Source organism: Musa acuminata, chromosome BXJ1-9 (genome assembly GCF_036884655.1).
Source record: "Musa acuminata AAA Group cultivar baxijiao chromosome BXJ1-9, Cavendish_Baxijiao_AAA, whole genome shotgun sequence".
NCBI lineage: Eukaryota > Viridiplantae > Streptophyta > Magnoliopsida > Zingiberales > Musaceae > Musa > Musa acuminata.
In genome coordinates, this window is record NC_088335.1 from 46,437,120 (window position 1) to 46,502,500 (window position 65,381).

The 65,381-nt window shown below is 37.2% G+C and overlaps 6 protein-coding genes across 7 annotated transcripts; 4 read left to right on the plus strand and 2 right to left on the minus strand.

The window, feature by feature from the left end:
* Positions 1 to 1,427: 1,427 nt before the first annotated feature.
* LOC135593847 (transcription factor HHO2-like) lies at positions 1,428 to 3,756 on the plus strand. The gene is made up of 5 exons (XM_065084157.1): positions 1,428 to 1,740; positions 1,840 to 2,060; positions 2,149 to 2,575; positions 2,910 to 2,986; positions 3,097 to 3,756. The coding sequence occupies exons 1-5, from the start codon at positions 1,530 to 1,532 to the stop codon at positions 3,337 to 3,339; spliced, it is 1,179 nt and encodes a 392-aa protein (XP_064940229.1). The 5' UTR covers positions 1,428 to 1,529; the 3' UTR covers positions 3,340 to 3,756.
* Positions 3,757 to 7,974: 4,218 nt separating this feature from the next.
* LOC135594403 (LOB domain-containing protein 36-like) lies at positions 7,975 to 10,369 on the plus strand. Of its 2 annotated transcripts, none has more exons than XM_065084782.1 (2): positions 7,975 to 8,283; positions 8,801 to 10,369. In XM_065084782.1, exon 2 carries the CDS (start codon positions 8,817 to 8,819, stop codon positions 9,585 to 9,587), a length of 771 nt encoding a protein of 256 aa, XP_064940854.1. In that variant the 5' UTR covers positions 7,975 to 8,283; positions 8,801 to 8,816; the 3' UTR covers positions 9,588 to 10,369. The 2 variants fall into 2 exon arrangements, 1 of the variants encoding a protein (XP_064940854.1); XR_010480087.1 differs by lacking the exon at positions 7,975 to 8,283 and having other exon boundaries at positions 8,313 to 9,644; positions 9,788 to 10,369.
* Positions 10,370 to 15,927: 5,558 nt separating this feature from the next.
* On the plus strand, positions 15,928 to 17,018 carry LOC135593849 (zinc finger protein 1-like). Its single transcript, XM_065084159.1, has one exon. The coding sequence runs from the start codon at positions 16,088 to 16,090 to the stop codon at positions 16,820 to 16,822; it is 735 nt and encodes a 244-aa protein (XP_064940231.1). The 5' UTR covers positions 15,928 to 16,087; the 3' UTR covers positions 16,823 to 17,018.
* A 664-nt stretch (positions 17,019 to 17,682) lies between these two features.
* LOC135593848 (protein SNOWY COTYLEDON 3-like) lies at positions 17,683 to 28,963 on the minus strand. Its single transcript, XM_065084158.1, has 7 exons — positions 28,646 to 28,963; positions 23,017 to 25,347; positions 21,389 to 21,508; positions 19,581 to 19,697; positions 19,400 to 19,489; positions 18,123 to 18,230; positions 17,683 to 18,030 (listed from the first exon to the last, which is right to left on the minus strand). The coding sequence occupies exons 2-7, from the start codon at positions 24,487 to 24,489 to the stop codon at positions 17,965 to 17,967; spliced, it is 1,974 nt and encodes a 657-aa protein (XP_064940230.1). The 5' UTR covers positions 24,490 to 25,347; positions 28,646 to 28,963; the 3' UTR covers positions 17,683 to 17,964.
* A 1,373-nt stretch (positions 28,964 to 30,336) lies between these two features.
* LOC103999129 (uncharacterized protein At2g23090-like) lies at positions 30,337 to 33,485 on the minus strand. Its single transcript, XM_009420788.3, has 3 exons — positions 33,252 to 33,485; positions 33,076 to 33,116; positions 30,337 to 30,671 (listed from the first exon to the last, which is right to left on the minus strand). Exons 1-3 carry the CDS (start codon positions 33,322 to 33,324, stop codon positions 30,552 to 30,554), a joined length of 234 nt encoding a protein of 77 aa, XP_009419063.1. The 5' UTR covers positions 33,325 to 33,485; the 3' UTR covers positions 30,337 to 30,551.
* Positions 33,486 to 48,221: 14,736 nt separating this feature from the next.
* Positions 48,222 to 60,662, plus strand: LOC135593850 (mitochondrial import inner membrane translocase subunit TIM50-like). Its single transcript, XM_065084160.1, has 10 exons — positions 48,222 to 48,538; positions 49,100 to 49,188; positions 51,077 to 51,113; positions 52,710 to 52,771; positions 52,865 to 52,978; positions 56,645 to 56,749; positions 56,829 to 56,927; positions 59,211 to 59,367; positions 59,483 to 59,585; positions 60,191 to 60,662. The coding sequence occupies exons 1-10, from the start codon at positions 48,277 to 48,279 to the stop codon at positions 60,234 to 60,236; spliced, it is 1,074 nt and encodes a 357-aa protein (XP_064940232.1). The 5' UTR covers positions 48,222 to 48,276; the 3' UTR covers positions 60,237 to 60,662.
* Positions 60,663 to 65,381: the final 4,719 nt, after the last annotated feature.

Sequence of the window (65,381 nt, forward strand, 5' to 3'; positions counted from 1 at the left end):
TTTATCATGCTTATCTTTTTATTTTAAAAAATAGGTTTTCTACGGAGATCCGAATTATTCTGACTAACATAAATTCAATCCCATCATTATAAAATTTGAAAAAGGGTCAATATATACGATCTTATCTTTAAATACATAGAAAATTATTTTTATGACTCAAATCCTAATCTCATATTTAAAATATGAATCAGTGAACCATAGTCTCTAACCTTGATCGACATACATAATTTTATCATTAAATATAAATTTTATTTTGAACATATTTAAAATAAATTTAGACGATAAAATCTAAGTTTAGATTTGAGCTCAGGTGATGGTTAAAAATTAGAATAATAATTATATTTTTCTTAGATTAATTAAAATTTAGAGATTAATTATTTTCTTTCTAGTTGAAAATGTGAGGCCCAATAAGAGGAATCTTTGATAGCTACAAGATTTTTGTCAAAATCTCTCTCTCTCTCTATCTCTCTCTCCCTTCCACATCCTTTCCACATCAAGGAAGGGCACCACTCACCCAAATCCTTATCAATCCAACCCACAGAATCAAATTCTAATAATCTCCTCTAATCAATCAAATGCTTCCACCAGTTGAGTGTATTTATTTTCTTTTTCTTGCATGCTAAAATGTTGGCCAGCAAATAACAATTAATAATAATAAATCAAAAAGGGAGGAAGAGGAAAAGATTCCCCTCGGCAGGCGAAAAGCCTGCGTCGGATCCTACCACGTGGCGCGATCCTATTCCGTGGGGATCCGATAAGTCTCGTACGCGACGCACATTTATCGGCTCGGACAAGCTTTCGCGGCCACCTGATTTCCCTATACTGCCTCTCACATTTGCACAAAATAACCATAAAGCCATTCCTCGTGATCGTTGTATGATAAGGATCATATATCGTGTGACAACGATGTGTTGGAAATATGTTTGTTGTGATCACCTTACGTAGAAATTGGATGCATTATTTTGATTGCACTGTCTTGATGAGATTGATGTGATATGAATAATCTCTAACGTAATTCTCAGCCTTGGAGTAAAGGAGAGAAGATGTGAACCGCATCCAACGCCGTCTTACTTGTCCTACAAGTAAAATTAATATAAATAAAAAATAAAAGAAATTAGAATCAACTCTACTTTACTGTGCATTCGTTCCCGGAAAAATCTCCCAAACTCACGCCACCTCCAAAAAATAAGAGAAAAGGGAAATTAGAATAAAAGGAAAAGAAAATAGAAAATGGAATTAGGAATAAGATTCCGTGCCAACTCGGCGAGTCGGACCGCCGCGGGAAACGGGACGCGTCACGTGTTAGGTACGCGACGACTCGAGCCCGATACTACTCCGGTCTTTTTGTGCCCCTCGCCCGGTTCGCCTGAACCGGACCTTTTCCTCCTCTCTTTTGCGCTGTGTTCTATATAGAACGGACGTCCCCTCTGTTTCTCCCCGTGGCTGGCTTTTGTTCTCGTTCGCATCCGGGCGAGAGATCGAGGGAGAAGGAGAGAGGCGAGAGGAGGAGGGGCCGTGGGGGGCCGGAGATGGGATCTGCGGTGGCGGATGTCGTGCTGGACCTGAATCTATGTGCCGTGAGAGCCGTCGGCGGCTCACTCAAGGAGGCGGCGGCGCTCGAGAGCGGCGACGGTAGGGTGGCGAAGCTGGAGGAGTACGTGAGAAGCTTAGAAGAGGAGAGGAGAAAGATCGAAGCTTTCAAACGCGAGCTCCCTCTCTGCATGATTCTCCTCACCGACTGTATCTTTCTTTTTTTCTCGTTTTTAGATTTTTCTGGGGTCGATTATGGTTTAAAAATCGAATCTTTATGGTTTTAGAACGAATTCTTTTGGATTGCAGTGATCGAAGGTTTGAAGCAAGAGCTGAAGCAGTGCCGGGATGGGAGGCCCACGCATGTCTTCGAGGAGGTCATTCCCGTTAAGCATAAGCGCGAGGATGAGGGAAGGCTGAAGCCGGAAGCAGATTGCAAGGATAAGATGAGCTGGATGAGCTCTGCTCAGCTGTGGAGTGTTAATTCTCGAGAAGACAAGAGCGACAGTGATAGGAACGTCACAGAAGAGGTATAAAGAGGCAGTTTTAGAAGGTGTTCTCTTGGATTAAGATTCTCGTTTCCTCTCTCTCAAATGGATCATTTGGTTGTGATGTCAGAGAAATGGAAGCCGGGATCAGCGGGAGGAGAAGGAGAAGGAGGATAACTTGTTCTTGGAATCCACGAGCCGGAACGGCAGGGGCGCGTTCGTGCCTTTTAAGGGCATATCCGGCCCTAAAATCAAATCAAAGGAGGAGACGAAGACCACGGTGATGCTGCCTGACCTCTCCCTGCTGTCACCTGCAGGCAACAGCGCTTCTTCCCCTGTTTCTGCCACCGTTGAGGGCCACCCGGTTGGTGGCTCGGGCTCTAAGGGCGTCGGTAGAGCTCCGGTGTCAGCTCCGACGATCTCAGGTGCCCACCTCAGCTTGCAGGTGCAGCAACAGCAGCAGCAGCAGCAGCTTCCGAGGAAGGCGAGGCGGTGCTGGTCGTCGGAGCTCCATCGCCGGTTTGTCCTTGCTCTTGAAGAGCTCGGTGGACCTCAAGGTTAAATTAAAATCTTATCTTTCTGTAATATGTACATAATTTTATTCCATAATTCATGAGGAAGGGAGAGATTTTAGGTAATATTTTTTATTTCATTTCTATATAGGTAGAGGAAAAAAAATATGGTAGCACAAATCTGAAATAGGCAGCTTAATCTCTTTTAATATTGTGATAGTTCAATCTGAATAAAGCTTCTCTTCATAAATTGTGGTTATAGGTCAGGCACTTACAATTCTCCTTAATATTCATCTGATCACAGTTGCATTTTGTGCAGTGTTTTATCCTTTAATTTTCTCCTTTCCCACTGATCTGATTGTAACTGTTCTTAATGCAGTGGCTACTCCAAAGCAGATCAGAGATCTGATGAAAGTTGATGGTCTCACCAATGATGAAGTGAAAAGCCATCTGCAGGTGGTTCCTAAATTCTACATCGATTGCGTCATGACTTCCTAATTCTTAATTATCATGTCCTTATGATTGTTGTGGTGGATTGACATGAGAATCTTGTTTTCTATTTTCAGAAATACCGACTGCATACTCGAAAGATGCCTAATGCTACATCTTCTATTAGCCAACCGGTTATGGTTATGAGAGGTTTGTGTGTTCCTGATGAGAACTACACTACTTTACCACGGAGTGCTTCCCACTCTGGCTCTCCTGAAAGCCCTCTTCAGTTATCTAATTCTAACCATGCGATCTCTGCTAATGCTGGAGATAGCTGTGAGGAAGTAGATGAGAAGTCAGAGAACTATAACTTGAGATGAGAAAATTTTGCCATTGAACATAATTTACAGGATGCTTTTGATATATGAGAGGTACAACCCGAAGAGAGAATTTTAGGTGCACTTTCAAGAGACTGACATAATACTTTATATGTATATAGATATCGGGGTCTTTGCTGATATAATTCAGGGCAGGATCTGGTCTGATTGGATTATAATTTCATGTTTAAATGAAAAATGGGGGATAGTTTTTGTCGAAGAGGAGTCCTAGGCCTCCTCACATGAGATTTTGGGCAGTGTTGCACTGTTAGTTTTTCCTCTTTAATTAACTTTTGTTATTGGATAAACTGAGGTTTGTTTTGACAATGCTGTGCCACTTCCCCCTAGAATAAAAAGGTTCTGCTGGTTTTGTACATGATTGGTACTCAAATTTTGGCCAAAACTTGGTCTGTTCAAGTTTCTTTTCTGCTATTTGGTGTGCTTCAAGATAGATGGGCTATGATATCTGATGTTGTTGCTGATACTATTGAGTAATTAAGACTCTGGCACTCATTCAGTGATCTGAATTCCTAGCCTAGTGTGAGATAAGTCGGAAGCACACAAGTAAAGCTGTTAGAAACTTGGTGTTTGGATATAAACTGCTCTTTCCAAGTTCCTTTGCCTAAACCACTGGTTCATCTTTTTTGACCAAGTTCTGAGTTTCTTGGCTTTCTTGAATCTATTTTGCTCCTTAATGATATCAGATTATGAGTATCATTCCCAGCTTCGAGGGAATATTGTCTCATTTGTATCATCTTTTCAGTATTCTTCTATTTGGTTACTTGAAACGAGCATTCTACAGAATCATTTTTTTCATCTTGTGATATCAGTATTCTTTTATTTGGATATCGAACAACTCTTTTTTTGTTTTCAGTTTCCTTTGTCTAATTCAATGAACTTTATGTTTTCGAAGTACATTAAGTTTCTTTGCATTATAATCCATTGACTTGCTCGTTTACTACATATGATAAGCACTGTTATTTCGAAATAACATTGTCTAATTTGTGCCCATAATATATTCATCATTCTTCTCTTGTTATCCCTTTTTCTTGGTCAGTTGGAGTGTCATCTTCTGCTATCATATTCTGTTCATGAGTTCATATGTCAATTCTATTACCAAAAGGTGCAGCTTTCTCCTATAATGTCAATATTGCATTAATTCACAGCATGTAACTTCAGATCATTTTATACCACTCATTGTCTACTGTCATTTGTTCACAATTTAGATGCCAACTCTTAATGAATTTTTACACTAAACCTTCATATCTTAATCAGTTGAAGAATCAAAATGCTCTCTCTTTACTGATATATATATTTTCCTCTCTTCTTTTTATGCTGAAAAATCTAATTAAACAAGTTCTTCTCAGTATCGGAAGTCTACATTAATTCTTAGAAGTAGTAATGCTTTGCCAACAGAAGTAGTAAAGCATTGCTTGTGATTCTGCCTCATTCCTTCTCATCAAGTTCATCTTCCATCTTGTGCTACATCTATCATATTTTGAACAGAAGTTTCCATCCTCTGCATCTGCCCAGGAAACAATGCCTCTCAGCATCAAGAATCTTTTCAGGTGGAGTAGGGCCTCCTGTCCAAAACCAAGTCATGCCTGCTTGCATGGTGAATTGGATATTGTCGTGGATTCTGCTGACTGTTTGCCAGTATAATGCCTATAACCTTGCATGCTGCCATCTGAGACACTTCCACACTACTTTACTGAACTTGTCTCCAGCTCATTTACTTGCTGTCATGCATCCATCTTCCTGAATGAGGACTACTCAGTCTCTTAATACAGAATCAGCAGGAGGTGGAAAAGCTGCTTGTATGCCTCAACAAATTGAACATGATAGATTCTTTGGCTGGCCTCTTCTTTTGTTCACGTTGCCGTCTTTTCAGACTCTCTTATTCCACTAGACAGTGGTATTCCCGAGGGATTAGATGTTGAGAGATACCCAATTCTGCAACTGGCCATCGGTATCGATGGCCAAAGCCACTACTGCGAAAGCTTTCATGGATTCACAACAACGAAGGTGATCTGACAAGAATAGTACAAAAGATAATGTCACTATTCCATTTCCCTTCAATCAAGAAAAATGCTGAAGCCATCAAAATCATCGTTGTTGCCTGTTCACACCTTCTGATCCATATCATAATTGACAGCAGTAGCAGTAGAGAAAAGAACAATGAAACACTCTTTTTGAGCCCCTTTTGCTTATAACTTCTTTGCTTGATCATACATTGAAGGTGAAACCCATATCTTATATGCCATTTCCAAAGGATGTGGTAATGGACAAAAGTGTCACTCTCACTGGTGGCATGCCAAGATCCGAATCACCTGTGCGAGATGTAGTGAGCCCACAACTACAATTGTGTCTTTAGGAATCTACAATCTTTTTCTTGATATGTAGCCTTCAAAATTGCTTTCTGTATCACACACACCCTTGCTGCAATTTGGACCTCCATCGAGTGTCGATCCGATCCGATCGAGCTTAAGCCTTAGAGAGATCGATAAATGCGAGGATCATTTATGGCCTTTTCCAACACTTTAGTTGAGGACAAGATATTAAACAGCTACTGCTGGTGATTTATGCCACATTGATATTAATTAGGATTAGACGCATTGTACTTCATTGGCTATGTTAAGGAAGAAGCTGTTCCCTTGAGCAGATCACATGTTCTGATGAAGTCGTTCATGGTCATCTTTGTTTGCTAGAATAATGCAATTTTAAGCTCAAATATCTTTTCTTGACCCTATGAAAGAGGCAAGTGGAGACCCATATGGAGTAGCAAGGTGTCCTCCATTACCTACAAAAGAAGTGGTGGTGATTTGAGCGTGAGATTCTCAAAACATGCCCAAGAAAGTTCTTTTCTTGTTGATTGATTGCTTTACATAAAATCTTGTAGGCAGATCTGATTCACTGACCGAAATCTATAAAAGAAATCTTGTAAGAATTTATTTTCCAAGCCCAAAAATCTTATGCAAATCCGATGTTTATAGGAAGTTCAAATGAAACTCTTCGTACTCATTGCATGATTGTTAAGGCTTACTAAAAAGCACTATATATCTTTAAGAAACTTTCCGAAAACATATAGAATTTCTTATGCCCAGAAGATGATGACAGATGATGCTGATGGAGCACCAGTTTGTGTAGCTGAACATTCCACATCTTCTAATGATATACTCTATATATACCTTATTAGTGCTGCTACTAATACTTGTCGAATCCACTGAGTCTACTCTTATAATATTATCTTCTGTAGTTAGTTATCTTTATCATTATACTTTTAAAAATTACATTAAGATCTTTATACTTATGAAAATTGAGCATTTAATCGCTCTATGTTATAAGTTTGAATTATGATCTAGTTATTGAGCTTAAGAATACCTCAATGGCTCGTTAATTTGCTTCTTCTTAGTCTTCTTCTATCATAATTGAGTTTCGGATCACTTAATTAAGATAGAGATTGAGGAGCAACTTAAAATCGGCTCGAATTTTTATAAATATCTCAAATTTTTATCATTATGTTGATTAGGAATAACAGAAAGACAAAAATCACTTGGTTAAAATTGTAAGCTTGTATTACCGAATTTTGAAAGAAGTGGTATTTATCCTCCAACACAGATATTTTACACAAAGATAAATATATTATTATATCAAGAACAATGATGACAACATAAAATAATATCAAAATAGTATGCCGACAGTCATGCTTTCATAATTTGATATACTGAGACAAGCCTTGTAATTTTCTGAGCAATAATGAAGGTCCCTAGCAACTGTGTAGTAATTTACATATACATCTCATTCAATCTCAACAGGCTAGAAAAATGCTATTATGATGATAAGTAGGCAAATCCTACACATATTTCACATTCCATGTGTGTTGCACACCTCTATTTGATTTGCTAAAACAACAGTGGAAGCATGCATAAATATGATCATTAAAAAAGCATGATGGGTTTCCATCACTTATCAACATGAACAAGTGATAAGCCTTGAACATTTCCAACATGTACCTATTGAATCTAAGTTATATATTTGTAATATCAAATTTCTCTAAGAAAAGAAAATATACTTATTAATCATATGACTTTTTTATTTTCCTTTTCTCTCTTGAGAAAAACAAGAGTTTCAGTCTTACTAGATGAAGACACTATTGCTCTCTTTTTCCTATTTTTGGATTACTAAGTTTCAAAATTTAATCCATTTTGTGGCACATTATTGCAGGCCCTATGTGGATTACATTACTCATATGTGTTACTAATATAAATATGTAACCTACATTAGGCATTTGCCATATGTCTACATTACATTATCTAAAGAAATAGTTGACTTCACAAACTTAAGTTTCTTGTGGAGACATCTTGTTGGAATCATAATTACCAGATTCGCATGGTTCAGTCACATCAGCAGAGTGAATCATATTCCCTTTCTACCATATCAGAAATCATCAAATATGTATGTGAATGAATCCCTGGATTAGGTTCATGCAATTTTGTGAACATAGAAAAGATCATAAACAAAAAATTCCAGTTGTTAACATTAATTATCTCCAGCAGAATGGAAAGAGATTGAGGTTTGAAGCAGGAATAAGGCAGATCAAGATGGCAAGGGAATGGGCATGGTTATCCCTATGGAACACCACAGAATGAAAGATGATCTTGCAACATTTCCATTATTATTATTATTACGGACCAGACGCATTAATGGATCATCCAGTCGTGCACAAGTTGAGATGAGAGTTGGCTGACGTCGTTGCCATGGAGAGGAGAGAAAATTATTGTTCTTGGAGTTAGTCGTACTTCTCCTCCTCCTTCCTGCTTTATATCCTTATTTTTAACCTCATCATCTTCTTTCTCCGCTTGTGTTGGGATCTGCAACCTACCCTCTCCATAGGAAGTGGCGGAAATCCTTCCGATCCAAGCGGGCTGAAGGCAGACAGAGTCCTCGGTAAACAAATACCCTTCTTCTGGCTCTCCTTTTTCATTAATCATTTTCTCCCTTTCTCTCACCATAAACAAAGACTCTTCATGCTCTTCTTCTTTTCCCCTTCTTCTTCCTCAGCGCTTTCTCAGTGGCTTTTGTTTTGGTTTGGTTTTCTTTTGTTCCTGATTTGAGATAAGGAAACGAATTTACAGATTGTTTGCGCTGATCTAACTGTAGTTGCTTTCCATCACACACGAGAGGAAGAGAGTGGAGAAGATGAAGACTTTCTTGCACCCAGATCTAGCTATGGGTTGGACCTTTAGGTCGAACAGCTTTGTCATAGATGCCAGTCCTAACATCCTTTGGAATGATTACAAGAAACCCTAACCCTAATTATTGCTTTTTTGTCATCATTCTTCCTAAAAGGCTTACTTTCTCTTCCTCAAGAGGACAAAAGCTTATCTGATTGTTCTTAGGTTCGCTATTTTCGGATGAGGATTCTGTGCGTCTTCGATTCATGCTTTCGTTTTGCTGTTTCAAGGGAAGTAAGGAGGGCGATGTCGTCGAGCTCGCCATGCGCGGCGTGCAAGCTCTTGAGGCGTAAGTGCACGCCCGAGTGCATATTTGCACCACATTTTCCGCCGGACCAGCCGGCGAAGTTCGCCAACGTGCATCGAGTCTTCGGGGCGAGCAACGTCGCGAAGCTGCTCAAGCAACTCCGCCCAGAGCAGCGCGAGGACGCGGTGGCGTCACTGTCATACGAGGCGGAGGCGCGGCTGCGTGACCCCGTCCACGGGTGTGTCGGCTATATCTACCTCCTCCAGCACAAGCTCAAGGAGGTGCAGCATGATCTGAGTAACGCGAAGCGGGAGCTCTCCACCTACATTGGCCCCGTCGCGTTCGGGCCCAATCTTCCCCATCAGTACCATCACCAGCTACAGGGGGTTTCTCCGTCGCCATTTGGGATTCGGGGGATGGGTATTGGAACGGGGCTGGCACTCTCGGCGCCTGCTACATGGCCCCAGGGGCAGATGCTGATCATGAGCGAGCAGCATCAGCATCAAAGGCAGCAAATGCCAGAGATGCACCAGGCCGCAGTGGAAACTCCCGTGGCTGCAAGAGAGCAGGAGATGTTCACCAGTTACCCACAGATCCAGGGGTATGATCGGATGGCCGGTGGCGCTGCAGTTGTGGCTACAGTCTCAGCACAGCTGTTCAACAGCCCATCTGCAGCAGAGCAGCGGCATCCGCAACCTCAGCAATACGCTGAGCGACTATGGGCGAAGGCTAGGGGTGAGGGGAGGAGCGGAGCAAACCCTTCCGCTTGAAGAAAACAAAGGAGAACGACGAAACGAGCAATGTCTTGAGACCTCTCCCACCTCGAGGTGCGGATTCTCCTCTCACATCACACATGCAATAGGCTACATAGACTGAATCATATGTCTCTGCAACCTACACCGTTCATTCAATTACATTTACAAATAGATTTTAATTTAAATTGTTATGTGCATGAGATGATCGACATTAGGGTGTTTCAAGAGGCAGGAGAAGTCCCTATTACATTGTATCTCTTCAATGAGCCGAAAGCTATCATACCCTGTTGCAACGTCGAGCATAGGGGATGTAGGAGGAGGGAAGACTGTCGAATGGAACAAGCAAAGTGAATGGTGTGCAGGATTACTGTGCAGAAGTAGCAGTCATAAGCAGTAGTTCGCAGCGGAAATGGAGTCAGATAAACATTACCTCTCTCTTCGCCTTGGTCATCAAGAAGATGTCATCCTCTTGAAGCTCCCCAGTTGAGTCATTTTGCCTTCTGCAGTGCGTTGGTTCATGTGACTGCAGTACCTTCCCTTCCGAGATATCATTAATTATATATGGATGGATCACTTCTTCCTCCACAACCAGCTGGTATCTTTGCTTTTCTTCTTTGCCTTCAGTTTTTCTTCCCCTTCAATCATTCTGGTTTGAATCTTTTTTTGGTGTTTCATTTATTGTTTGCACTGGCTGCCTGAGGGATTTGATAGTGCTGTTTGTACTCTATAAAGAAGCTTATCTGGCTACACTCCTTAGGTTTCAAATGCTAAGTTTCATGGGTATAATAATTCTTTTGATTTGGAGGAGATCTGAGTGCAGATTTCTTTATATATCTATGCAGTTAACACATTTCTTTTTGTTCTTTTGAATGAATGCTAAGATCTTCCCGAGAAAGAAGATCTCTCAAGTTGCCTGATCAATAGTACAGTAGTTCGACCAGAAGGATTTGAAAGACTTTGGAAGTTGCCTGATCTCTCTTTTGATTTGTACAATGCCTCCTCCTTCCACCTTGACTTGCTCAGTATATAAAAAATGTGTTGTGGTTGCTAATAAGTGCAACCTCTTCTTTCTTCTGCTTCACATGGATTTCAGCAACACAAAGTCAAAACTGCTATGGTCCTCTCTTCTCTTTTATTATTTTTTTGATCCTTTATCTTGCCAAATGAATTAAGATAAGGTCTTCACTGGAAATCTATTCCCAGGTACAGCAGTAACATCACATGTGAAGGAACTTGTGCCAGTGATGCTACCAGGTTCTCAAAGAAACCCAAAATATTATGTTAAAGAATGGAAGATATCAGATTCATGTTACATTTATGTTACTTACCAATTAGGTTTTATCCTCTTGAATGTTTTATTCCTTGCATTTTGATTCTTATAAAAATGAATTTAGCTTTAAAATACTTATGGCTGTGAGAATACCAGCTTATTACCATAGTCCCTATTTCAGGCAGCTAAAGATAGAGAAGGCTTTATCTTAATTTCTTTTTGGGTTTGGAAATAGTCCAATCACCAACACCCCATAGCTCTTAAAACCTACAGCCAATTATCAAACTAATAATGAATTATGAGTTCTTTCTTTCATAACCCAGTTTATATGCAAAGAGATCAAACATACAAACTGATACCAAAGAGTTTGCTTCAAGAACAGCCAGCCATTGAGGGTATTGCAACTGCTGTTGCTCTTTTTCTTTAATAACATAAGATGTAATCATTTCACCCTTGGAGATGACATATAAGTTCTTCAGCATTGCTGTAGATCACTGAAATATATTGGTATGAGATATGGAGAGAAAGTGGAACTGTCATGTCTTATAAGCCATCATGAGAAACAACCTTTTATTGATGACAACAACTTGTATGCTTATTGGTTCATGAACTTTGCCATGCCTCATTGGAGTTTGACTCATTGTGGCTATTTCTTATCAATCTCCTATTTCTGCTGGAAGTTGTCTACCTTCAGAAGATGACACCTTCTGCTACATCTGCAGCAAAAATTACAACTAAATATACATATGAAACATAATAACCTGTTAAAAAAAAAATTATTTGTTATTCTTAATCGCACACCATAATATCGGTTCATTTAATCCTAACAATTTTGGAGCTTTCACTGCATGAAGGAGATTGGTGAATTTGTCTGTGTCTCAAGAAAGCAACATAATAGTGCAGCATACAAGTACGGATCCATGAAAATAACATCATAGCATTCGTCACTCTGTCGATAGAAGACTGTTCAATTCTGATCATTACATATAATTCAATGCATGGTTGAGAAAACATCAAATTGGTCATCATATAGCCATTGTTACATTCACCAGAATCTAAAAGCTACAATATGGTAGTAGTTTTGCTCATTCACATCTTGCTTCTTGCACAATCCATCTTTGTCTTTTTGGTAAATAAGCATGTCAAATTCTTTTTTAGATTCTTGGATAGAAAGATTCAATCATAGCGGACAGCTCAAATATCTATCAAAGTTAGGCGCCTCTCATATACCTAACTATATGTCATCTCTCATCGAGACCATCTCTAAACCATGGATTAAAATATCGTACCGTATCGTATTAATGTTTCGAGCTTGGCTCGATATGATACGATACTATGTATCGAGCAGTACGTTAGGGCGTATCGAGTGATACACTTAATTTAGGTGTAAAATATCTAAAAATACATTATATATATATATATATCTAATTAAAGAAAGATAATATATAATTCTTGATTAGAAAGTTCTTCATCTTAATCTTCCCAAATAAATATTGATTCAATTCATAAATCGTTATTTTATATAGTTTAGAAAAGCACAAATATGAGAAAAAAAAAAAAAGATAGTTTAAGAGAGTATGAAAATGAAATGGAGTGAAATATGATATAAGAGTTTAAAAACCTATGAAAAAGGGCTCCAACGATCAAATTGACCGTTGGAACACTATTACAAAGCAGTAACGATCGAAATATCGACCGTTACGAAACTTTGACCGTTACCAAGTTATGCCGGATGGTAACGATCGAAATTTCGATCATTACCACCCGATATAACCCTGTATCATCTGATACGATGTGATGTTAAACGTTCTGTCCGGTAGCGAGCAGTTCACGTATCGATATACACTGTCCATACCGAACGATATTATTTAAAATCATATACCTTGTTTTAAACTACCGTTGAGCACCTGTGCATATTCACAAAGGTAGAAGAATGATGAGAGCTTCTCATCAGATTATTTATAGTAGTAGACTAGTGATAATCTATCAAGGGACTGTTTCAGTCGTTTCTCTAACAATGCCATCCCCACCTCACTGTTCCAGTACATACTTGTTAAAATGCAAGTCTTCAAGATCAGAAATCTTCAAAGCCCGACAGAATTTGTTAATTATAGTTAACTTTCTCATTTATCCCCAAATTCCAGCATCAAATTGTGTCAATTTTCTTTTCATAGTTTTAGATCAAATTGGGAATTACAAGCTAGTAATATTACCTGTGTGAACATTTTTTATCCTGTGTCAGCTCCCATATGGGTTGGCAAGTTGATGTGGAGCACATGAATCTGGTGTTATAAACAGGAGAAGATTGACTACAGTTAGAGGAACTAAAATAGCAGAATCAGATAAGGATTGCCTGTGTTCTAATTACAGACAAGGAAGTAGGAAAAACACATGTAATCTACTGGAGAATCCCTTGATAAATATGCAGTAAAATAATTATTAGTATTTTGCAGAAATTTAGCAAATGCTTCTGAATTCCTTAGTTTGGTTCTAAATTCTTGGCTAATTTACTTCAGAAAACATAATACACTTCCTGTCTAATTGTCCTTCTGTAGTACTGGGAGAAGGTTCCTGGCTGCCAAGAGAGAAGGTTTCGTAAGGATATATAGGTTGATAGGTGCCTGTCTATAACCTTCATCTGATTGCATAGCATAGCACAAATATCATTTGGTATACATGTGATTGGAGTCATAGAACTTGAGAATGTCAGACTTTGCATATCACTGACAGAATCTTTCCAAAGTGAATACAACTTCAACCTCTTGATAAATGGTCCTTTGTTGCAAAGGAGACTAGGAATTGGAGATTTCATCCTCAGGGAGATCAAACAATGTAATTATCTTTCTGGGTTTTCAATTATGGTGGAGTTGCTAGAAATTTTACACTTCACTGTTAAGGTCAAAGCCTTCTCTTGATTAGTCATCCACATAAGGATCCTAACTAGAGACTGCCCAGCACAGGACAGAGGACAGACCCTGCTATTGTTCTTCACATACATTGTTGCACATCTTATTTTACATTGTTCTCTAGCTTCAAAAGTATGGGAATAGATGCAGAAGACATTTCCCCACAAAGGCATGCTTCAGAAGACATAGAATTAAGATACTCTTGGGACCTTTTTGGTGGGTTCTTTGGCATGCAAGATATATCTTCTTCTTTCAGCAAAAGACTATCATTTGAGGGTCATCTAAAATTTCAGAGGAAGAAGGGCAGATATCAAGCTTCACCTGTTAGGTGCTTTCCTTCTCTCATCCTTTTGAATAACTCTGCTACCATATTCTCTGAAGAGTTCTGTTGGATTGAAATCAACTTTAAGCTGGCACTCATGTTTTCTTTTGTTTATAACAATGAGGTAAAACTACCTCTTTAGGAGTTCTAATTCTGGAAACATCCTTACTGTGGATAGCATTGTAGGAAAATCTATGCATCTAATAGTCAAAATCTATATCAAAGCAACTAATAGTCAACATCCAGTTCACTGTTCACTCTGATACTTATAAACAAGAACTGCTTGCAGCAGAGGATCCTATTCTGATTTAATCCTAATACACCTAATACACCTTCTTTGATCCTATATTGTATGCCAACTTATACACATACATTTTGTCATTGCTTCCAGTTTATGTTTGTGATCAATAAGCAAGGAGACCTTCATGCAATCTTCATTGAGCTCCTGTCTTGCCATTTCTTATGTTCCATACGTTAAAACCACACAGTTCTTCAGTCATGCATCACCTAAGCACTGACTGCATTGAACAAGCATGTGAATCATGAACCCACAGCCAAACAAAAACAAAGTGGGATCTCCTAAAGTGCTATGCAAATAATTACAAGCTCCAACTTCTCAAGCTTGTAGTTTTCTCAAGGGCGAAGATTACAATTGCTCATTAACTATGATCCCTATCCGATGACTCCCACAGTGGTGTGACTGTGGGAGCTTCACATGCATACTTGTATAAATTAATCAAAGAAAGTCAAAGAATTCATACCATAACGAAACTGATGGGAGAACGCATGAGTTGGACTTGATGGCTGACCTGCGTGGTTGGCCTGATCAATGCAATGTTCATCCAGTGGAATGAGAACTGAATTAATTGCTCAACTGTGCTGCACTCCATGATAAAAATTAGGTGGTCTGCTCTGTCCAGATTAATGGCCTGTCTCTATGCAATGAACTTGTGATTTGATTCTTATACTCGTACTTCGCCCAATGTGTTACTTCGTCTCCTCAATTCCTTTCAATCCTAATCAATAATTTTTTGCAGATATGTGTGATCCAATGATACCTCAGTAAATGAACATGAAGAACTTAGTGGGAAAAGTCACAATCCCCTCTTTGTTCAAGAAACGCAGGGAGAAGGCAGCCTCATGGATGATGGGAGATCCACGACTCATGTAGCGGACACCTGTGCAGGAAGACTTCCACATGCAGCCCTTTGTAATATAGTAATCAGGGCGGAAGACGAGGAACACGTTTCTTCCGCGTGGAAGCTTCTTAGCAAGATGCCACGCCCCACCCAACCTCCAGTGAATCTTCCACGACCTCCACCATGAGCCACCGCCACGCGGAAGCCAGCTCCGGGACAGATGCCGACTAGCGTGAAAGCGGCCGCATGCCGACCTCCATTTGGTTTCCAGAATCATATTCTTCTTACCTTCCATCTCTCTACCCACGGATGTCACCTCACCTCACCCCCACGCCACCTGAACCACACTTGTCGTCGCCCCACCGCTACCGCTTGAAGCAAAACCGGACACGCAAGACGAGGGAAGATTGGAAACAGTCTGCTGCTTGCTCTATTTTTGACTTGAGAATGAGTCGGTTTAGTCCACTCTCCACTTAGCCTGCGGCAGCCCTTAGCTGACTTCTTCGTTCCCCGTCTTCCATCCTTACTCCTCTTCGAGACTGTAGCCAAGCTGATGACTCTAGCCATGACGAACTGTGGCTTGGCTTCCACATAAGCGCCGACAATTTCTACACGCATTTCGCATGTAGATATTGATAGTGACTTTGCAATCCAGCTTATAGCCTGACCCGCTCATAAACGGCTAGGTTCGATTGCATATAGCGTGTCACACCTTCACTCCTCTCCTTTATATAACTGTAACCTCAACCACACTCTTTACTGATAAGGTCCCCGAGAGACTTTCTTGCCTCCTTTCGTCACTCTTCTCTGTTACTGCTGCTGCTTCTGATCTTTGCTTCTAGAGATCGTAGTGGTTTTGATCTTCTGAGCTGAATCGGATGGCCGTGGACACTGTCGAGACTGCCGTCGCTTTGGTTCAGCCGCAGCCGCCGCCGAGATCGGAGATGAGCGAGGACGAGCTCCCGCCCGTCGAGGGGTGGGCGAAGCGGAAGCGCTCGAAGCGCCACCACCGTTTCTTCGACCACCCCCCGACCGACGAGGAGTACCTGGCCCTCTGCCTCATGATGCTCGCCCGCGGCGGTTCCGGCCACCACCTCCCGCCCGTCTCCACCGCCTCTGCCGCGGCGACTCCTACGCCCACCGCGAAGGTCGGGTTCAAGTGCTCCGTCTGCGGCAAGGCCTTCGGTTCCTACCAAGCGCTAGGAGGGCACAAGGCGAGCCACCGCAAGCTCAACGCCAGCAGCGGCGGGGAGGAGCCCTCCGCCGCCGTGTCCCCGGCCGCTTCCGCTTCCGGCTCCTCCGCCGCAGCAGGCGCCACCACCACCGGCGGCAAAGTGCACCAGTGCTCCGTGTGCTTCAAGACGTTCCCGACGGGGCAGGCGCTGGGCGGGCACAAGAGGAGACACTACGATGGGAGCCTCGGCAGCGGGTCGGCCACCGCGTCGACGGCGTCGGAGGGCGCCAGCTCGAGCCGCAAGGGGTTCGATCTGAACCTACCGGCGACGGCGGAGTTCGCGTTGGATGTCAGCCGGCTGTGCGTGGCCATGGCGGAGGAGGAGGAAGTGCAGAGCCCTATGGCCTTCAAGAAGGCGAGACTTCTGATTCCGGCATAGACTTTGACTGCCTCCGACGAGTCAACACTCCACCACATCAATCAATTTTTCGTAGATAAATGCTACTTATTCGATGTATAGAAAATTACTCATTCTTTGTAGCAGTTCATCGTGAAACCAATTACAGTTCTTTTGTACGCTAAATTTTGCCATGTTAATTTCAAATGTTTGATGAAAGGTCGAAAAATTCTATTAATATGTGAAAAATATAATAACATTAAAAGTATTTTATTGCTAAATCCCTCTCTATCCAGCAGACGTCTTTGCTGGATAACGAGAAGTTTAGGCAGATTCTTCTCGAGTGGAGTTACGACTCATCCAGACAGAAAGTTGGGCAGGTCAACGGCTGGCTTGGATTTTTGGGAGATGAAGGAAACGTAGAATGGAAGTCTCGGTCATTCCCACTCTTTCCTAGTAGCTTCTTGAAACAGTTGGAACTCACCTTCTTAGAAGTCTCATGGCAAATGCCCAACCAGTTTGACTTTGACTATGCCCAAGAGCACAGGAAAACTTGGTCAGGACTTTTTCTTGGGCACGTGGAGCGTTGACTCAAACATTACCTACACTTTGGACCATTTAGTACTTCTCGATGCATATGACAACTTCAAATGTTAAAGATAATGAAACTTGATTTTATTCTATCAGCAAAAGATGAGAAATTCGAAACACATGAAAATGGTCAGAAATATAAATCTAACGACCGAATCTAAGTTGGACAACAAGCAAGATATCAATTCAACTCAAAAGTTTAAGATTTGAAGTTGTAGGTTAAATCTAATATATGTAATCCGATTCTTTCTATCCTTTAGTTATATAATATTATCCTCAACCTGTCTTTTCTCCATCTCACACACATCATATGAATGTTTTTAAATATAACTCATATTCTGATATAAATAATGATTGATCACCAAATTAACAGGAAATAAAGAGTCTCACATATACACAACAACTCACACCCTGAAAGGCAAACAATGATGGAAATCAACTAACCTATGCTTAACCAAAATGGTTGCATGCATAAGTTGAGCACCCAATCTGAACCTGATGAGCTTTCCTTCTCTGTTACCTTCTGCAGAGTCGTGAGTTAGAAAAAGAAAGGCTGCTGTGGAGTTAGTAGTTAGATGATGCCAAGTTGCCATCTATAATTGAATCAGGCTTGGTCTGCTCAGCTGTGTTATATGACCTAACAAGCTACATTGTTTTACCTGTTTCAAGACTCGTTAAGAAACCGAATTAGAAGTTCTAAGAAGCAGGTAACTTATCGACAACAACCAAGTAGAGGAGGTGGAACACTCACATGAATGGCTGATACCGTGGACAAAAGATTTCTGCATTGGTCCATCAAGGCTTGTTCTTTGGTTGCAAAATCAGCAAGTTCAGACACCATGGAACTTCTTCTTTCTACCTGGAGAAAATGGAAGTTGTCCAAATGATCTCAAGTGAAGGAAAAAAAAATAGCTTTCCTTAGTACAGATTCCAAATAGCATTCTTATAGCAGTTGGATACTTGGACAAATTCCTTTGCTGCACCATGTACTAAATGCTACATAATCAGCTCATTTTCTTAAAAGCTACCAGCGAACTGAAGAATTATCTGTAAGATATCTAAGGCAGTAAATCTCTGAAACAAATCACATGGCAAAATGTTTTTCTCGAAACATCTGAAATAAATCACAGGGCAAAATGGTTTTCTGAAGGAATTACACCAAAAGGACCATTCCCGATGGCTACTTGATGAAGCACATATAGACTGTAATAGATTCCAGATTTTGACCAAATATATTGAAGGACAAGTGAACAGTTCAATGAAAGTTGATTTTTTTTAACTGCATGGATGATAGAATAAATCGCTGATTGTTTAGCAAAAAGGTCTTATCAAATGTTCCTGATGATTTATCAAAAAAAGTTATGTTTACGTAAACATACAATGTATATCTAAATTTATATAAATCTCACTTCACAGACTCTGATATTTCAAAGCTGTAATTTTCAACCATTTGGGATCGACTACATGAATTTTTTGTCGTCATTGAGATTGGTAACAAATCATATGCTTAATTAAGTTCAAAGTACTTAGATTTTTATTTATAGTTTCTATTAAATTCTTTTTAGGTCTTACTCTACCTCTTTTTGTACTATTAACATTAATTATTTCACCTCTTCTGGTTATCGCATCCAAAAGTCTCATCAGTACATGCTCATATCACTTTAAATGATTCTCTCATCTTATCCTCTATCGAAGCAATACCTAATTGTTCACGAATAAAAATAATTTTTTTCCTATCTTTCCTAGTAATTTCACACACCCATTTCAACATTCTCCTATGTGATCATTCATGTTATGAAAGAAAAACTTTGGTCATCCATATTGACCTTAAGTCATGCAGCTTTTAGTAACTTTGGCCTTTGCCAAGCTCCACAGAGACACAGGTGAATGTATTAATTATAAACAAACTTCAGTGACTATAATGATTATTTTCTTTCACTAAAGCTTAATATTCTCTAGTATGCATGCAAGAAGCCAATGAAAATTGTATCAAAGTGAACACAAATAAGAAATAACAAACTCATCAACCTTAGACAATACAGTCCATATTGAGGTTCCTATTGCCTGCATTACATCAACTGCTGAACTAACAGCATTTCTCAACTCTTGAAAATCTGCCTGTTCAGAAAGAAGAGAAAGTGCATCAGTTCTGAATTTTGGATGATACCAAATAGGTAGCATTTGTTACTGAAAACTTGGATATACAAACCTTTGCTCCATTAACAATTGGAAGGCAGATAGTACTTGCCTTTAATGCTTCAATGGCTCCAAGTAAAGCACTTGAATGGTCTTGATCTACAAGAGACCATTCTTCCAGATAGGTTATCTGCATTAGCCAATTGTGGAGCAGATTGAGGCTCTATCTGTTGAGTATACTACAAAGAATAGCATGGATCGGAAGGAATACCATTCGAGCACAACATAAGGATAAGGATTCAGTTAGAAGGTGCATACTACATATAATTTTTTGGACGCCCTAGTCATGCTTTACAAGAATTTTGAAATAGTTTAAACCTGTAAGTCAATAGGGTTTAATTTATATATACAAGACAGAAGAAAATGAATACCTACATATTTTACTGTAACCATGTCAAACATTATGAGATTATCAGTGTTCATATATAAGATTATAGTCTAACTTCATAGCTTGTTTACAATACTGTAAACTTTGATTATTTCTTTCCCTGTTGATAATCCAATCAACCTATTAATAAAGGATTGATGTTAGGTCAAAAACTGTCATGAACACTCACAAATAAGTGTTTACTGTACCATTCAAATATGTCTTGTGTGCTGGTTGTAATTGATTAATTAATATATCTAAGGGCAATGTTCACTAGTCTGACAGACAAATCCTGATACTGAAACTAGTTAAATGTGAACTTTCTTTTCATGAGAAGTAGTCATTAACCATGACTTTACATGAAGAAGAAGGAAACTGCTACAATACATCTTCCGGTTCAATTCAAATCAGTACAGAACTCTGTTGGATGTATTTCAACCTCAAAGAAACATGGCCAGATGATTTAGGAGGGTTAGATGGGATTAATTTAACTAATAATATTATAAGACTCACTATAAAGACTAGAGCTTATCTTTGATCTTGGATTGAACATGATGTCGGACTCAAACATAAACCTAAGGTCGAATTCCATATCATCAACACAGCATTCAGAGAGTCAAGCAAAATTGGGTAGCCAACTATGGTATTTCTAGATCTAACTAGAGCTTATTTGTTCTAGGTGCAAGCCTAGGACTGAACCAGTTCTGATGAGTCTTCTCCAATCTCTTTGAGATTCCATGATATCACATTAGTAGTCAATTCAGTGTTAAACCTCTTTGTCTATGTGCAGACTATCTCTTATAGTAGTTTGGTAAGTGATCCTGCTCTGAAGATGTAATAGAACCACCACTACTTGAATTCCAATCACCCCTAAAATGGGTACGACTAGGTTTATCTGTGACGTGACCCTCAACAGTAGCCCTAGAACAATGCTAAGAGAGTCCTCATCATATCTAGAGAAGACCAAGGCCATTAAGCAAGAACAGGAAACCCACTATGCACACAATAGAAAACTTGTCTAGGAATGTTAGTGTACTTTGATCATAGATTAGTGGCAATTGTAGAGGATCTTTAGAGCCAATCAGAGACAAATTGCTATCCAAAAGTCCCACCGACATGGTTAGATTATGCTGGTTATTTAGTCATCTTTTAGACAAATTGCGTAGAGTATGAGTTTACTTTTCTCCTTATAATTTTTATAGTTCAATAAGTATACCATTAAGTATATGGTTGGAATTAATAAATTCTCATCTGCCTCAAATCTCTCTTTTCTCCTTTTATCCCCTAAAATTCTCTCCTAAAGCACTTGATACAAGATGAGAAATCCCTAATAGAATTTTAAATCCTAATAGAAATCCCTAAAATTCTCCCTAATGATGTTAAAAAATGAGAAAGTCAAAAATCGCTAGCATTAGGCATAGAAAATGAGATCTAGATGATGACAAAAATCTTACCTGCCCCTTGAGAATAGAATTGAGCTTCACATGTTGTCTGTCCGTTTGTAGCTTGAATTTTTTAATTGCTGTTGACTCATGCATTTTTGTGGTAGTTATCCAGGCATCATATAAATATTTCTGGTCAGAGATCATAAGAAAAGTATAATATGTCTTAATTGAAAAGAGTCCAACTACTAAAGCAATAAAGAACACCAGCCATTCAGAACAATCAAGTTATACTGTAAAATCAGAATTGCAGGAGACTGGCATGCTACAACCAGAAAGAATCAGAAGACAACAAGACAAGAGAATGAAAAGACCACAAAGCACACTGCTACCAGAAAGGGTTTCAGATGTTGCCCAGATTGAAACCAATTTGTCACTATTTTTAAGGAAAATAGAAGTCCTGTGCTGAGACATGGTAATCTGCTGATGCTGTTATGACCCAGATATGCTGTCAGTGTCAACCAAACAAGGTGCAACTAATGTTGGTTATGTTTATTGCAGCTATGGCGTAACATATCTTATGAAATCATATCAAGAAATAAAGATGAGTGTTCCCTCATAAGTTAGTTCATATTCTGCATAAATAATATATTACAAGGGCCAGTGCTTTTATTCACTCTTCTAACTTGTTCTTTTACATCCAACAAACTTTAAATAGTTGAAATAATTAATAGGCTAGCTCAATCTTTTTTTTCTTTTGTTTTACAGCAAATTATATGACACCTGTGTGTTCCCTGGTGCAAATAGAACTACATGTATAACAAACAAAGGATACTTGTATTTATCCTGACGATTTTTCATAAATGGAGCCCAGTGCTATTTGAATGGTGGGCCTTAGACCAGCTAATAGCACAGATGGCTGGTCCAGCCCACCAAAACCTGTAATCTATTGTAGTGTTGGGCCCATTTTTTCAGCCAATTAGACCACAGATCCCAAAAAGCAGGAAGGTCTTTCAAAGTCCACATATGAATAAATATATAGTAGCAGGGATATTGTTCAATGTCACTCTCTAAAAAAGAATTCTAAGACATTGATTTTTTGCATATTCCACAAAATATAAATTGATTTTCTCAAAAAATGCTGATGTTTTATGCAGACTACAATGTGATGCTTCAAGTAAAAGAAAAGGAAAGAATGCTAACTATAAGAAGAAAGAATACTAGTTATCTATTTTCTAAGTAGAAGCAGTTTATTCAAACCTAATACCACTAACTCATGCTCGTTTTAGACAGAATAGTGAATGATACAACTGCAGAACTGCTAATAAAATTAGCATAGCTGATTTTTTATGTTATAGAGAATTTCAACAAAATAATATGACAAAAAACTAAATCAGATTGAGCATGCCTTAAAGATATCTAAAGATGGCATAAATACTAAAAAATGTCATGGATATTCTTGTGGTACTGTAACTTATATTCTTAATTTTGCTAAGCATTAAATTTATTTGACTTTCATTGAATAAACCATAAAATTCAAGCGCAAACTTATGGCATAAGGTGCAATAGATCAAATCTGTACTTCACAGTAATTATGTGTGAAAAGACTACTGTTACACCCTCCCATTTATAACATTCTACTTTCAACTTGATAATCCACTACAAAGATTAAATCTCCAAGCTGGAATCTTGCAAAGTACCTCATCATCCAATTTTTGAGCAAGAAAGTTGTCATTCGCTTGTGCATTAACCCACCGCCACTGCAAGAGCCGGTTATATAATATCCTTAACTGGTGTGCATCCTTGATCCGTCTCTCCCCAGTTTTTCCTCTCTTGATATCAGCAGTGAAGTTAAAGATTGATGCAGCATTGACAGGCAGCGAAACAACATTGGGGGAGCTTGTCACAAGGCTATTTGTCACCCGTTGAACACCTGGGATGCCCCTTGGTGAGGCAGCTGTCAGCTTACTAGGAGAAGAAGGTCTGAAAGAACCATAATGAGTAGAAGGTGCAGATGCAGGAGACGACAGAAGGCCATTTGCAAGTGATTTCTTTGCTGGAACAAGCTTGGTAGGGACTGTGCTCTTCAGTCCAGTTGATGGTTGCGGCATACCTGGCCCTGACAATCTGTGTAACCGGTGTCCCTTCTCTTGCAGAAACCTTGAAGGAACATCAATTCCACGGGATGTTGCCCGCCCCCTTGGTGGCAGAGTAGTGCGCTCATGTGACACCGAATTGCCACCAGAAGACAAGCTATCAATGTCGAATGAGAGGGACAGGTCACCACCGTCAAATGAGGCCCTCCTTGCACCTTCATTGAGAACTATGGAATGCCTCAGGGATCGCATGGCTGCCAAGACCGAATCTTTCTCACCAATGGAGCAGTCCAAGCTCCTCGTAAGTGGAGTCAACTGCTGAGTCCTGGTCCCGGGCCATCGGTGGTGGTTGTCGAACGGTCTGGCACTCTCCGACTTAAAACTGCTCCTTGCCGGAGTGGCCGCGGGAGTGACAGGCCCCCGCCGCTCCGGAGTCGGCCTCCTGTTTGGGGAAGGAGAGACATTTCTGACCTTGCTGGTCTGGTAGGAGAAGGACTCACCTTGGAAGGAAACAGAGAGACTCCTGGTGGTCGTACGAAGGACTCTGGCGGCAGCGGAGGAGAGTTCGGTGGGGTTATTAGTGGCATGGCGAATCGCGGTATCGGCGGGTCGAGTGCGGTCGACGGATTTGGATCGGCTGGGCGTGCAAGACCGGGGCAGTGCCACCGGAGTAGAGGGTCGGGGAGTGGGGAGAGGCGAATGGGAGCGTCGATGAGAAGAATTAGCAGTAGAAGAAGAGGAAGAGGACACAGTCGAAGCGGAATAACAAGAAGAAGAAGCAAAGGAAGGACCTTTCGAGGAGGAGGAGGCGGAAGCAGACGGAAAGGAGCCACATTTAGCAACCGAAGTGGAAGATGAGGAAGGGGAGTAAGAGGCCAGGTAGCGGGAACCCATCTCCTTCGTGTGGGGGCACTTGGGGGCGACGGCATTGTTCTTCTCGGAGAGGGACAGCGGCGGCTGGGCGGAGCAAGTGGGATCGCGGCGGCGAGGAGAGAGGTTCGGGATCTTCTTCTGAGCTTGAGGGCGGGTGGTCACCGTCGGGGTGGCGGCGGTAGCTGCCGGGATGGCAGCAACCATCTTAGGAGATCTCACTCCCCGCCGAGCTCTTGGTCCTTTTCACTGGTTCCGGCGATGGGCGGTGATGTTACCGAGGGAAGCACCGGACTTCGGGTTATTCTCTTAGGCTCCCCTGAAGACTGGAGAAGAAGAGCTGAGCAAGAAGAAAGTAAAGAGACAGACTGAGGTAAGGCTCGGTATAAAGAGAGAGGGAGAGATATGAAGAGTAAAGGAGAAGGAAATGGAAAGGAAAGAGATCAAAGAAAGAAACAACAGAAGGAGAAGGAGGAGAGAGAGGGAGGAAACGGAGGCGGGTATGCGGCGGTGATGGGAACAGCAGAGAAAGGAGAGCTGCTTGTTCACAGGGAGTGTCACAAGCTGATGGTGATGATGGAGGGGTCGTAGTGCGAGGAAAGCAACGGCCGTCACCTTCGTAAGGATCGAACCACCCTTGAGAACCCTTCAGGGGTGATTCTATCTCTCACAGTCATATGAGCCCCAACATGTCAGTCCTTCCGGAGGTGCCGTCACCCCTGAATTTGTCCAGGGGTGACTCCACATTCAGTGCCCCTGATTAGAAGAAACGACTCTTTTGGTACTTGGGTGCGTATGAAGGTTGTGGCCATCGGCCGGCTGAGTCACCCCTGAGGATGCTGATGCTGATCACCTGCTATTCGTGGGTCCCGCACACACACGTTGGGCCAACTTGGCAGGCCCGTGAGAGGTGTGCCACCAATGAAGTTAATTTTCAGGGGTGGCTCGGCCATGCAGTGATCCTAATCGAGACAACCGCTGCGTCACCTGATGGTTAATGGCTCAGTCCACCATGAGTTGACGTGGCGGGGCCGCATCCAGTCTCTTGTCCTCATCCAAAGCTTCCTGAGAAGGGTCATTTTATAGTCTTTCTGTCTCCATGTTTCACAATGAATATATAAATATATATATAAAGACAAACAACACATCTTAAAGTATGTTCATTGGCGTTCAGCGGAAAGCATTTGTCACACCCAAAGATTTTATGTTCTTGATAGAAGAAATGGATTTGCAATCACTAATAAAACCAACAACTATTGTTGTTGATGAAATCATTGCTATAAGAAAAAAGAAATAAGAACAGTAATAATTTGTGTTATCATGAGTTACTAATTCAGTGTAATGAAGGGAAGTTTATTATGTAATGAAGGGAAACATATATTAGTTGGATTTTTTTCAGACAGATCTATTTTGATAACTATATATGAACTTAATCCAAGTTCAAGAATCCTTTATCAGATTTAGATAGATTTTGGCCTAATCCATACTTTGATAAAGGCTTTATTGACTTACAAGCTACACAAGATCAGCTACTGTAACATCCAATCCTGCAGCAAAATAATAATAATAACAATAATAAATAACATATCTAGAGATGAACTCTTTGGCTTGACAGTTCAGTTAACAAAGAGTGAAGCAAATAACCTTGATGAAGTTCCACATAGCAAATATTGACTATAGGGATCTTGATCTGCACTTCATAGGATGGTCCACAGGAGAATGTTTGTGAACCAAGTATCCTAAGATGAAAATGACTGTAAGGAGACAGGAGAATAATTTTTACTCTGGGCACAGAAATGATGGCCTACAACTGATGCCCTACTTTCTCCTTCTACTTCAGGCAAGGAATTATAGGTTCCAAAACAGAGTAGGAAGACATACCCCACATGTAAGACAGAAAAATTCTGAGCATATTGTGAAGTGATCTCCTGATTGAGTCATCTGTTATGTGGAAAAGTAAAACAACATGATGAAGCTAGCTTGAGAGGAAAGAAATCTTCTAATGATGGCTTCAATAGTGTAGCTTGTGCAGTAATGTCATTATGAAAGAATTCTTTTAATGATGGCTTCAGTAGTGTAAACTGTAGATGCCATTAATAGCATTGTAGCTATATATGAAAACAAATTGGAAAAGAATCTGGTGGATGATAACCTGTTTTGATGCAAAAAACAGAGTTGCACATCACATGCTGTGAAGCATTCAGACAATATTACAGTTTGTTTGTGATAACAACCATGAAAAGATTACCATCAAATGCTATTGAACAGGAAAAGTCATTAATGAAATAACTGCTTGGACTATGAAAATCTGACAGACAGAAGTTAATGATGACAATATGAACCACTAAATTTACAAACCTAAAGCCAACCAATTTGGTGCTTTCACAACATCTAGGCAACTTGGATGGAAACAATGATTTGTCATAAGTGGCCAAATATTGAGAAGTTGTTTATATAGATATGATGGATTGCAATAAATTATATAAGAATCAAAGAGCATAACTAATCAATCAAATTGTTGCTTATCTCAAAATACATGGATCTAATAGTTTTGACAACTAGATGAAATAAAACCCACCTTAGGCATCCACCTCAATTCACATTTAAATGTCAATTTCTTTTACTTTTCCTGGAAGGAATCTCCTCAAACAATGCCACATAAAACCATGACAAGAGCTTATTTGAAAAAAAGAAACTAATAGTTTGGTGAAAAAAAAAATGGAGTAACTATGTCATTGTGCATCTTTGAGATCAATTTTGTGATAGCTCTTTTGATAATCTTACCCTTCAGAGAAATGATGCAGAAGTGTCAAGAATCAAAACTAATCCTTCGGTAGAAGATAGTTATATAACCTGATGAAATTCAGATTGGTTTATTGGAGTATACCAAAATGAACCCCACGAGTGTTTGAAAAAACTGGAATTGTCCTAATAAACATATCAGCCTCAGGTCTTCGAGCACACAGAAAGGGTTCATCTATCTTCTTGTTTGGTAATGAGCTTAAAATATAAAAAGCACTTCAGTCATTCAAGCTCTTTAGCAGTGCAGTTATTTATATATCGAGAGCAGAACTTGAACATTGAGAATTAAGCAACTTAGAGGACAGTCCACCTAAATATCAAAATGGATGGTCCAATGCATGAGCCTCTCAGCAATACAAAATCTGGAGTGTCAACATACACAACCTTATCCCTACAACTAGAAAGATTATTTTTGTGATTTTAATTCTGGTTGTCTAGTTCACACAGGAGCAACGCTTCCATGTGCCAAGACTTTATCTTGCCAATAAAATATCAAATTGCTTAAAACGGATTAAGATGAATGTTCTGCCAGGACTCAACCTTTCTCATCTTTGGCATGTTTTCATGTGACTGGATTTTCAGATATGTTGACAAAAGTTAATCATATCTAGATACTAGGCATGCTTCGTGTTTGGATGTACTTGGTGTAAGACAAATAACCCCTACAAGAGGCCATATGGCCTCAAAGATGTTTCTCCCTTTAAACGGAACAATTCAATCAAAGCAAAACTTATTCACCAAATTCATGTTGCAATAAGCTCTACGCTAGAAAAGGTGACAGTACCGTAAATGTAGTTATTCTACCAAAAAATATTTATATCAGAGGTTGGGGTAGGTGATCAATCACTAAAGAATGCTGCTAAATCTAAGTGACCAGTAAGCATATAAAAAAAATGCCAAATAAATAAAAGAAACATATATGAAATCTACAACCACGTTCCATGATAAACTCATTGATGTCCTTGGGGAACAGAACTTTTATAGACATTGCATCCATACATCCAAAACAAATGGCATCAAGTGTTCATAATCTTTTCTGGCAAATATGTTGTATGACTTGAAATATTGTCTCAAAGCCTGCATTTGCTTTTATGACACAGACGATTCTCAACTTGTAAGCCATATTCAACAATTAAAATAAGGATCCAATACATGCTAAAATATGGAGAGAAATATCATCTATGGTCATACTTTAAAATCAAGTATCATCAAAATAAAACAAAAACAAAAAAAATTGCGCTTTGATCAGTTGGCTCAAGTTTATGGGTTACCCTTTAGAGGCTTAATTATTTTTGCACCAAGCTAACTTAGTTAATCCCCTTTCATATAATCACAAAACTCAAACTAGTCCAGCAGTTACATGATGTGCAATGTCAAGCCAGCGAAGTGAATGAAGATTCTGAGAACTGAACTTCAAGTATTTATATCCAGTTAGTCTTCCTATCTTATCCTATGCTATTCTAGCTCGTACGAGTAATACAACAAAGGACTTCGTTCGAGATTAACCGAGTTCCAAACGCTCATCGAATGAAACACTTAAGGGAGGCAAAAGATCGAGCACCTGAACCTCAATCGAGTAAAGCAGAGTCGAGGTCGCCCTTTCACGCGCCTTTCCGCGGCAAACGGTACCGAGAAACTTCAGTCAGACCTAGCAGTCACATGAAGAAGCTCACGGGTAAATTACATCGGGACGTGAGCGAACACCTCCTCCCTGCTTTGTAGAGGACCGCGGCCTCTGCACGACGGAAGGTACAGCAGCAAGAGGAGGTGACAGGGTGGCCTCCAAAGAAGGAGAGAGGGAGGGAGTTGGCTTTTGGCCGAAGAAGGAAGAAGAGGTGGGAGTGACGGCTTTGGAAGGAGCGCAGGAGTGACTACTGGGCATCGTCAGAGGAAACAACCAAGTTGGGTATAAACAGAGGCGGCAAAACACTATTTAAAAATCAGGCAAAATTGCAAATAAAGTTATTTCAGTATTAATCCCTTTGATTTTTTAATTATTATATCAAATAACACACATGACTTTTACACATACAATAATAATAATAATAATAAATTTATAAGTTATAATTATTTGAGATGAATAACATGAATCACTTATCGCTATTGAGATATATTAAATATCATGTATTTAATTAAGTTTAGAATACATAAATATTTATTTATAATTTCTATAAAGATGTTTTTAAGTTTTCTTCTATCTCTTCTCGTATCATTAATATTAATTATTTTATTACTATATAATAAAATCTCATAAGTATATATATATCATCTTATCTTGTATCAAACGATAACTAGTTATTTATGAATAAAAGTATCTTTTTTATCTTTGCTAGTAGTTCAACACATTCATCTCAACATTTTTATTTCGAGAATATAAATTATATATATATATATATTATTTTTTAATTATCTAATACTTAGGTCTATAAAAGTATTATTGGTCTCACTATTATCTTATAAAATTTTTCTTATAATCTTAAAACTATCTACAATACCTGGTTATTCACGAATAAAAATATTTATTTTTTGATCTTTCCTAGTAACTCAACACACTCATTTAAATATTTTTATCTTGAAAACACAATTTTTTATATATATTATTTTTTTAATTATCTAGTACACAAATCTATAAAAGTATTATTGTCTCACTATTATTTTATAAATTTTTTTTCTAATATTAAAGATATTTGATGATTACATAAGACTCTTGATTTCTCTTATCATTTTACTTATTTTATTTTTATTCTATGAATAATATCTTCATTAATTTTTTTCATTTTATTGAATAATTAATTCAAATTTAACAATATACTACTAAATTTGAGACCATTCTAAATCTTGACTCTTATTTTCTACATATAGTGTCGTGGAGTCGATTTCCTTCGTTTTAGTTAATGATATATAGGCTGATTTTGGAAAACAAAAATTGGGGGGCAAAATATAAAGGAGAGATTTAATAGGCTTGTTGGGGTTTATGCATCCCAATTCAGTTTTTGTACCCACATAAAAAGGTTTTCCATTATCCATGAAATCGTTGGTAACTATATTCTTTTAAACTTTATCATAGGAAAATAAATGTCTGAATTTGTAATTCTGAAAGATGAAAAAAATAACAAATTAAAACTGGTTATTAAGTATTGCTTTGATTTTATCCCACATATCACTTTTTGTCTGCATACTCTTATATTGGTACATGGAATCCTTACAAATTGTTTATCAACACAGAATTTTATGAATGACAAAAACACAGAATGGTCGCTAGCAGCAATAACAAGATCTTAATCCCCCACAAAGTCTGCTGACTATTGTAGATAGTTGAGAATACAACAGATATGGTTTCAATAAGAAGACTCGAGGCATATAAAAGCAGTCCAATTCAAAGCCAAAGCCCGCACCCTTCACATCACCATTCAATCAGTATTTTAGTCCATGCCTAATTTGACTATAATCTTCCTTCTAGCTTGTCACTACTTCTTAAGATGGGGGAAGCACTGAGACACATCAGACTTTGGATGCTTTGCTTCGGCATGTTCTCTGCATTTGACTTCTGATGTCGTACACATAAAGGTTTGCATGCATACCTTGCACTGTAATCAGAATAGGAGAACGAAATGAGTCGAAGAACTTGATGTTGAGAAATCCTATGGTAGCACTTCTTAAGCCCTTAGGCTGTTCATGCAATAAACCAAAGACAAAATTGCTTAATGTAGATAATTTAGTTTGTCACTCAAAAAGACTAATAGTCTGCAAAGTCATGCACTTGGAACAAAAACATTCACAGGGCCTCCGAAAAATGCACATCATACTCAGAATAGGATATCTTCATCCCTGGTAAAGCTTTCAACAGCACTATGATAAGCAAAGAACCAAAGAGCCTACTATCTGGTATGATGAGTCTTTTCGAAGTCTCAACCGTTCTTCCTCATCTATCAGCAAACTGGCTTATATGTGTCAGTCATACTTCGACTGATGACAACACGCTTGGCTATGTTCTCCCTTTCACTGCAATGATGTCCATGTTCCACAGATCTAGGAATAATGTGTAATTGATGCATAAATTTCTGAACAACATACTGCAAACTTAATAAAAAAAATAGCTAGATATGCCAAAATATATCTAATACATATAAAGGAATGACTAGAACCAGGCTAAGCTTCAGATGATGCGGGTTCTGGACAACTCAAGCAACCTACAAAAATCAGCTAATTTGTATAGATAGATTTGCCAAAATTATAAAAGATGCTTAGATCCAACTAGTGACGAGGCCACTAAGTCCACACTTATATCAATCCTTTCATTACTACCCTATTCCTGCAGTTGACAAACCCCACACAGTCAGAGAGAGAGAGAGAGAGAGAGAGAGAGAGAGAGAACAATAAAGAGAATTTCAAGCTGGTTCTTTGCCTATATATATTCCTTGATATCCTTGGTTTAAGAAAATCAAGGAAAAAGGACAAACTCTTTGTTCTCTATATTTCTATCTTCTTATTTTCCTTCCCAAGAAAAAATGTATTATTTTCTTTTTTTTGTTTTTCCTATTCCTAGGTCAGTTCATGGGTTGCCTTCAGCAATGAGCCCTATGAATCCCAATCCTAGCCTCTACCCATCAGGTCTGCTAGGTCCCGGAACCTTTAAAGCCAAGTAGTTTTGTCAAAAATGAAAGGAAGGAGAAAAAGATGAGGTGAAGCAAATACTACTTACCTCAATGAGCCAATCTGCACTTGATGTTATCATCGAAAGAAGAAAAGGATCAAGAGGAGAAGATTAGGAGGACGACAACAACAACAACGCCGAAAAATATTGCCGACACATATTCTGAAAAATTTTAAACACTTCTAAATTGTTTCTAAATTTTTTTCTATTAATGGATTTTTAGTTGAAATGCAAGCCCACTGATCCAATGGATCCATTCCAATCCCAATGCATGCCGGTTCTAATCCTATTTTAGACCTTGTTTTTTTCTAGTGAGTACAACAACAACAACAACAACAACAACAACAATAATAAACCCGTAAGTCCCAACTATTTGGGGATTCTAGTGCATACAACAACATGTAATATAAACCAAGTGTAAATATCAGATCTAGTGCTAATAATGGAACTTTCTTTGTTAAATTCAAGCTGTATACTCTCATTCAACGTGAAATAACAGAGCAAATGCATTGATGCACGAAAGCGATTGTTTACCTACATGTTTTTGCATTGCAAAAAATCCATAGCTAACAATTTAAAACAAATATAATATAAACTACTTAAGCTGTTACCACAAGAGCATATACAAATAACCCAGCCAGTTTACCCAAAAGACATATAGAACGCACAAGCTTTGAAACTAGATTCTATCTGCTGAGAACAAAATCCCAATCAAATAATCCTAAATCACATCTTGTTTCATGATAGTACTTTATCACCTAAGTCCTAGTCCACACCAACTTAAGAATTAGGTTCAACATAAGAATGATAACGTGACCAATAAAGAGAAAATTTTCTGCTTAAAGGGTGTCCAAAGCACAAAGGGACACTAAGATGCGTGTGAATGCTCCATAGATCCTCGATTAGAAAAATGAAGAGGAGAAGGTAACCAGATTTTCTAATAAAAGACACACAATCATCCTATGATATAATATTCACAAGTTATCGCAACACATCACCACCGAGTTCTTCCAAGAATCACATCCCGACCGAATCATTAGTCAGCTATACATAAAAAAAGAAAACAACAAGATAAGCCCATTAATTGCAATCATCTTGAAAACGAAAGCCAGATCTACTTAAAAGATAAAAGGCCCGATCAATAACAAACACCCTAGAATCCCGAGTCAATTATCGTTACGATTGATCAAACACGAATCCGAAAACCCAATCCACAGCGACAGATCCAGGCAATCAATTGGCGTAATCGTAAAATCTCCATATTCCAATCAGAAATCCAAAGACAAAGACAACGAAGAGGAAGGAAGACAAAAGAAAAGTTAAACCAAATAGTTAACCTGGATGGTCATAGCCTTCTTGTTCGATTCCAGCTGGCTTCCTGCGCCAATATACCAAAAGAAAATAAACGATCGGTCAGTGAGAAAACACACAAGATTCTAAAGAAGTCCCAAAAAGTTAAATCTTGAAAAAGAAGATCGAAAGATGGATATCGTAGAGGAACCATCAAGAATACCCTTGGCCGCTTTGTTCTTCTCCATGTTCCTCTCGCGCGCTATCTTCGACTTCTGGCCATTGCCACCTCCCATCTCCAATCCCTTCTTCGTCTCCTTCTTGTTGCGATCGGATTGATCCCGATATCGTACAAGGCAGGGGAGGACGATCGCGAGGAGGAAGGGAAGCGAGGAGATCGGCCGGAGCGTGAACGAGCGACAGACGCGTGCGATCAATTCACGCAAGGGTTTCTATGACTGGGTCAAGGTAACGGAGCCTCTATAAGGTATCTCGACCCAATCGGATCCATTTCAGTTCCGATCCGACTATCATCCAAAATCTTTGGATCGGGTCTGAAGTCGGATCCATATCTTCCTTCACCCGTGAGCCGTTTGGTAGATTTTAAAGTGTTTATGATAGATTTTGGTTGTTAGATCTTTGTGACTTGGATTCAACCGTGATATTTTTCTCTGGCTAATTAGGAGTGAGCACGTCAAATCCATTTGTTGAGATCTTGCAAGACGATGCCGGGACTTATGGTCTTTACATGCTTGAATTAGCAATAGGGTTCGAAAGATTCAATTTAATGTTGAATATAAGGAGAATTTGATTAGATTAGAGATATATAACCTATCTTAGTGATTGTGAGAATCGAGATTAGATCTTTACATGCTTGAATTAGCAATAGGGTTCGAAAGATTCAATTTAATGTTAAATATAAGGAGAATTTGATTAGATTAGAGATATATAACCCATCTTAGTGATTGTGAGAATCGAAGGAAGATTAGAGATTTGAGGTGATAATATGGAATTTGGCATTAAGGTTATTTTGTAATTTGAATGGCCAATATGGAATATGATAATTATTTAATTAAATATCAACTATATAATTAATAATTATGATTTATGCTATATGTGACATCCCCTCATCTTTTATTTAAGTTGACTCTTCTACATTTAGTCCTCCTTTAACTATTTTTAATTGAAATTGAAAAAAAAAAATTTGTGTTTTAATAAATAAATATTATGAAATTTAGAATAGCTAATGATATATTGACGAATTCTAAGATGCATGAAAAGTATTCGATTTATGTTTTAATTGTTTAAAAAAATTGTGAATTTTAGAATTAATTAATGGAAAATTTTGAACTTCGTGGCACATCGTAAATTTAGATTTTACTATTTGATCTTAATTGGCATATTTTAATAAATAAATTTCATATCATTTTTACGATAGGTCAATTGGATTAATTTTATCGATTCAAAGCATGTCAAATATTTTTTAGAAGTTCATGTTTAATTAGATTGAATTTGATTAACTGATTGTGCCAAATATTATGGAATTTTTTTTATTTTTAATTATATAATTCTTACTGGTAGTATATATAAAAAAAAATTAAAAATGAATTACTGGTAGTATATATAAATCAACATTAAATTAAATAAAACTAGACTAGACTTGGGTGATTCCGAACTAGTTTTTTATCGCTTCAAGCTAAGTTCTAAGTTTAGGTCAATCATAGGGTATATAGGTTTAATACACCCCTATCTTCTAATTTAAGTAATTTATATTATGAAATTTTAAAACAATTAATAAATTCTATCTATAAATAGTAATCATAATTAAAGATAATGTATATGAAGATTGAGGATAGTGTTTTATTCTCTTTAAAGAGTGGGTCATCAAACGTGATTACTTAGATAGTATTTGTATTTTTTTTTGTTAGAATGAACATGTCTCCACTTCTTTCATCTAATATTATGAGAATAAGAATATATGACTTGATTTGTTTTACGATTATTTTGCTCACTTATTTTTGATAAAGATGACTGTGGTGACTTATTTATAAAAGGTTCTTATTCAACATAATTAATAATATATTTTTATCTTATATTTTGTATTTTAAAGCAGACTTCTAATAGTGCTAAGCTGAAACTTGGTTAGAGAAGACCTCCCTTGATCTCTAGGTGGTGCATTTCCTGACTCCTAGTTCAGGATAATAGAACTTTTTGTAACTTTTTAGACAATTATTTTATTCTACAATAACATTTGAGATTTCTGCTTTGAATAAAATTGCTTTCACTTTTATTTCTCTAGTTAATGTTTATATGATACATTGTGAAAAAAAAGTTGGGTAGGATGTCACATTTTTTTAATTTTAACACACCCTAAGTTTAGTTTTAGACTTGAAGTGGGTAAATATTTGAATTGGCTCATGAGTAGTTGATAGATATATATTGTTAATTTGGGTCTAAATATTTTGGACAAATGAATTAGACTCAGTAAATTTAATTAGTTAGTTATTGCATCGAGTTGAGACTTTGACAAATGATATTAAAGCCAATCTTATATTAGATATGATTTGAGACTTGAGTAAGAAAGAGTTATCATAGATATAGCTAAAGAGCACGACACATTTCTACAATCATATTTTGTGGTTTCACGGGCTAAAGAGTAAACTTTTAAATTACTGGTCGTAATGCTTAAGCTCTGGTAAATTAATTTAAATCTTTATCAACTTAAATTTAGAAGGTTATAATCTCTCATCTCTTAAGGGTTTGATACCCTCGTATCATCATAGATCAACGTCTCATCTCTTCACCGTTGTATCATCAATGTCATTAGTTAGCGCAGAAGCATAGATAGGAGGAGTAGAGGAGCGACGTCATCGATTCCTTCTATTTGAGTCAAACGGGTGCACATTGGTTTAGATTTACAACAATATTTTTATTGATGCTTCGGTTTGGGTCAGCTGTGATCATGCATGAAACTTTATGAATTGTGCATCCTTTCATATATATATATCGTTGAGCATTTTGATTAAATATATAACAAAATTTGGATGATCTATTGGCTGAATTTATGATGGTTTAATTGTCTTCTTTCTTATGTTTTGGATTTTGACTACTTGATGATTAGGGCATATGATTCACATTGAATGGTTGCTTGGATGAACCCTAATGATCTCATAGTTAAGTCGAATTATTATAGTGATATTACTTGTGGTATGATTCGGATTTTGCTTTGGGTTATGTTGTTTGGTACATATCGAACTTCTGAATAAGCAAGCATTCGAAGCTTCAAAAATGTCTATTGAATTTAACTATAAATGCTTCATTCACAATGTTTTGGTGACAAAAGATAGAGATTTTTCATTATTATGAAATAGCTTCAATAACTAGAGGTCTTGAATCTGCATTTTATATCCTCGTTTAGTTTTGTTTTGGCTTGCCATTAGAATTTATCATAGCAAAACAGTTTATTTGAGCTATGTTGTTTAATTTTTAATAGTAAATATAAAAGGGCAAAATGATTTGGTTATTCATATGATAAGTTCAAACTTGATGGGTTGATGAAGTTTAAGTAAGTTTATATATTCACAAATAACTTTTATATCTTAGAAAATCATTCATAAAATTTGGTTGGAATCCATTATGTATATTGGAATTGTTTATTCATAAAAATATTCATAGTTTGTTTATGTTAGTTGGTATAGCACAAGAAGATCCTTCGAAAAATATATTTGAGAAAAAATACGTGATCAGTTATTACTTGTTACACGAGTATCACATAAGATTTGTGGGAGGAAAAGATCGGACGACCTACCACATACTTTTCTACGTAGATAGGAGTTTAAAGGACCGTTCAAAACGATTACAATATATCTTCTTTGTGGAATGTTCATGAGAGTCCAAGGGACGACTCGGAATAGTTACAATTACTTTCTCTATAGAATCTTCATATGAATATTTTATCTCTCCAAGATAAAATATAAAAATACACACTCAACTCTAGGTAAGGGCTTTGAAATCGAGAACATAGATCCACGAAAATTAATATCGGGATTAACTTGAGCGTCGAAGGGATTGACTTAGAAAACTTCTATTGATTTTGGTCTTTATGCAGGTAACATCCCAAGAGGAGACGCTTTTCACCTTAAACAACTCTGTACGTACGGATCAAGTTCACGTCAGGACTGACAATGACGTCAATGATATTTTCTCATAATAATATAAAATTTAAAATTCTCAACTTGGCTTTATATTTATTTTAGTGAAATTATACTATGTCGGTGGATCTATCTTTTAATGTACAAATTAATATTTTTAATGGTATGAGTGTCTTTTATTGTTTAAAATATGTTCTCTGAATTTGGCTAATAAAGTCACATTCGAGTTTTTCATTTTCGCAATACAGAATTATTTCATTCATTTCTTCAATTCATTTTTAATGGTACAAGTGGTTTTTTTTTCTCGTAGAACTGTGATATGTGTTTATGATGTCTTCCCACAAAGGAAAACCAAATTGTAACTATGAATTTCAATAATAAATCCAAACATGTTCTTGTCTCAATATTGCACAAACGGAATTAATTAACATCGAGATAATTAATTAGCTCAACGTCGGTGTTTACTGTTCAAAGATGGCTAACATATAAACGAACATAATAATAAGTTCACGTATCCATACCATACATTCAATAAGTATCTTTTAAAAACAATCAAAATAGATTAAAATAATAATTATTCTTGATAAAGCCATTTAGTCTCACGTTCGTCAAGGAGTATGAGAACTAAGAGCTTATAAATTTATCGGGTCTTCCTTACCCTTAGAAGCATTTTTTTTTTTGAACTCATGTTCCAAAAAGATAAAATCGTAGAGTATACCATTGAGCAAACTCACTCCCAAATCGTGTATCTCGACTATGAACCCTTGGCTCCTTACGAGAGGGAGTATTAATAATACCATTTAATCCTATATTGAGGAGTATGTGAACCAACGATTCATAAGTCTATTGGGTCTCTCTTATGCCTAAGCTAAATCTAACTTGCACCAATATATGTCCAAATTTAACAAGTACTTATGCGACAAATTTTTGACTCAATCAGCTTTTCTCTTTCTTTCTTTCTTTTTTTTCTAATTCTAGGATGCAATAAAAAGCATAAATATTTAATACCTTGAAATAAATTAATGCTAATCTCGATAAAATTCTTATCCTAAAATAATATAATACTAATAAATTATCGATATTAATTTATAAGATTAAATTTGTAAATATAAGTCTTGCAATATAAGATTAATGCATCTGGACTATGAACAACGACTCCCATATAAGAGGAAGCATTGATAATATCATTTAATTTCACATTAGTTATAATCCTTAACTAATGTAAAATTAAATGATATTTAATACCTTGACCCATTTAATATCGATATTAAATGAAATTAAATGATATTTAATATCGATAGTGCTTGTGCTTGACCCATTTTTGACTCATCTTTTTTCTTTTTCTTTTTTTTTTCTAATTCTAGGATGCAATAAAAAGCATAAATATTTAATACCTTGAAATAAATTAATGCTAATCTCGATAAAATTCTTATCCTAAAATAATATAATACTAATAAATTACCAATTGCGTATTTATAGGTAGATATTACTTCTTTTAAAATATAGTTAATCATCATTTCTTTCTAGATAAATTAATCAATAATCATGTGCTATCTTTAACCCATATTCTTAATTATTAACCACAACCAAATCCATTTTAATTCCTAATATACCCTTATCGAATATTCAGGTTTAACATATAAACCTTTGTTGGTAGCTCATATCATTAGTAGAACTTTAAGTGAATTTGATTCTTTGTTTATCATGATTCATAAAGAATTAGTAATAATCCAAAACTTAATTCTCGATCCAAATTGGGTGAAAACGCTTCACATAGAATCTCTACACTTGTAATTGAAGGCCATAATGAAAGGTTTCTTCCGATCTTTTGATGTTCAAATTAGAAAATTCAAAAGTGAAAAGTAGTGAGGATTAGGAGATATTATCCAACTCGTACGCTAATAATAATTTCCTTACATTAGTTGGTATTACATATTGAATTCAAAATTCTCAAATTGGCTTATATTCGTTTTAAAGAAATTAAACTATATCGATTAATATTTATAATGGACTAAGTGCCATTTAATACTTCAATATGAGGAGACCTAAATTCAATGTCCAATGCTACTTTATTGAAATCTTTGAATTTTCCTGATAATTCCACAATCTAGTTTTTCATGCAAGCATTTATTTTTGAAGATGTAAGCAAATTTTTTTTCTCTTTAGAATTGGGACACATGTATTTATGCTGTCTTTCCATGAAGGAAAACCAATTGCAATGCTTTGTATCTATGATTTCATATTTAAAGCATTACAACATCAGCTCTGTGTCATATCAATCAGGGAAAGATAAACTTCAATCCCAAAAATAACGCAAAATATGTTCTTTACTCAATATAGAACAAATGGAAATGGTTAATTAGCTCCATGTAAATGTTTACTGTTCAAAGATGACTAATAGACCAACAAATATAACAATAAGCCAACATATCTTTATATTATTGTACTCAATGCAATGAGAGTGTAAACCAGATGGATGGTCTCAGGTACAGTGGAGACTGTGATGATTCACTGAAGCTCTCCCACCTTTCTTCCTTCAAATCGAAGCATCCAACAATACGAGTATATCGATCAACCTCTTCACTTGGGAAGGTTTCAATAGAGAAGATATGGTCTCCTTTTAATCCTTGTAAATCCTTGCTAGGTATCAAAATGGGATTGTTGCTACCGATGAATAGACACATGTTCCCCATATCCTTCGTGGTAGCCCAACAATGACTTGTCTCTGGCTTAACCTTCATAAGCATGAAATCCTTTGGTCTAGGCAGTACCCCATTATTCGGGTAATATGCATGGTCTCTATGCCATAGAATAAGGAACATCTCTCCTGTGCTCGAGCATGCCAAGTATTTGCTATACAAATCATTGATAGTGGAACCGGATATGTTATCAAGGTATTCAGTACTATGTGCTAATCTCTCGATGAGTAGCATCATGACAGGATGATCTCCACTTAAGTCGAACACTTGAACCTCAGATTCATTTGTTATACTATAAAATTTGCCATCATGATACATGATATCCTCGTAATAGTATTTCATCGTTGATGACATCTCAAGAAAAATCCACTTATCATTGCCCGCCTTTGTGTAGGCAATTTCGGGATCAGTTCCGTAAAGAATCATTGCGATGTAGCTATGGATAGTAGGTTTTGAGGAGAAGACTACCTTGTGAATGATGAAATCATGCAAAATTTTGAGGCAGGAATTATTACGAGCATAAGCTAATAGATCATTGAAGTCCGTCGTAAAAAACATACTTTCATAAGGGGGATTATAAAGAGGCAAAGTAATAAATGAGGGGAGGTAGATTCGAGTCTTTGTCAAGAGATTTAAGAGGCTAACATCTAGTTGTTCATCTAAGATCGCGAGCCAACCAGCATTAGAACCGACACAACGTGTGCCATAGAGCTCGTTGATAGGGAAGTAGATAAAAAAAAACTCGGTAATGGGAGATACAAACAGGCATGAATCACTATGCTCACTTTCATCGTTGCGTACGAGAAGCAGTGGGGATGGGATGGGCTTGAGCAAGGTTGCAAAATACCAAGCGTTGCATGTGGCATGAAAACAGATGCGATGTGGTAAGGGAAGTTCTTCGCTAATCAGTGTTACGATATCTAGTGGGAGTGATGACCAATTGGGTCTATCCATTATGGAATCTTTTTCCGCATGTGGTTCCTTCTCTCGACTATTTAAGACGGTGATAGAGGTAATACTGGTATTTTCCATTACTCTTTCGTGCCTACAAAAACCAAACGAGAGTTATGAAAAATAATAAATATTTATTAATCTATTCAAAAAGTATTAAATATTTTATAAGAATTGAAATATTAAAGTTAATCAATTATAAGGGATAATATGTAATTAGTCTCGTACAAACATAAGAGTATTATTGTTATCCCTTTGTCGAGATGGGCAATACCCAAGTAATATTATTTCTTGGTACCCCATTAGTGATGGATATTATTTCCAATCATGAACTTTATCAACAACATGTTTTCTTATCAATTGAAATATTTCTTTATGTTACAATGGGTCATGTCGGACAAGAGGTAGTTCAAGAATTCTTGCATGGTGATCCCATTTGGCAAAAGTTTTTGCATGAGAATATTGCATGAATGTTTTTTTATATAATTTTCTTTATATACTAAACGCTCCCTATATCTATAAACAATTAGGAGCAGTTACTGTAGAAGTTCAAGTATATGTTTTATGTTGGATTCAGCAGAAGCAAGTTAATACTCCACCAACGCAAATGGTTAAAATATTTCTTTTAATAGTTAGACAAAGAAGTTCTTCAGAATGAAAATTGAGTTAGTTAGCATAAGACTAATCATTCTACTGCTATATGAAAAAAATTTAATATTAAAATTAAAATCAAATAATGATAGATCAAGATCAAAATTATATATCTTTCAATATATACCTTTCACCGTATGCAAATGCAAGCGATGTACAAAGAAAACTGAACTTATCTTCTATTCTCTTCTTATCTTTTATAAGATCGCTATAAGATGGAATAGGAACTAAGGAGAGATTGAGAACAGATATGTAATATCTCATCAATGTTTTTAGTTCTTATGAGGTCATGTCTATTTATAGGGGAGGGTAAAGGGTCTAAAATAAAAAATTAGGAGGCTCCCTCCCGATCATCCCCAATAAAGAATTATATCATAATTGGACTTTCTTTATATTTATTGATAACCCTAATTATAATTAAATAATATCTATAATATATCTTACTTAATTAAACATGATAACATAATCTAATATTTTTCACTTAATCAATTAATTGGTAAGATATAAAAACGAATTTAATATAAAAATAAAAATAAAATAAAATTTTATTTAAAAGTAATTTTACCTAATTAGATTTTAAAATTTTTGAAAACCATTTTACACATGATCATGAATTTTATCAAATAAGCTAATAAGTCTAATAATATAATAATACTATATTAAGTTAGACTATCGATGTGAGTCATAGTGGTTGTATGTCATCAGTGTCATACTCCCTTCTATGTATAATAAAAGTATTAGTCTTTCCTAATATAATTTATAATGATCATTATAATTGATCTTACCAAGATAATCATATTATCACGTCTAATGATAACGTGTATATACATAAATATGAATAAGATAATAGAAACAAATGATTTTATTTATGTAAGTAAAATATTAATTATTATATTTACTCAGACATATATTATCATATCTTTTATGGGTTGCTCATAAGCCCAATCATAAGAATATATATTTTAAATATCTTAGACCGTAAGAACTTAGTAAATGATTCATCAATCAATACAATAAAACTTAGGTTTTTAATTAACATTGGTTATTTTTGGACTCTTTTGCTAACTATAAAGTATTTTATATCATAATGTATAGAACTAATAGAGCATTTGTCATTCTTAGATAAGAAAATTATTACGATATTTCATCAAGTATCCTAAGTCACAAAATCTGATTATACGAAGTCATGATATAAAATTTTATAATCATGAAGCTTGAAAAGTGGTCTCCAAAGCATATCACAAAATCAACTTTGCAAACTGCGTTATACTATTCTTGAAAATAGTCTCTCGCTAGATTCTATTCCTTCCTTAGAGTTGAGAATGATTTGTTCCTTATTTCTATTGCATTAGTTTAGTTGTATTCAATTCTTAAAGTTATAGAGTGTTTTGTTATCGGTAAGTGAGTAAGCAGCAAGGAGGTTGTTTACGTATAAGAACACAGTAAATGACTAATATAAATATAAATCATAAAGTAGACTATCTGTTTTGAAGTAATTTATAGAATTAGCATATAAAAATCTCATCATTTTAAGTTAATTTGATCTTTTGTATAGAAACATATAATCCTATTTCTCTTATATCTATCTTATTATTTTCTTACAGTCTTATTTCTACCCAACATTTATTATTATAAAACTAATATTTATTTTGCTATAAGCTTAAACATATAAAAAAACTTTCAATTATATATATATATATATATATATATATATATATATATATATATATATATATATATATGATGGAAAAGAAACATCTAACATATAGACATCCAAAAGAAGCTACAGGATAAGGGATGGATGGTGAAGAACATGTGATCATTCCTCAAATTAGAAATTTCCAAAGTGGAAATTGGTGAGAGATAGAAGAGATAAAAGAAAAAAAAGAAACTTGGCTATTAAAGAGAGATCCTATAATTATAGCTTAAAATTTGTTAATCGCTTGTAGTTAATAAAAATATTCTCTGAATGATGCATCTTTGTCATCTTTTATTTAACATGTCGATGTTTGTGTGTGAAGCCTCCACAGGGTAAGATTTAGCAATAAGACACATTTTATCGATTACTAGATAATTCCATCCCTACTAATTATCAATTGATTTAGGGATAAAAATTCTTGAATAAGGTATTCAACTCGAGATAAAAGAGAATGAATCTTTTTATCAAAGGATCAGAACAAAAAAAGGGTCCAAATCTATTACAAAAATGATTTGAAAGATCCAAAACTAAAAACAACCGTCTTTGCTATGCTAGCAACAACATAACGGAGACAGTAAATCAATATAGATTGCATGCAAAAAAACTACATATACCAATTGTGTCACTGAGCTATTCATGAAATAAGTTATTAGATTGCAAGATGAACCAAACCACCAATCATTATTTTTTTATAGGGTTAACAAATTATATGAAAATTTTTTTGAATACAATGTTATAATTTGCTTCAGCATATCACCATCAAATTGATGGACACACTAAGATCGTAAATGGGAGTCCAAGTAACCATCGTTGATGATCATGTGTTCATTTTGGACATATTAGTCCAATTATCTGAGTTTTTTTATATGAATTTATTGACAAATCCAGATAATCTTCGTTAATTCCTTTTGAGATAGATACCAACATCGAAAACCGATTAATCTAATTTTTATTCCTCTAAAAGCTAGACTTATAGAACCTACTAAGTTCAAACACACTTGCACTAATTCACACCCTTACTGTCATTACCAATCCCAACAATTATATATTATCCCATCACTCGTTAGGTTGTATTGTATCACTCGATCAAGCAAAGTACAACATGAGAGAATTTTATCATGCTTTGGAACACTATGGACTCCATTGAGTTTGATCCCGGTGTGAGTCCCTCTCATGGAACCCATAAAACTGAAAAATGGTGTCGAGGTCTCCTCGTAACTCTCATCCAACACTCGAGTTATCGTGACTGAGTGAGTTGCATGAGTTTTTATGAAACAAAAGGAAAAATACTTCTTACTTGAATTCTCTCTCTCTCTCTCTCTCTCTCTCTCTCTGCGTTGTGTCTACTTAGAGTGGGATCATAGTGTATGGTCAAAAGAAATTCTCTGTATCGTTTGTATTGAAAGATGTTTCTTAAATACTTACTTTAAGATTTTTGGAGATTCTAATTATATTCAAATTAGATGAGAGAGTCTTAATTAAATTAAAATTCCTTAGTGAATTAGAGTTCATTCCTACAAATACATCTTAAATCTTGGATTTTGATTATAGAGAGGCATAAAGAATGTTAAAAGAAATGTACTTCAGGTTTATATGAGAGGTGTCCGAGGAGGAGAGTTATATTTAGGTGAGGATAACTCAAGACCTTGTAATTTATCTCATATATTAAAAATTTTAATTTTCTCTGTAGAGAGTTGACGAACCAATAACTATTACATCAATTTTTTGGTATGTTCTTGATTATTTATTTTTATAATTTTTTTTTCTTCCTAATAAAATGGTATTAGAGTCCAAAAGATCCAATAACTATAAATTCAATAAGCATGTCATCGGTTATTTCTACTAGATTTACCATAAAAAAATTTGATGAAAAAAATAATCTTACCCTGTGATAAAGGAGGGTGCAGGATTTTATTCAACAAGACTTAACAAAAGCATTAAAGGAATGAACAGACACATCAGAAAAAATAAGCAACAAAGAATAGGAGAAGGTTAAAGTAATGTGAATAAGTATTATTCATCTTTGCATCATTGATAATATTATTAATAATAATTTTTTAAATAGAAAAAAAATAATTTAGTTGATTAAGTTTGATATAATTATATTTTCTTTCTAATTATTTTTTTTATTTTTCTTATACTTGGGACTTAAAAAAGGGACAAAGGAATTATAATGATATCATATTTTCTTGAATGAATGATTGAGTGGTGTGAGGCTATGAGTTTTGCTCCTATATGAGTCAAATAATCTGGAGTGATCTAAGAACTACCTTTCTACCTTTTCCTCTTCTCTTTCTTCTAAATAGCCTATCGTCAATATCATATTATTTGATCCAATGAAGACTTATAGATTAACAAACAATCCAACATTATAAATAATTATTTTCACCAAATCTTTTTTTATAAGAAAATTATGGGGATTAATTAATGAATAGGGTGATGAAGGGGAGACATATTCACAAGGTTGTCAACTAGATTTTTAAGACATATTTCAAGTTATTATAGAAAGCATGAGGGAGGAGAGTCCTCACACAACTAATAATTTTTTTCACGCCTATCATTTCTCGACATACTCAATACCATAAACCTCTATAAATTTGCAACCAATCATATTGACCCTATTCAATACAATCTTGCTTTTTGATGCACATTTCATGGGGCCTTTTTTCCCAATATAAAGTATAAGATAATAAATTATGTTTATTTTCTAACAAAACAAAGCAACATGACGTGGATGTTAACATTGAAGATTTTATATCTAACCTTATTCGTGCAATCCACAAATACCCACAAACTTATATATTTGTATATATATAATTCATAAAATTATGTGTGTAATCAATGGGTCTAACTATATATTGCTTAATGTTAAATGTCTTTAGTATCTCGATTCGTATACTTTAAAAAGTTTTATTGACATTCCTATAATTATGAAAGTAAAACGATTATATCTATTTATCATAACGACATCAATTTTTATCAATGTAAACATAAAAACAAATGATGAAAAAATAATTTTGAAGTTCAGTGGTGAATAGTGACGATGGCTAACGATAACGTCGCTGGCATCGATAGTGACGGATGCCGGTGTCGCTAGTGTCAGTGGTGGTGGACACCTTCCCCACCCCCCTCATCCCGGCATTGAGCGGTCGTCGCCCTCTGTCTCCTCGAACAGTTCCTTGCCACTACCCCCTTTGCCTCCCCTCTTATCCTCCCCTTCTTCTCCACCCTTGCCCCCCGCGTCAAGCATGTCAGCCACATTTCCCATGGCAACTTCGTCGCCACCCTTATCTGTGCCCTCTCTTCCCTCCGCTCTGTCATTGTCTCCTTGTCCCATTCGCTTACTTGCCCTCCTCTTTGACTTCGTCATCGACTAGACCCACCATCTTGCCACCAACCTTGGCACTCCCCACGTCCTAGTCAAGCTCAAAGCTCTACTTCGTCGATGACATACACATGACTTGTTCCACCCCATCCAGTAGGCGATGTCATCGTCTCCCACTCAATCTCCCAATTGCGCTGTAGCACGTTCAGTCGCATCTCCCTCGGGATTTGCCAAGCGTCGATCACACGAGGATTCGAGTGCATGGGAGAAAGGTTGCGGTTTGCTACAAGCATCTCAACCCTATAGCTTGATAAGTTTGGCATCCACCATCGCTAGCTTGTTTGTAAGGATTGTCTGGGCGATAGCCATACCCACGTTCCTAGCACTGATCATGGATATCTTGGTGTGATGTCGAGTGGGAGATGACGATGCTGCCTGTTGGATGTGGCAGAACATGGTCATATGTATGCCATCGGTGAAGTGGAGCTTCGAACTTGAGCAAGATGAGGGAATTGCTGAGGTCGATAGTGAGATGGTGGGTCCTACCGATAAAGAAGTCGGAGAGGAGGGCATATAAGGGAATGAGACCAGGAGATGACGATGAGGTAGAGAGAGGAGAGGGCATAAATGAGAGTGATGACAAAGTTACTATAGGAAAGGTCACAGACGTGCTTGACACCACGGGCAAGGGTGGAGAAGAAGGGGAGGATGAGGGGGGAGGTGGAAGGGATAACATCGAGGAAGTGGAGGGCGACGACCGCTCGACACCAAAGATGAGGGGGAGGGGTTTGCCACCAACGATGCCAGCAGCGTCGTCGCCTATCACTACCGAAGCTAGCGGCACTGCCACCCACCATCGATGTTGTCTACTATCGAACTTAAAATTATTTTTTTATAATTTATTTTTATATTTACTTTGATAAAAATCGATGTTATTATGATAAATGGACATAATCGTATCACTTTCGTAATTATAGGGATGACAATATAATTTTTTAAAGTATAAGGATCGAAATACTAAAGGTAGCTAATTATAGGGGGAAATCTATAATTAGTTCAGCTCATAATTAATGATCAACTATCTACGCTCTTAGAATCAATTTTATTAACATGATGCTAACTACAATGTAACAACTTGTTAGACACTGATGATGATCTCGATCATAGTCTTCGATATTTGGTTATCAACATCTAAAGGGTTAATTATTAATTATTCCATATAGTTAGTTATTCTTAATATCTTAGTTTTATTATACTAATAAAAATGAAATATTTAATCATATTTTTTTTTACATCATTAACTCTAATGATGAAAAATACTATAAGGGTTTATCATTGAGCAAGTGTTGACTATATCTTACTTTGGTTTACTACTAAGCATGTGTGGTGTTTTATCTTTAGAGTCAATGATGCGAGGAGAAATTATATTAAATGATTCATTTTCGTAAGTACGGAATTGTCAAATGTAATTTTTAAGATCAAAATATTAAAAAAAGTTAATTATAAGACTAATCTATAATTAACCCATATCTAAATCAGTAAGAGATCCCTGAAAGATTGCTCGTCGAACAATAAGCGAGAACTCATCTACAACAACAACGAATTTTGACCAAATTTGCGGGGGGTTCAACTTGGAAGACCCATCTGGTAAATCACGTGTAACACACGTGCTACAGAATCGTAGTGCTTTTTTACTTCCAACAGCAGGCTCGAATGGTAAACCCGTCCAAACCCCTTCTTGCTCGAGGGCCTTCGTCTTCGACTCCACTGCCATGTCTTCTCGGCTCGTCCGATCCCGCCTTGTCCGTCTTCTTGCGAAGCAGAGGAGCGAGCGCAGAGCTCTTAGCGTCTCCGCGGCTCCTCCCAAGGAGCCCATCGTGTCCTCGGACGCCCTCCTCAACGACCAGTCCTCTTCTCCCCCTTGCCCGCCGCCTCCCCCGTCTTCCACCGCCCGGCGATCCTGGAGCCTTCTCAAGCTTGGATCTCTCGCCGCTGTCACCGCCGCAGTCGGAACCACTGCCTACGCAACTTACGGTTTTCCCTATTCTCCTTCCCCTCCCCTTTCCTCCCCCCGCTTTAGCCCTATTATCTTTGTTCTTTTGGTCGAATTAGAATCGATGCTCCATTTGATTCTTTTGTGCTTTGAGGGAAGGATACGAACATTGTGGAAGAAAGCCACATTAAAAATCTGAAATTTCTGTCTGTGTTTCTTTCGCTAAATTTTCGTCATTTTACGTACAGTTATATAATGCACGTAACTTACGTACAGTTACGTACAGACTAGAAAATGGTAAATTTTCATGGAGAATGCACAATTATTTATCAGAATTGCTTCGTTCAGTTATATAATGCGGACATGTGTAGTATCTGATGTCTGGATTTTACCAGGAAAATTATGTTATATGCTAAAGTTTGTTGATCGCAACTAATAAAGAGCAAAGCCAGATGTTGTTTTGCATAATCCTATTGTATGTTCGAAACGTTTATTTGTTTTCTGCATATCACTTGTTCTTGATTTTGGTTGTGTATCGTAATTTGATGAACTATTTTTTTTACTGGTTATTATATGTTATTTCCATTCCATTTTTTGCACAGCATACACGGTAGATGAGGTGGAAGAGAAGGCAAAGGTTTTGCGGGAAATGACTAAAGGCCCAGTAAGAGATGACACATCTAGTTTCCAAGTAAGTCTTATTTTTTCCCAGAAATAGGAGGAATAGTTCAAGGGAAAAAACTAAACACTTGTGCTGCGTATAATTTCCTTTAGCTAGGATCTCTCTTTGACTAAAAAGTATTTTCTGATATCCTGAATGGAGTTTGTTTGGATGTATACATCCCACAGATCTGTGTGTTCTTTTAACTTCTTGACATGGTGGAAATCATAAAGTGTGTAGTACAAGGTTATCTAAATCGATGCCATAAAAGTTTCAGGAGATGCAATTTATGGAAAATTTGGTTAGTGGTTTTATTAAAGTTCTATAGACCAAATTTATACCTTTCGTGAAATGTTTATTGTCCAGGCTAAGCACATGAATCTTCATGTTGCTTGCTTTTCATTGCATTTGGGAGTTTCTTTTAGGGGTGTTGTACTAAATCCAAGCTTTTTGTTAAATTAGATTCCACGGCAGTGAAGCTTGCACTTGATCAGAGCTCTTTTTAAAAAAATAAATTTAGTAATATTACCTAGTGTACATTTAAGTGTGTCTAATTGTTAAAAGTACTCAATTGTGGATGTAATATTGTAATTGAGCTTGTTGAAACATTTCCTTTAGTCTTTAGTGTGGGATTAAGTTTCAAGGTTGATCAAAGCAACTTTATTCTCCTATTGTTTCTTCAACAATAAATGTGAAAGAGAAGGCAAGCTTTCTCTTCCTAGGTCCATTTATGTCCCATTTTTGTAGTTTAGGTGAAAGAAAACACATTGAAGTAAATTAACAGCTTAAATTAATTAGGTTTAATGTGAAAATGTAAAGCAGTGACTGCTGAAAAATATACACTCATGCCTAATTTTTAGTAAATAACTTTTAGTTAAGGACTAAAATTTTTTGGCTTTTGTCATACATCACAGATGATAGTGATAAAAATTAAATACACTGGATTCATGAGTTTTCTTGTAGTTTTGAAATATAAAGGAAGTTACATTACTCTTTAGATGATTTCTCCAACAATTTAATCGAAAATGATTGAATTATGTTATTTGAACTCACCTTTTTTACATGAAAATGACAAAGAAAAAACAATATTTATTAGATATTTATAGTTTTGATTTCTTGTAAGAAGTTTATTCTCACATAATGTACCATCACACAGTTGGTATCACTTATTGATTGTAAAATTCTCAACAGTATGGCACCTACTTAAGAAGTTAGGGATATAAGAAGTGCATATGTGACCGTAAAGGCAATTGAATAACCTTGTTGCTTTGCTTTTTATTTTGAAGTAGAGAAGTATGACAATATAGATTTCTGTACCCCAATTAGTAGTTCACATGTAAATAAAGTTAGGCATTAGCTATGTAAGTGAGGCTATTTCTTGCCCTTTGAGGAACTTAATTAAGATATCTTAAAGGCACTGTAATATGTCATTCCATTCTGTTTAGTGAGGGTGCAAAGAGAAAAACGAGGAACTAACAGTCTCAAATAAAAGGAAGTTTGTATTACAGTGATCAACTTAACCATGTTTTAAAAGCCATGTGATGGATATTCATTCGTTTTCTGTTACTGAATTTTATTGTTTCATGATGTGCATCCCGTGTTCAATTTGGATGTTTTATTGTGATGGATCTGCCAGATTTTTTATAATAATAATTACCATTTTGCCTACATGTAGATAAGAAAATGTAATATATCTATTCCTTTGCTTTCTTTTTTGATGTTTTGGTGATAATGAACAAATATGACATTATTCTATTGTTCTTTTGCCATTGTATACTTATTGTATAATTGTATTACTTTTATGGATTAATGCCTTTGAAGAATCTGCCAGTTATTTTGCACTTAATTATTATCTCTGGTTATTTGTCAATGAATTATATTGTTAATTTAGAGTTCCTTTTCCTTTTCTTTCTTACAGAAATATAACAATTTGGTTTATTCCACAGTCATGAAAGGTAAAGGCTCTGAAGCATTTGTTGCTTAAAGCTTTAATTGCTTTTTACAAATTACAAGTTATAAATTCCTTTTCCACTAATGAAGAGTTTCATGACATTTATCCACACAGTGGAAATGTTTAGTTACCTATAAAATGGAAGTTTTTTATTTTCTAATCTTTCCTGATTGAAAGAAAATAGATATATTAGTAAGAGGGTGAGTTCAAGCTGTCTTTTAAGTAATTGATAAAACTAGCTCATTGGACATGTGGGCAATGATTTGTACAATATGAATTTTGAATCATCAGAACATATTCCTCTTATCAGACTCTATGGCTTCCAATTTTTATTAAATCCGTGGATGATTGCCCACTTGCTGTCTGCAGGTGAAGAAAGCTTGCTAGACAAGCTTTTGAGTGAGACCTATTCCTCTCCTTTGTTCCTCTTTCCTTTCTTCTTCCATACATCTCTTCTTCCTCTCCATTTCTCCTTGGACAGGCCTGGATCTTGCTATCCCTTTCTTGTGTGGTATCAGGTGAAGGATCAATTTATTTTGTGTGAATAGTATCGATGACTCATTATTATATATGTTTCTTCATTGCTATTGAATCTTGTGGACATTTAATGGCTACTTATTGTGCTCAATAGTTTTGAGATGATTAATTTTGTGGTCATGGAAATTTGCTATGTGTTATAGTCTCAACTTTTTTTCTCCTCCTTTTCTTTTTCTTCTTCCTTAAGACGACAATGGCCTGGTTGAAATATGTTGGAATTGGTCAATTTGTCCCAGCTTGACCAAATTAGGTCAAGTCCTACCAAGTCTGTCCAATTTAGGCCAAGTATAGATGAGTCAACTGGAGTTTGGTGTGTGTTGAGGTGCATCCTTTGTGCATTGACATGAGAACAAGGGCCTGTACACAAAGGTCTAGGAATTGGTAGGCTCTTTAATTATTGTACAGCTGAAATTATAATCGGTACTTTCATATTAGAAACAGGAGCTTCAACCCTATGGTTGGTAGGTAGGTAGGTCTCCTATTGATGGGCGGTTGACATGTGAGAATTGGAGGATCCAGTTGAACAAAAAACTGAGGAGATGATCCGATTGAATTTAAATACTTTATGAATTTAAATTTGGGTTGTTTGACAAGGATATAATTAAATTTACATTAGAATATTAAAATTTACTATAATTACAGCCATTAAATCATAATATTGTTTCTACAAGGATTTCCATTTTGTTGTATAAGGACGTGCCCTTATCTTTTGGGTATTGTACTGATAGTTCTATATCAGTTGGCCCAACTGTTGTGATAGGTGGCACAAGCTGAAAAAATGGTCTGTACTTGTTATAGCACAATTAGGTATAGCATGGCACTTGCCATTCTGTATTGATTATTATAATGATCTTTTTATTTTGTTTGCAATGTTTCTTTTTATTTAATTAATTTCTCAAATTTGTTTCTTGATCTAGTTGGTGCTTAGTCAATGAATTATATATATAGTTTATGCTTATTAATTCTATGTTGTTGTCTTTTGTACCTATTTGTGACCTGTTTGCTACCTTGTCAGATGTGGCTTTAATTCATTTTCTTTTATTGCAATTTTTTCTTGGAATAGTTCCTGTCAAAGCACTTGAGCTGTACCTGGATCTTAGGAGGGCAATTGAAGATCATGTTCGGGTTTGTAAATACTCATTGCTTATTATTATTAGCAATTTCATGTTGTTATAGCTGCTTCATTTAGTCGCAGTTGTGTATTTCTGTTGTTTTTAGGGATTTACTGAACCATCATCAGAGAAGCTGCTTCCTGATTTGCATCCTCAAGAACAACATGTTTTCACTCTTGTTCTAGACCTTAATGAGACTCTTGTATACTCTGACTGGAAGGTAACTTCTTTGCCATCTTCATAGATGTGTGATATAATTTTGCTTGATTTACCAAAATTATGTTGATTATAGTTTACAGATTAGGAACAAAGAAGAGGTTTGCAACTAGAAGAAATTATTACTGAACTTGCTGTAATTATCAATATTTTAAATACTGGTTATATTGGTATGTACCACCAGTATTTCCTGAATTAACTAAGCATCAATAGAAAAATGTAATACATTTCAATATATTTTTATTTTTGGGCAAATTCCTGAAAGAAGCTTCTCCTTTTACGTTTTTCTCGAGAAGCGCCCCCTGTTTCCAAAATTCCCAAATACTGTCCCTTTTTTGGCTATTACTTGGAATATTCTTTTTTCTTCCTTTTCGACCAGTCCATAGGGTAAACTGCTCCAGTTACAATGTTTTCAGTAATACTAAAAAAAATCGTAATTCAATATAAAAATATTATAACACAGTGTTTTTGTACATTTTATAAAAACATTGTGTTTATAGTGTTTTTACACTGTGTTACAATGTTTTCAAAAATACTAGGAAAATACTTAATTGCAGTATAAAACACTTCGATGCAGTAAAAAAACACTATAACACAATGATTTTTATTACATTACAGTGTTTTTCTAGTATTGCTCAAGTTACAATGTTTTTATACTGCATTATAGTGTTTTTCTAGTATTGCTGAGAACATTGTAATGCGGTGTAAAAAGGAGAGAAAAAGGAGGGAAAAGGGGTAGGTGGCTGGGAGTATTTCAGGCATTGGTAAAAAGGCACACTGTTTGGGAATTTTGGAAATGGGAGGCACTTCTTGCAAAAAAAAAGAGCTTTTGCTGAGAATTTGTCCTTTATTTTTATTATTTTATTTACTAATACTGGATGATTCAGGTCAGTATACCATCTGGTATGCTAGTATCGTATCAGTCCGATGTCATTGAAACTGGGCCAATATTTAATTCCTTGTATGAGATAGCTCATGTGTATACTCTCGTTGATCATGTTCACTGATAAGCCTGTTTTTTCCATAGTCTGCTTTTGATAAAACTAGGTTTTAAGCCAAGTAAGCTAATCTGGATATTTTCTGCTGCCTGTTAGTGGTGTCTACTCTTTTGGGTCTACTTTACAAATAGATAGTTTTTGTCAGGTGCTTGCTTTTGTATCTTTCTCATATGTAACATCTTTTAATTCTTTGTCCAATTCTCCAATCTAGTTATAGCCTTTGGATTATGTAAAAGCTTGGGAAGCATTCATTTTTATGCTTTAGTTCTTTCTGTTTTAAATTGATAATATTTAATTTTTTGTACCTAGTAAAGGGAATGTGCAGGTTTGTGTCAACTTCCAACTTCTAAATGAATATTCTTCCACACTCTGAAGAAAACGTATTATGACAAGAATCATGTTAAATTTTTAGTGTGATGTTAACTTTGCTTGTTGTCAAAATGATAAAAGAAAAGTATTCTTGTTGATTAGACTTATAGTCCTTTTTATGAACTATATTTTTACATTGTTCACTATGTACTAGCATTTTTCTAAAATCCTTGTCAAATGTGTGTGTGTAAATGACATGAGTTGATTTTGTTTGCAAAGGATGCACAAAAAAGTTGTTTTGAACTTATTGGTTGCTCAGTTAACAATAAGGAGTTTAAATTGAAAAATGTTGCAAATCTATCATTGTTCATGTGTCCCCAGACTTGTAGCAACTTTACTCAGAGGGGAAATATGAGAGATGAGAAGGTTATAGTCATCCAGGATTATGGTCAGAATGGTGGGTATCGATTGATATTTATCAGTCTGACCAGGTTTTGGCATGCAGATTGGATGATTTCACCTAGTTTTGAAACTGGGTATACTGGCTTATATGACTACCATACTAGGCATGCCACCTAGTTTTGATGGTTAAATCTGGGAATCCCGGATGGTAAGCCTATATCACTTGGTACCCTGATCCAATCATTTTTCTATTTTTTTGACAGCTTTTTGCAACTCTAGTTTTTTCTTCTCCTTTTGACTTTCCTATCACAATCCTCTCTCTTTCTCTCTCTCTCTCTCTCTCTCTCTCTCTCTCTCTCTCTCTCACTCATCCCTGTCAGCTTGAGGCCACTGCCTCTTCCTCCACCTCTGGTATGCCTCCTTTGCCTTTTCTTCTTCCTCATAAGGGATGTCTTTTCATGGTTCAAGACATTTATCAGGATTTTGGAAGCGTTAGAGAAGCTGAACTGTATTTAGAAAGTGTTTTGGTATGCACTGCGAAGTCCCATTCAGTGGTTTCATTGTCTTTTCCAGGGTATAGCTGCAGACCCTGAAAAGAATAAAGTTATTAGGGAATGGCTAGAGCCAAAATCATTTCTGGTTTTTGTAGTTTCCGCATGATAGTTTCTTTGTGTAAGAGGTTCTCTGAGGTTTTATTCTTAGTATGGCTTCTATCACTGATTCCTTGAAAGAAAGTACTTCATTGAATTCAGACACCTAGTAGAGCGTTTGTGGACATCAAGCAAAGAATGACTGAACCACCTCTCAATGGACAATATTCATTTTAGTAAGGTTTTGAAGTTGATTGGATTATTCAAGAATTGGTATTGGTGGTAATTTTAGTTAGGAGGGACATTCCATAGCCTTCTTCATGGTATGTGTGCATCCTGAATGATTCCCTAAATGCATGTATGAAACTGTGTTTTAGCCATGGGCCTTTTCTCATCCTTTAAATATTGGGTCCTAATGCTTTTGTTATTGACTTATCTTCTCATTTTAAAAAATAATAACTTTTTTGTATTAAATTAAATGGCATGCAAGACGCTCACACATGTACTTGAACTCAAGACCTATGCAACAGACCTATCAATTATGCAATAATGCACTAACCACTACAATGTCTCAACTTTGATGGTAATTTTTTTAATGCAATGGGCCTCGCCCCTTACTAAAGACCTTTCATCCTTCTTTGCTTTCTTGTATTCCTGCAGGAAGGAATGAACCAAGGTCACCTTTCAAACCTTGATTTATATACTAACCAGTTCGTTGCATGAACAATCTTCTTTCTGTTATTTTACTCTATCCATACTTGGTTGGACCAGTAAATATCAGTCGGTACATACTGGTCTAACTAGTATTTAAAACCTTGACTTGGAGTACTGAAAAGTCTTTGCATGAACAATTCTTTCTGTTATTTCTCTCTTTGTCTTCGATATTGATAGTGGGTTAGACCAGTACATACGATTTAATTCTTTGCATGAGCAGTTTTCCTTCTGTTATTTCACTTTGTTTGAGTATTTCATTCTTTCCTTGTTACATCTCCTCTTTATCATCTGTCAGGTTATTCTAGCTTTGTTTCAAATGTTTTTAAAACAATATTTTACAAGTCCTTGAATGTGAATGTGCTGCCCACTTTGAGTTAGTTGCATCTCGTTCCACTAGGTACCATTATCTATGGTATATAACTAACATGGTCATATTTTGAAGCTTGGGATCTTGAATTGGGCTGACTGCTAGCTGCTATTCATACATCACTCGGTCAAAAGCTGTAATCTTTTTAGCACCAGATTTCTTGAAGAAAACTATATAACTAGCTAAATATCTCAATGAAAATGATCTATCATGCATTATGCACAATAACTGTTTTTGTCTCTACGGATTTTACAGTTTGTCTGACCTTATAATGCTTTTCTAATTGGAAGCGTGACAGAGGTTGGAGAACATTTAAAAGACCTGGAGTTGATGCCTTCTTGGAACATCTTGCTAAGTTTTATGAAATTGTCGTGTACTCAGATCAACTGAGTATGGTAAATTGGCTTAATTTACTTTTGATAATTGGAGATTACTGGTGCCCATTCTAATAAGTGGCTGATAATATGTTTGCAGTATGTTGATCCTGTACTAGAAAGGCTGGATCAGAAAGGTTGCATTCGTTATAGACTGTCAAGAGCTGCAACAAAATATGTGAATGGAAAGCATTATCGGGTATTCAGTTTTTTAGTATCGGTTGTTACCTATTTTGGCATATTACTAAACTGTTATTATATTTGGTTGACTTAATAATATGTGAATGGTATAATCTAGATTTCTTAGGCTAAAATTATCTCAAGCAGTAAACAAGCAACACTATTATGTTGAGGGCTCTAGTTCTTTTGCTCATGACTTTTAAGTGACTGCTTTAGTTTCATAGTGATCTAAGACAGTGATTTAAATAGGTGCTCGGGCGAGGCGAGGCGAGGCCCGAGTGCCTCGTGTGTGCACCAGGTGGCGCGCTTCAATGAGGCGCCGCCTGGGCACTCGCCTGAACGCAGTCGCTGGGCACTTCAGGCAAGCGCTCGATTCAATTAGGTGAACCAAACCGGTTTAAGGCTGGTTCGGTTCGTAGTTTCTTACCTCAAAAGCCACGCTTCACGCCCATGCGACCCTAAGGAACCCTAGCGCTACTTTTGCCTCCGCCGCCGACGCTTTCTGTCGCTGCCTTCGTCGCAGACGCAGCGGACCGAACCTTCCTTTGTTGTCGACGGACGAGTCCGACGGCTCCCATAGCTTCCTTCCGCTGTCGAGGGAGAGGACTGCAGGTTCCTTTGCCACCAGTGGATGCCCTCTGGAGCTTCCATCGCTGCTGCTACTGTTGTCCGCAGCTTTCGTCGCTGTCGTTGCTGCTGTTCGCAGCTTCCGCCGTTGCCACTGCTGCTGTTTGCAGCTTTCACTGTTGTCACTGCTACTATCCGCAGCTTCCCTCGCTGCCGTTGTTGTTGCTGCTGTCCACAGCTTCCGCCGCTACCGCTGCTATCGTTCATAGTGCTGCCGCAACTATCATAAACTAATCCTTCGTCGCTATTGCTATCTCCCTCTGTTACTGTTAACATTTTTTCTCCCCCCTCTAACTTTAAGTAATATACTGTAACAGTATTTTTTAATTTAATATCATATTTTAATTTAAATAATTATATTTTTTTAATTATATTATATATTTTTTATATTTTAATATTTCAGAGAATATTTTTTTTGCCTCCTCTAACTTAAGTAATATACTGTTAACAGTATATTTTTAATTTAATATCATATTTTTATTTAAATAATTATATTATATGTTTTTTATATTTTAATATTTCAGAGCCTCTCGTTTCGCTCGGACAAGCGCCTAGTGCCTCGGGCATTTTGGGACCTTGACGTCTTTTGGCACCTAACACTTTTTAAATCACTGATATAAGATACCTAAAGATTGGCATGTCTTTTGCCGGAGGACTATTAACAAATATACCTCGTTAGAAAAGGAGGTTGGGTAATTGGCCTCATAGATCAAAGCTACATATATGCTTTGAGATGTGATTTCTTTTTCCACCTTTGGAAGAGCTGAAAGGTGATATTATTAGTGTGATAAGACAAATAGCACAAGCAATGAGTATTAGAACATTTCAACACAGGTATGTTTTATCTTGTATCAGACGTAAATAGGGGAGATTTGGTGTCATGGTAAGATTGCTTCACTGTGTGAAGGTTCCATTTCTTAAGACTTCTTTGCTGCATCTACAGTGAGATTGACATATATAAAGACCTGCCAAATATTGGTAGGACCCTCATGCAATAGGCTTCATTTTATCTATTTTGATGTGAAAGGTTAAATTTATGGTCAAGACCGATATTAAGTGGCTACATGGACAATGAAGATCTGACAGAGGTATTGAAGGAGCATAAGGATTTTCCATTTTTACAAACTTAAGGTGTCAAAGTGTATTATTGATTTACTTAGAAATACAAGGTTTAGTGAGCACTGAAAACCAACCCTGTAGATCAACTATTGGTAAGATTGCTTCACTGTGTGAAGGTTCCATTTCTTAAGACTTCTTTGCTGCATCTACAGTGAGATTGACATATATAAAGACCTGCCAAATATTGGTAGGACCCTCATGCAATAGGCTTCATTTTATCTATTTTGATGTGAAAGGTTAAATTTATGGTCAAGACCGATATTAAGTGGCTACATGGACAATGAAGATCTGACAGAGGTATTGAAGGAACATAAGGATTTTCCATTTTTACAAACTTAAGGTGTCAAAGTGTATTATTGATTTACATAGAAATACAAGGTTTAGTGAGCACTGAAAACCAACCCTGTAGATCAACTATTGGTAGCAGCTACAGATGGTCATTAGAGGATTTGTAAACCAAGGTTTTCTATGTGACACGGCTATTGGTATTGCTGACATAATATTGTTTGTAGTTGTTAAAATTATTCATCTTTGCTTCTTTCACTGGAATTTGCAGGACCTATCAAAGCTGAATAGAGATCCTTCACGGATACTTTATATCAGTGGGCATGCTCTAGAATCTAGCCTTCAGCCCGAGAATTGTGTACCCATTAAGCCCTGGACGCTAGAAAATGATGACACCGCACTTCTAGATCTTATTCCGTTTCTTGAATGTAAGTTACTGTATAATTGTATGATTCCATGCTGGGAAGATGTTTTCTTTTGTCATGTTGCATTGTTGCTGCCTTGACTTTGATTGAATTCTGCAATTGAAAATTTTTGCTGCAGATGTGGCTGTTCATAGACCTGCTGATATAAGACCTGTGCTTGCATCTTATCATGGCCATGATATAGCTAGCGAATTTATTGAACGCTCCAAGGAACATCAGAGGTAAGTGCTGCATTACATTTGCACTTGATCTAGACAGCAAACTGTGTAATAGTCTTGAATCGATTGACCAAGAAGCCAATTTGATGATTATGATACTTGTGACTTATCTTTTTCCTAATCATGTTTATTGTTTTAAGTATCTAAAACCTAATGTTGCTTGTTAATTCATGTACATGTTTGGTTGAATTAAGAGTATTTGATTTAAGAAATTTGAATTTTCTTTGATGGTTTATTCCCTATAGGGTGAAGCATATTCCTATGTTCGAAAAGTCAATCTGGTAAGGTGCCATAACAAATATTGCTTGCTTGTATAATGAATGATACGCTAGTCAGTCTAGTCATAATTGGTCTTGTAGTTTGCATGAGGCATCCATGAAAAGTCTCAGCAAGTTGATGATTTGACTGATGTAGGTTGAGAACTGGTTAAAAAGATTGTCAATCTTTGATCGGTAATACTTGGTAGTTGGTAGAACATAAGCCATATGGTTGTAAATGATTCAAGTGATAAACATGACTAGGTTTGATGTCAAATGTGCTCTATAATTCTATATTACTCAAATTGCTGGGTCCTTAGCATTTGGAGACACTGATTAACTGTCTTGCAGGAGGATGCAAGATCAGAAACAGCATGGCCGTTTCTGGAGGCGTTGAAGCTGATATACATAGCATGACTGTTATGACAACAGTTATGTTCACTTAATCTCTTGCAAAAATTTTGAGTATCTTTGTTCTTGTTCAGATTTAAGCACTCTGCCATGACATCTCACATTAGCCTTGTAGCAGATTGGAGGGGCGATTCTCTTCTTTCGCTTGCTCACTTAATTCTTTTTGTTTTAAGAGCTTTCTGTGTACCAGTTATAAATGCCAAGACTAAATTCCTTTGTGATCGAGTTCTTATTGTACTGATTCATAAGGCTTTTACATAATGCCTCTAGCAGTGTTGGCATTATACAATTTTCCTTTATGGACTTTAGTCATTGTAGAGAACTGTTTTGGTCTGTCGAAATACGTGTGCTTAATACTTACTTGTTGGCCATGAATTTCTCTCATATTATTATGACTGCTCCACTTGCTCAACTTTCAAAAGCCATCACCAAGATTTGTGTGCCTGCAAGCAGTGATCTATTGCATCAATCTGCAGAAGTATGTGCAAAATGCTGGTTATACAAATTGGAGTAATGCATGTAATGTGAAGTACTCTGCCACGACTTTATGATACTAAGATATCCTTTATACGATCTCAGGAGGACTGAATGTATTTTATTTGACTTTACTCCTGATTTTTCCTTGACATGGAAGGTTTTTCCATATTAGTGTTGACAGGGTTGAACCTTATCACCTCCTACCTCCCCTCATCATGTAAGCAACATCTAAGCGAAGGCTCTAAGCCACCTATGCCTTAAGACCACCGACGAGATGTCACATCATCTATCTTGAGTTTTCGAAGTGAGATCGTAGGAATCTCTTCACCGATCCTGCAGTCGGGAAATTAAACTTAGCTATGCATTAATGGTCGACGGCATGATTTAGCTTCACCAGTCGGATAAACTATGAGGGGACTACACTTTGCTTGGCTCGAAGAAGCAAAGAAACTCGACAGAGGTGTCATCGCAACAATCCCAAATGTTGCCCCTGGGAGCATGTGCTAATGTTGCTCGCATTAAATGTTTTCATCACACCGGATAAGGAGAGCCTTGACGAAAGCTTGTTCGCTCCGGCACCCAAGTATAAAAACCATACCTTGGGCCAAGTCGGGGTAGACAAGTAGAAGAGATTATTTACTCTCTTAATTCATTATTGATACCCTTATCTTCCTCCCCCTTTGCTTTCTTGACTTAAGCATTGGAGGGGTCGAGCTTGGATGCAATCGGTGAAAGTTTACTATGTAGGGTCATCGACAAACTCCAGAAGTGTGACCAGGAAACTACCCAATGGAGGAGATCACCTAGCTCTCAAACCAAGCTTCGTCGCCCGAAGACGGAGCCACTCTTAGCATGGTGCCTCTCCCTGTAGCTTTCTTCGTCAACACCAACTCTCCACATCGGTTAGGAAGAGTGACCAGAAGGGACCTGTGCTTTCGGCAAAGAACCAATCAAGCCAACCCACTAGTCGACGGTCTCTTTGTGTTTACATTTTAGCGCTAAAAGGAGGGGAATGTCATAAGAATATTCTTCTATGACTCCCCACAACAAGCTCTCCCTTGATGGGGTCCCTCCCCTCCGAGAGTTCGATGCGTCGGAAAGGCAGATCAATATCATTCTTAGGAAACCCACCAAAGAAGAAGAAGGCACCTCGACGCACACTATGTTAGAGGGAAAATGTATGAGGATGGAAGGGGAACCCTTGATCTCTTTCTAGGATGAAGAAGCCAATGACAACACTCGGGACAACTTGCTGTCCATTTTGGTACGAATATCATCTACTTGGTGAAGAGAGTCATGGTCAACACTAGAATTGCCATCGACGTGCTATTTGTCGATGCCTTTCAGAAGCTCAGATTGACCAGGAGTGACCTACGCCCAATGACAACCTCCCTTACCAGGTTCACGGGAAGTTTGTTTCCCCTTTTGAGATAGTAACTCTCCATGCTACCTTTGGGGAGGAGCCCCAAGACAAGACCTATAATGCAATTATTAGTTGGCTCACCCTCAACCATTTAAGAGTGTTGGTATCGACGTACCACTCGGCGATCGAGTTCCCCACCCGAGGGGAAATCGACAAAGTAAGAGGAGATCCTTAGGGATTAGGATAGTGTTGCCTCGTCACTGCACCTCAAGGCGCGGGATCCGGGGAGCCCCCAATGGATCCAAGGGACCCTAATAGATTCATCCCCTGCCATAAGGCCATTGAGTAGTTGATCGAGGTTCCCCTCAATGATGTGCATCCAGACTAGATCGTCCAGATCGAGACAGACCTCGAACATTTTGGTAGAGGTATGCCAACTCACCACTTGCTTCCATCGGTTCGTCATACAAAGAGTTCCCCAAACAAGTAACACACACGTGAGCATTCTGGCCAAGTTATCTTTTGTTGAATCTCATATTTTAATGATTAAAATCAATTGATGAGTTTATAGACTAATAAACATTTGAGATAAGTGACGCAGGAGAAACTTCAATCATGAACTTGAACTATCGAAAGACAAATTGTTGAAGCAGGAGAATCATACGTTAGGCCAGAGAATATCTTGTTAGAGATTGGACGTCGGGCCGGAGGATTAGTCGACGTACCGAAAGATGGACTTCGTGCCATGAGTTCGGGCATCGGGTCAGAAAGATCAGGTATTGCACAAAGAAGATCGGATGTTACGGGAGGTCAACATGCCAAAGGAAAGGACGATACGTTGGAGGTTTGGACGAAATACCAAATGAACATATGACATGTCAGACAACATGCTGAAGGCTTCATGATTATAATTAGAGTTGTTGAGTCTTAATTGAAGTTGTTTAGAGTTTAATTGAGTTAGTTTATGGGTGTAACCATGCCAACTTGATTATGAATCTATTGGGCCTGAACCAGGGCTGAATTGAGCCTATTGAAAGGCCAATTCAGTGACCTGGGGTTGGGCTGGGTGGTGGTACCGCCAGGCCCAAGCGATGGTACTATTAAGAGCTTGAGTTCCTAGGTTGTCAGGTGATAGTACCTCTCAAGCAAGCGGTAGTTCTACCCAAGCAAGAGATGGTACTGCCAGAGCCCAGGTTCCCAAGTTTTGTCAGGCTAGTACCACCCAACGTAGGTGGTAGTACTGTCATACCTTGGAAACCAAGGTGATTTAAATTTTTTACTTCATTTTTTAAACCATTTGGGGTCTATAAATACCCCACTCATGCTTGCTTAATGAAGTAAGAAAGGAGTAAGAATTCTCGAGGATAAATGTGTTGTAAAACTCTCTTGAAAAGTGTTGAGTCTTTTCCTCCTTGAGTTTAGAGAATATACTAAGGAGGTATGAGGTTTTTTATAAAAGAGGGGTGTGAAGGTTCTCTCCTAAGCTTGTGAAAAGGAGAAAGAATTGTAATAAGGGTAGTTGATCTTCGTCCTTTGAAAAGAAGATCAGTAGTGAAAGTCGATAGCCTCGAGGGAAGAGGAATCAAGAGTAGACATAGGTTAGGACAACCGAACCACGATTTAGCCTTGAGAGAAAAAGAATCGAGAGTGGATGCAGGTCAGAACAACCGAACCACTATAAATCAGTTTGCATTTCTCTTTATACTTTTTCTTGCTATTACTAACTGATTTAGTTACTCACTACGCTTCCTCACAGTCTAAGTTAAACACATTTCTGATACGGATTTATTGATCAAACTTTTAAATTGGAATTTTATTTTGAAAGCACTAATTCACCACCACTCTCCCCCCCTCCCCCCTCCCTCGTTAGTGTCTTTACGATCCTAACAACTTCTGCACAACCTAGCACAAGAAATTGCCCAATGGTGCATACCTTAACAACCAAAACCATCGAAAAGAATGACATAGGCAACTCGGAGATGAAAAAACAACTGGATGGACGAAATCCTGCGTTACCAATAGGAAGGGGCACTACGTGATGACCCTGTTGTGACGCGAAGGCTACGACGTATCCAGGCTCGATACTGTGTCCTGAATGGGCGATTGTATTGACGAACATATAACCAACCCCTCCTACGATACCTATTTTTGAAAGAGTCCAATAGAGTTTTGGTTGAGGTGTACGAAGGAATATGTGGGGAACATATCGGGGGACATACCCTAGCCTTCAAAGTGCTCTAACTATGGCACTACTGGCCGACCATGCAAAAAGATGATGCGACCTACGTATAAAGGTGCTCAGAATGCTAAAGGCACTCACGTATAAAGGTGCTCAGAATGCTAAAGCCTCATCGACATGGCATAGCCATTTGCGCAATGGGGAATGGACCTCCTAGGCCCCTTTTCCCACGCATCTTGCTAATGCCAATTTTTCATCATCGGAGTGGACTACTTCACCAAGTGGGTTGAAGCCGAAGCCCTCGCCTCGATCTGCGAAAGGCGGGTGGAAGGGTTGTGTGAAGGAATATTATCATTTGGTATGGGATCCCAAAAGCTCTCATCACAGACAATGGGGTGCAATTTAACAATTCGAGGTTCAAAAAATTTTGCTAGTCCTACGAGATCCGGTTGAAGTTTAGCTCGGTGGCACACCTCTAAACCAATGGGCTGATCGAGGTAACCGACAGATCCATCCTCAAATAATGGAAGAGATAAGTTATCGGTGCTAAAGGATCATGAGCCGATGAGCTCCCCTAAATCAGGAATCGGGGATTCCCCTTTCAGCCTGGCCTACGAAACCGAGGTAGTCCTCCTACCTACCTCAAGTTGTCTTTCCCAATCCCTGGACAAAGGCGTTTGATGAAGTCACTTCAAGTGAGGAGCTACGGGCTCGATTGGACTTAGTTGAGGAACTAAGGGCCAAGGTGCACCTCCGTGCACTCATGTATAAACATGTGGTCGCCAGACTTTATAATCGGCGAGTTCGACCATGACTAATCGAGGCCGGATAGCTAGTCCTATGGAAAGCGAAGGTGAGTGACCCAACCCTCTCGAGGGAAATTGGCACCTTAATGGGAGGGCCCCTACCGAATAACACAAAAGGTCCGAGAAGGCATCTACTAGTTGGCAACTATGGAAGGCAAAACCTTACCCCAAACTTGGCATGTCAGCAACTTGAAAAGATTTTATCCTTGAAGCATCTTTCGGTCGGAAGAACAAACACACAATGCTGGAAGCAAAAAAAATTCTCATTACTATGTAGACTATGACCCGAGCCTAAGGCTCCGTACA

Bases quoted from the DNA above. Each gene is read 5' to 3' on its own strand.
- LOC135593847 (XM_065084157.1), top strand. From the start codon at position 1,530: ATGGGATCTGCGGTGGCGGATGTCGTGCTGGACCTGAATCTATGTGCC. The intron at 1,741-1,839 runs GTATCTTTCTTT...TTTGGATTGCAG, and splicing joins CATGATTCTCCTCACCGACT to TGATCGAAGGTTTGAAGCAA. The intron at 2,576-2,909 runs GTTAAATTAAAA...TTCTTAATGCAG, and splicing joins AGAGCTCGGTGGACCTCAAG to TGGCTACTCCAAAGCAGATC.
- LOC135594403 (XM_065084782.1), top strand. From the start codon at position 8,817: ATGTCGTCGAGCTCGCCATGCGCGGCGTGCAAGCTCTTGAGGCGTAAG.
- LOC135593849 (XM_065084159.1), top strand. From the start codon at position 16,088: ATGGCCGTGGACACTGTCGAGACTGCCGTCGCTTTGGTTCAGCCGCAG.
- LOC135593848 (XM_065084158.1), bottom strand. From the start codon at position 24,489: ATGGTTGCTGCCATCCCGGCAGCTACCGCCGCCACCCCGACGGTGACC. The intron at 21,509-23,016 runs GTACTTTGCAAG...ATCTCTGACCAG, and splicing joins CTCAAAAATTGGATGATGAG to AAATATTTATATGATGCCTG. The intron at 18,031-18,122 runs GTGAGTGTTCCA...GTCTTGAAACAG, and splicing joins CCACGGTATCAGCCATTCAT to GTAAAACAATGTAGCTTGTT.
- LOC103999129 (XM_009420788.3), bottom strand. From the start codon at position 33,324: ATGGGAGGTGGCAATGGCCAGAAGTCGAAGATAGCGCGCGAGAGGAAC. The intron at 33,117-33,251 runs GTATTCTTGATG...ATATTGGCGCAG, and splicing joins GAAGAACAAAGCGGCCAAGG to GAAGCCAGCTGGAATCGAAC. The intron at 30,672-33,075 runs GTTAACTATTTG...TTCTGATTACAG, and splicing joins AGAAGGCTATGACCATCCAG to TGCAAGGTATGCATGCAAAC.
- LOC135593850 (XM_065084160.1), top strand. From the start codon at position 48,277: ATGTCTTCTCGGCTCGTCCGATCCCGCCTTGTCCGTCTTCTTGCGAAG. The intron at 51,114-52,709 runs GTAAAGGCTCTG...TTCTTGGAATAG, and splicing joins TTATTCCACAGTCATGAAAG to TTCCTGTCAAAGCACTTGAG. The intron at 56,750-56,828 runs GTAAATTGGCTT...ATATGTTTGCAG, and splicing joins ACTCAGATCAACTGAGTATG to TATGTTGATCCTGTACTAGA.